The sequence below is a fragment of the Apium graveolens genome, chromosome 2 (assembly GCF_009905375.1).
Source record: "Apium graveolens cultivar Ventura chromosome 2, ASM990537v1, whole genome shotgun sequence".
NCBI lineage: Eukaryota > Viridiplantae > Streptophyta > Magnoliopsida > Apiales > Apiaceae > Apium > Apium graveolens.
The window spans coordinates 79911431-79983519 of NC_133648.1; the positions used below are offsets into that span (position 1 = coordinate 79911431).

The 72089-nt window shown below is 36.2% G+C and overlaps 2 protein-coding genes and 1 non-coding gene across 3 annotated transcripts; 2 read left to right on the forward strand and 1 right to left on the reverse strand.

The window, feature by feature from the left end:
• The first annotated feature begins 6458 nt into the window (after positions 1–6458).
• On the forward strand, positions 6459–7234 carry LOC141690930 (uncharacterized). Its single transcript, XM_074495687.1, has 2 exons — positions 6459–6671; positions 6749–7234. Exons 1-2 carry the CDS (start codon positions 6459–6461, stop codon positions 7232–7234), a joined length of 699 nt encoding a protein of 232 aa, XP_074351788.1.
• Positions 7235–15425: 8191 nt separating this feature from the next.
• On the forward strand, positions 15426–27396 carry LOC141707575 (ABC transporter B family member 25, mitochondrial-like). The gene is made up of 20 exons (XM_074510804.1): positions 15426–15812; positions 15889–16107; positions 16189–16375; positions 16490–16551; positions 17126–17169; positions 19224–19326; positions 19536–19643; positions 20014–20097; positions 20216–20276; positions 20785–20930; positions 21011–21127; positions 21365–21450; positions 22868–22956; positions 23154–23209; positions 24726–24806; positions 24952–25017; positions 25100–25192; positions 26069–26133; positions 26557–26692; positions 26994–27396. The coding sequence occupies exons 1-20, from the start codon at positions 15570–15572 to the stop codon at positions 27138–27140; spliced, it is 2193 nt and encodes a 730-aa protein (XP_074366905.1). The 5' UTR covers positions 15426–15569; the 3' UTR covers positions 27141–27396.
• Positions 27397–34571: 7175 nt separating this feature from the next.
• On the reverse strand, positions 34572–34678 carry LOC141709999 (small nucleolar RNA R71). Its single transcript, XR_012570544.1, has one exon. It is a non-coding gene; the product is annotated as a small nucleolar RNA R71 (small nucleolar RNA).
• Between the last annotated feature and the right edge of the window lie 37411 nt (positions 34679–72089).

The window sequence follows — 72089 nt, forward strand, 5'->3', positions numbered from 1 at the left end:
AATCGTCCAACTTCAACCGTTTTTACGTTTTTACAACCCGAAACTTTTCCGAAAACTCCTTCCTAACCTAATCTGATAATTCCGGACATTTTCCGTGTTTTGAATTTTTCGATCCGGATTACGGTTTGACCCGTGCACGGCCCGACACAAAATTTTCGATACGATAATCATTTCGGTAGATAAGCAAAACCCGTATTCTCAAAAAACGGGATAATATTACATTATTTTCGTATAAAGTGTTTTATAAGAAGCCCGGTTTGGATAATTATCCAATACAGGTATCAAATCAGATCATTTTTGCAGTTACTTGGCGGCTAAGTAACTAATTTATCGATCTAAAACGATACAAAATGAACCAATATTCCATAAATATATATAGCCCTTTTATTATTTCATTTTATTCGTATAATCATAATCGATCAGTAAAAATATAGAATTTACAGAGAAAAGCCCTAAAAAACGTTGTGTTCTTCGTAATCAAACGCACAAACGAAGGCATTATCGAATTCCGATTTGGGCCTGCCATATATCAAATCGAAGCTCTCGAAAAGCTCTTTCTGAATCAACCATCCATTTTTGTGTAGTAATCAAGGTATCTTCTTTATTTAATTATTTAATTTAGTATTATTTATGGATTAAATTATGAAATTTTGTTCTTAATGTTGTTTGTGTGATTTGATGCTAGAATCATGTAGATCTTTTCTTCTTGGTCATTTTGGTATATTAGATGTCAAATTTGGAGTTCAATAACATATAGAAAATGATGTCTGATTCTGGAAAATTGAAATTAGGGTTCCAATGGTTTGAATGTTCTTAATTCAAATTGGGTATTTTATTTTTGTTGATTCTGGGTTGAATTAAGTGATACCAATCAATAGATCGTATTAAAACGAGTTCAATTATGTGTTTAAATGCTCCGTTGGTTGCCGAAAAATTATCGCCGGAAAAGCTCGAAGCTTCGCCGGCGATAATGGCGTTTTCGCCGGGGAAATCGAATGAGAACTCCTCTGAGTGCAAGGCTGATATGGCTGTGTTTCTGGATCACTGGGAATAGATTGGGCTCAAGAACAGGCAAGAATAATCAGTGTATTGGTCGGATTAAGCCTCGCCGGATTGTTACCCCGGCCGCCGTGTTCTTCAGAATCGGGTGACCCATTCGGGTCAATTTTGACATGGGGTTAGACCCGGTTTTGATCTGTTTTAATTCAAAATCATTTCTGAAATTCTGTTTTTACACTTTAACCCCCGAAGTTTCTGAATTCTTGCAAATAATGGATGTCTGTTTCAAAAACTTATAAAAAATGGATTTTTGTTTTAAATTATTTTAAAAATGATTTGTTTATTATTTTTAAAAATTAGAAAAATGTTTATTTTTTTTAAATTCAGAAAATTCTTTTTAATTTTTTATCTACTTAAAAATAAAACTGATTATTTTATTAATATATTTTAATTAGTTTTTAATTATTTGAATTAATTGATTAATTTAATATTAATTTATTAATTAATTTAATTATCTATTAATTAATTTTAATTGATTTAATAATTAGATTTAATTATTTATTTTTGATTTAAAAATTCCAAAAAATAGTTTTTAGCTTTAAAATATTATTTAAAATTATTTTCAAAGCTCGATAATTATTATAAAGTTATTTTAAAATCAGATTCGGGTGTTCGAACCCTATTATTTAATTATAAATAATTCAGAGTCCCGGTTTAATTCTGAAAAATATTCAAAAATTCGTATTAAATACCTGAAAAATCATTTTGAACCCGAATCTTCTTTGAAAAATTATTTTGATCGAATATATTGCGTGCTACGTGCTATCTGATTGATGTGTTATATGCCTATGTGATTAGTGTTTGACGATTTTTGTTGTAACTTTCAATCCGTAAATCGAATTTGGGTAAAATAAAGGGTAGATAAAAGTTTATGACGTCTATGTGACGATTAGAATGATATGAGATTGAGTATTGATAGATACTTGTGATTCCTAGCAGAGTAAGCGAGGCATAGAAAAGAAGGCCAGTGATCAGGTAAATAGGACCGAAGTGTAGAAAAAGAAAGCAAGTGATTGATGAATAGAGGCAAGGCATTGAAAAAGAAGGAAAGTGATTGAAAAGTAAAACTATTAGATGAGTACCAGTAAAGTTGGAAATCATCTGTGACAAGGAAAGTACTTCTGAACCTTCTTTAATATATATTGCAAATATTTTCGAACTCTCTCATAACATGTTGCTAGTATTCAAAATAAATCCCGTTTTATATTGCAAGCGCTTCAAATTATTCAACCTTGAACACTGATTCTTATTGATCTTGAGACATAAGCCTTATTCTTCATAAACCATTGATTGTTGAATTCTCAGATATGAGCCAGACATATACGATACTACTCCACAAATACATATCTACCACATACTGATTTATGATATTGAATTGCTTGACATACCGGCCCTTATGCCTTATTTAACAGAAGACCAATCCTTGAAACCCTTGAACCCTTGGTCTTCTACTTTCTGATTCTTTCCTTGATTGAAAGCCAATCATTTTGAATTCCTTGTTATACCTTCATGGTATTGTGAATCACCCTATGCTTCAAGATAAATGTTATTTATGATTCAGCTTATTGAATTACATTGTTTATCATATTGTTATTAAGGAATTGGATTGTTTTTAAATATGGACCATATTCGTGGTCGGACCAGATTCGTGGTCATAATAGGCCAATGCGTGCCTTGGATCCAGTATATAGAGCAAAGATGGGAGCCTTGCTCAGGGTTAGTGCATGACTGATCAACAACCTAACCTTGGTTTTTAAAATGAAAAGTGAATATCCAATTCTAATCATTGCTTATTCGGAAACTTGATTCTTCTGATTTATTTCAATTGGTCATTGTTTAACCTCAGTTGTTGCTATTATGACTTGCTGAGCTAGTTAGCTCACTCTTGCAAACCTTTTTATGTTTTCAATAGTTGAAAAGGAAATGGTTGGAAACGAGGATTTTCAGACCAGTGTGCGAGCTAGGATTCCAGGATAAGTTGGAACGAGATAGCAGGAACTTTACGTTTAGTTTTGAGTTATTTAAGCTTGCAAGAATGATTTCAGTATCAGTTGTAAGTTAAGCTAGTTGGGATTTGCTACGATGTAATAAAAGTTAAGGTTGTGGCTTGTTTTCAGACTTTAACCTGTTGTGGTCCTTGGTTATGGTAAGTAGGGTCTTTACATACATTACTTTCATAAGTCGGTTTATATATTGTGTGTGTGTTGTGAACCCCAAACTTCTGACTCGGGTTTGGAGGGCGTGACATCAATAAGTCATTATACTTATCGAGATGACACTTCTCTATAGAACAAACTGGAGATCTCGACATACTTCTCAAATATAGAATGCAGACAAATTCTAGATTCAATATTATCAGTCAACAAATGATCTATCAACTAGATTGAAAAGTCTACAAAGCAGCTGGAAGAATACAATATCAAGGGCCAAGATTAACTGGACAAATGATGGTCACAGACCTGCAAGATTTTATACAGATTTGCTAAGATATAAATGGAAAGAGAAAAAGGTTGATTTAAAAAGTAGTTTAGTACATTTTAGTGCAAGTCTTGTAAACCCGTGCTGCTAATTTCTAAAGCATGCACTAGTCCTTAGTTCAATGTAACAAAACAGATCAAATTTTCTTGTATTCTCTCAAGGAAGAAGCTTAGTTCTTATTATCTTAAGAACCCAAAATTTGTAGCAAGACAAACTTAATTAATACAAATAAAGTGAGTTTTGAAATACTGTATTTGTTTGTTATTTCTGTGAATACAATACCTCTGCAAAATATAAACTGCTTTGTTCACCTAAAATCCAAACATGTTTAAAAATGCTAAAAATTCAAGAAATATATTCACTCCCCTGTGTTGCATCAATATCTAACATTGCCTATGAACACTCCGACAATAAAATATTATTGTGTGAAAATAAAACACTTTATATTCTTCATATGACATTAAGTGTTCATAAATACATATAAAATTTCACGGAAAGCCGTATTCGATGAAAGTCATATTCATTAAAAGTCGTATGTTACGTGCATAGTTATATGTAATATCACGTAACTAATACAAGGATAATAATTAAATTAATAATATTACAAGGATAATAGAATAAAAGGATTAAAATTAGATAATGATTAGGATAATAAAATTGAATTAGACTGATGGGCCTAAAATTTGGATCAGATTTTAATATGGATAACTTATAGATTAAAATGGAGGTTTTTGTATCGTTATAAATACATTCTATTCATTTTCCCCGTCTTTAATATCAAAATTTGTAGGCCTTTCTCTCTCAAAAATCAGCAATCTTGTAAAATTTGTAGAAAATTCACGTAAGTCATAATTCATTGGTTCTGGACTTTTTATAGAGGAAATCAAATATCCTGACTGGTTGGCCAATGTGGTGGTAGTCAAGAAGTCCAACGGGAAGTGGAGAATGTGCGTGGACTACACGGATCTCAACAAGGCATGTCCGATGGACCATTACCCATTTCTCAGTATCGACCAATTAATAGACGCCACGGTCGGGTATCAAGTACTTAGCTTTCTTGATACCTTTTATGGTTACCATCAAGTTGCTATAAATGATAAAGATGTGCCAAAGACATCATTTATAAATCCGAAGGGAACTTATTCATACATCAAAATGCCCTTCTGACTTAAGAACGCTGGAGCCATATTTCAGCGCATGGTCAACAAAGTATTTAAAGAACAGATTGGCCGAAATATTAAGCCTATGTGGATGACATGAATGTTAAGTCCATGTTCAAAGATCATGCTGAATACCTGAGAGAGTGCTTTGAAACTCTCTGGAGGAGTAATATGAGAATAAATCTGAATAAGTGCACATTCGGAGTAGCAAGTGGTAAATTTTTGGGCTATATGGTCAGTGCCCGAGGAATAAAGGAGAAACCTGAAAAAATACAAGCTGTTATCGACATGAAATCCCCAAAGTGTGTCCGAGACATTCAAAAGCTGACGGGCCGATTGGAAGCCCTTCGACGCTTCATCTCAAGGTTGGTCGAGAAGGCACTACCTTTATTTGCCGTTATCAAAGGGCCGAAGAATTTTGAGTGGGGGCCCGAATGCTAGAAGGCGTTCGAAGAAGTAAAAGAGTATCTTCACTAAGGTTTCACTCTAATAAGACCAGATTCGAAGGAAACTCTTTAGCTCTATCTAGCCATTTTCGACCGAACTCTTGGGGCTGTTTTGGTAAAGAATCACAAGGGAAATCATCATCCTTTCATCTATGTCTCTTATGTATTGAAGGATGCAGAAACAAGGTACCCCAATGCCGAGAAATTCGTATATGGCCTGGTCATGGCCTCCAGAAAATTATGACACTACTTTTATATCCGAACGGTATAAATCATTACCGACCAACCACTTAAAAATATCTTGGCAAGGCCGGAAGCCTCGGGAAGGGTTGTAGCTTGGTCCATCGAGCTTAGTGAATACGATCGTGAGTTCATTCTGCAAACAACAATTAAGGCTCAAGAACTGGTAGACTTTATGATCGAATGTAAATTCTCAAGGCCGAAGGACCTTGTACTCGAAGAACAACTCATTCAGACCCTTGGAAAATGGAAATTTTTTGCGGATGGTTCGGTCACCGGGAAGAAGTGTGGAGCGGGGCAAATTCTCTCCAGTCTCGACGGGTTTGAAATCTGCAAGCCATTCAATTTAATTTTTCACTCACCAACAATGAGGCAGAATATGAAGCTCTCCTGGTCGGGATAGAACTAGCTCGAAGCCTCGAAGAGAAGCACCTAAAAGCATTCAGCAACTTCATATCGGTGGTAAAACATTTTTCGGGAGAGTATGAGCTAGGGGATCCCCGAATGAAGGCTTACACTATGAAGGTACGAGAAACTTCCCTAGCATTCAAAACTTTTGAATTAAGTCATATAGGAAGGGAGAATAACGGTCGGACAGACGCTCTATCCAGGATAGCTTTGGCCGAGACACGAAGTTTAACTAGCTATTTCTATCTCACCGAAGTCAAGACGCCTTCGATCGAAAGAAAATAATGCCTATAAATACATCAAGGGGCCAACTGGATAACCCCCATTCGAACATATCTGGAAAATGGAATCCTCCCCCTGAACCGAAAGGAAGCCCTAGAGATTAAGTATAGGGAGGTAAGCTACACTGTTATCAATGGGAAACTATATCCCTGGTCAGCAACTCAACCCCTCTTAAGGTGTTTGAATCCCAAAGAACAGAAACATGCTTTGGAAACAGTACACGAGGGTATTTGTGGAGAATATCTAGCTGGTTGGTCTCTAACTTTTAAAATCCTTTGCCAAGGATTCTTTTTGCCGACTTTGCGAGTCGATGAGAGTGAATATGCTAAGAAATGCAAGCAGTATCAACTGTTCGCTACAGTTCTGAAACAACCTTCAGAAAAAAATGGTTTCAGTTCTCAGCCCCATACCTTTCGCAATATGGGCCATAGTCTTTGTTGGCATTCTACCTACTAGCACAAGACATGCAAAATATTGCATCATTATCATTAACTACATGACAAAGTGGGTTGAAGCCAAGCCACTGTCTGCCATAACCGAAGAAGTAGCTAGAAAATTCTTCCTTGAGCAAATCATTTTGAGATTCAGAATCCCGAAGGTATGTATTAGGACAACGGCACACAATTCGTGGGAAATTAATTCAGAAAATTTCTGTATAATTGTGGGGTCTAATAGAAGTTTAGTTCAGTTTCTCATCTCCAAGGCAATGGGGCGGTCGAGGCAGCTAATAAGGTGATTTTCCAAGGTATTAAAAAGAGATTGGGCGAAGCTAAGAGAAGATGGGCAGAAGAGTTACCATGGGTGCTGTGGGCTTGCCGAACGACACCCAGATCATCTATCAGGGAAACCCCTTTCAGATTAGCCTATGGAACAGATGCCTTGGTACCAGTTGAAGTGGGTCTAGAAACTTACCGAACGGAGATTTATGAAGTGGAAGTCAACCACTTCAGTATAAGGGCGAGGGTAGACCTGCTAGAGGAAGAAAGAGAAGCAGCCCACCAAAATAATATAAAATATCTATTACAGGCCGCACAATACTACAATTTTGGCATTAAGAAAAGGCCATTTGGGATTGGTGACTTCGTCCTAAGGGAGATATATGCGTCTATACCAATGAAGCAGGGAAAGCTTCAGCCGAACTGGGAAGACCCTATAAAGTAATAGAGGTCGTTCGTCCTGGGACTTACAAGTTGAAAACATCGACTGAAGAGGCAATCAAGAACACTTAGCATCTTAGCTTCCTTCAAAATTATGTGTGTTTGATTCGCCCTTTTTCAAAGGGTTTGCCTTGTGTCATTAAAAGTAGAAATATTGTTCATTCATCTTTTTTGAGGGAGGAATGAATGGCTTCTTATTCGGGATTGCCCCTATACAAGGCCTCATTCATTCCTTCGGTCAAAAAAAGTACTTGTAAAAAATCTTAATGTAGACTTTAGCACTAAGGACGAAGGGGGATGTCTCTTTCAGGATTGCCCCTTAACACTTGGGGCAAATCAATGTCTAAAAACTGCAAGGCAAATATTCAAAGCTGAAGATGCAGTGTGAACGACAAATGCAAAACTGTTAAGGCAAAAATAAAGCCGAAGATACAGTGCAAAATGAGAATATAAAAGCATAAGGCAAAAACAAAAATGCTGGCGAAAAAAAGATGAAAGGGAAAGTACAACTGAACAAATTTGGCCCGAAGGCAATTAAAATTAAAAAGCCCGAAGGCGAGAGTATTGATAACAAAATAAAAATACAAGCCCAACTTAGGACTGAACTTCTTCATCAGAGAGCTCCTCGTCCTCGCCGGATGAAACTTCAGTGTCCTCCACAACAACTGGGCCTATGGGATCCTCAAGGCTGCCGGCCAGCAGCTGCTTATAATCCCAGCTAGGGTTGAGCATTCGCGCGGTTCGGTCAGAAACTGAACCGAACTGAATTAACCGAAAACCGAATTACCATTTTTTGAAACCAAACTGAACCGAGTTAATATATAATTCGAACCGTAAACCAAACTAAAATATTTTGGTTTATTCAGTTCAGTTTTGAAACTAAAATAGTTAAATAAATCTTATTTTGCAAATTACAACTACAATTTACAAATAAAAAGAAAACCAAACAAAAAATAGCAAAAAATATTTTGAGAAGTTAAAATAAAAAGATGCATATTACAATCAGCAGTACAAATTAAACATGAACATCCAAAAGACCAAAACCATAGGTTTACAAATTTAAATTATTTCAACGTTTGCAATTTAGCTACTATAGACAGACTACAGTACTACTACTTTGAAAAATGAAAACATCAAAAATGAATAGTTGTTGCTTGCTGCATAACGCCACTGTCCTTTATTTCAGTCTTCGGCATTTGTCCTCTGGAGCAAGAAAATACTCCATGTTTAAAAAGGGCACTTAATTAAAAGACTACTACAACTTTGTGTGTGGTGAACTTTATAGAATTGTGACCACAGACTACTTAAAGTAAGGGTGAAATTTTATTTATTTTGATCTCTTAGCCTTAAATTGAACCCTGAGTAGTTGATTCACCTACATAGCATACTGAATACACGAAGCCTTATACATAATTTACCTATAACCCTAACTCCCTTAGTAGCACATAATTTAGGTAACCCATCAGTAAGGCAAGTCCCCTTTATTTTGCTACTGTTAATGAACTTTTTATATTACTATTAATGTAAATTAATACTGCTGTAGGCTGTTGTACCGCGACTATACTGTAGAACATAAATAAAATAACAACTGAACAAACATAATATTTAACATGAAAAACTACCTTGAATAAAAAGAACAAATGAGTACAAAGTACATGTACCTGGTCTGCTAGTCAAGGTGTATAACTGCATTATCACCATCTTGTTCACATTAAGATTCAGAGCAAAGAAGGCTGTAAAAAGAAATGCCATATTAACTGAATAAAAAATTCTAAACAAACATGGTAACTGGTAATATGTAATTAAAAAACATAAATGATATATATAAATGATATACCTTCTTTGAATTTTTCAAGATTATCTACATCATCTTCAATTGTCTTTGGTCACTTGGACGATCGCAACCAATATTGAGCACAAATCAAACACTCAACAACTTTAGGCGTCAAGGAACTCCTATATGGATCAAGGACTCTCCCCCGTACTAAAAGCGGACTCCGATGCTATGATAGAAACATAGATTGCTAGTAAATCATGAGCAAGTTGTGCGAGGATGAGAAACTTAGTTTAATTAACTTTCCACCATTTAAAAATATCGAACTCATCATCATCTTTCGTAACATACACATTCTCTTTAAGATAAACATCCAATTCACACTTGGATTCTACTTCTCCACTCTCCATTTTTTGTCTCATAAATATAGCTCACAATGCCGATTGTGTTCTTGAAGATGTGCTTGAATTTATGCTTGAGGACATACTTGAAGATTGAGCTTCTTGATTAACTTGAGTACTTTTAGTTTGATAAATCTTTTTGTATTCCTCAAATATCTCTGTAATCATTAGACTAGTGTCACTTGCCAACTTTCAACCAACATTTTTGCCATATTTCTCGCAAAGTACAAACTCAATGAACTCCAATTATACTTAGGATCAACAACAACCGCCACATAGATGAGTTTGTTCATTTTATGTATATTACCCCAATACTTGTCATATTTATCCTTCATTCTTTTACCCATCATTTGAAACTCAACATTATCACCACTAATCCATTCTTTCAATAAACAATTAACATTGCTAATATCATGATAGAAAATATTAGATGTGAAATATAAAGAACCGGAAATCCTCAAAGTAAGTTCATAAAAATGAACTAGGATATCCACCAACCTTTTAATATTGGCCCAATCCCAAGAAGTAGGCACCCTATCGGCCTCGTTTAGCTCCTTTAAATAATATGAATCTATTCCTTCAAATAATTCGAATGCATGTTGAAATTTTTGAGCAACATTTAACAGCAAACAAGTGGAGTTCCATCTAATTTTCACATCCAAGTACTACAAAGATTTACAATTAATATTTGTCAACTCAATACACTTCTTGAATTTAGCTATTCTAGTCGGAGATTGTCTCACAAACCTTACCACCTTTCTCAATCTCCCAACTGATGGATCTTGTTCTTGAAGTCCATCATTCACAATCAAATTAGCTATATGTGCAATACATCTCATGTGCATATATTTTCCATTCAAGAAATCACATCCCCTAGTTGCGAACCTATCTCTTAAAAATTGAATACAATTATAGTTTGAACTTGCATTATCAACCGTTATTGCAAGCACTTTTGAAATTCCCAATTCTTTCAAACACAAATCAATATCCCTCGCTAAGAGCTCACCGTTATGACCCTCTATAGGGCAAAAGTTAATTATCTTCTTGTGCAAATTCCAATTTTGATCAATGTAATGAGCCGTGATACACATATAATTAATCTTTTGTATTGAAGTCCATGTGTCCATGGTTATATTTATCCTTTGACCCGACATCTTAAAATATGTGATCAAACTTTTTCTTTTCATCCAAATAAATTTGATAACAATCTTGTGCGATAGTAAAACGAGATGGGACCTGAAAAAAAGGTTGAGTAATTCGTATAAAATCAATAAACCCTTCACCCTCAACAAATCTAAATGGAAGCTCATCAATAATAACCATAGAAGCTAATTTATGTCTAGAAGCTTTTTGATCAAAAAACCATTTCTTAAGAATGCTCTCATTTTCTCCTTACAAAGATAGTTGTGTTTGCTTCGATTCACCACTAAGTGTAAGTTATTTACAAACTTTAAGGTGTGCATTAAGTGATGATGTGCCATTAGAACTACTATTATCATAATATTCCTTACCACAATATTTGCACCTGGCTTTTTTAGTACCATCTGTATCCGTAAACTTGTCGAAATGATACCACATTTGTGACCTTTCTCTCACGGGATTTCTTTTCCTTTTTGCAGAGGTTGTTTGACTATTAGGATCATTTAAATCTTTCATCTCAGTCTCGATAGTCTGGGGGTGCGAGTCTAACATTCTTCATTTTTCAAGTTTAAAATTGCATAAACAAATTTTAAGTAATTTTAAGTAAATAATAAACAAAAATTAGCAGTCAACATTCAACAAGCATTAGCAAGATTATATATTTATACATATATATACATATGTAGATATAAATTAAGAAACTTGCCATTAATTAAACAAACTACAAAGACAAAGTTCTGATTATTAGAACAAACGAATTAATGATACATGTTGTTGAATCTTTGATACTAGATTTAATGAACAAATGAACAAATGAACAAAGTACTCAAGTAGTCGATTTAATGAACAAAGTACTCAATTTAAAAGCTTGATTGATCGGCAACGACATTAAAATTAGGTTTCAATAATTTTCATCTAACCTGGTACCTAACCCACTCATCCGGACTGGACCAAAGTCGACATAACATTCTGTTTTGTATATTTACTAAATTATATTATAATTATAAAGATTAGAAAATATAATTGAATATATATATATATATATTATTTCGGTTAATTCGGTTAAAACCGAACTAAAATTCTGTTAAACCGACCCGAACCCATTATAATTCGGTTATAACCGAAAAAGCGAAATAACCGGAATTTTAAAAAAAAACTTAAACCAAACCGAAATTTACCGGTTCGGTTTCTCGGTTTCGGTTCGGTTTTGCTCATCCCTAATCCCATCCAAGGTCATGAGCCTTCTCCAAGACATAATCAATGCCAAATTGAAAACAACGCTCTTCAGTACGGTCCGGCTGCTTCTTCGTCTTCCGAAGCTCTTTCCGGGACTTTTTCAGCTGACCATTACGAAGGCTTATACGCCTATTCGCCTTCGCTAGGTCCCCCTCTAGCCGCTACCTATCATCTTGCAGCACATTGTCCTGGCCGATCAAGTTCTCATTCTGCAACAGAACCCTCTTGAGTTCCTCCTCAGCTGTTGTGGCCCTCCGCTCGAGCTCCTGCACTTGGCCCATTCTGCCCTGCATGTCCTGAACTTACAAGGGACAGAAAGGACATCAGTCAAGACAATAATATCAGTCAAGACAGAATGATAGAAAAGACAATGAAAAATTGAAAGACAAGTAAAAAGTAAAACTTACAAGGGATAGAAAGGACATCAGCTCCGTGCAGGCTTTAGTCGGAGTAGTCGCCGCATAGAGCGACCGATCGACAGGAAGCTGGAGCCCATGACAGAGGTCGGAAGGTTTGTAGTCACCATGGTCGGATACCCCGTGTGATCGGTCGTCAAGATTCCCCAATCTGGAACATAAGTCTGGACGATCCCATCCCGGTTCCGAAGCCTCTTGTTGGGGGCCCTTCGCCCATAAACTCCAACTCATTGTCTTGGTTCCCTTCCGAAGCCTGAGGTTCTTGATGAACAAGCTCTGCCCTCTCAGCCTCTTCGTCTCCAGCAGTTGCCGAAGGATCTAGAACCGCCTTCTTCCCGACCGCTTCAGCCCGCTTCGCCTCCTCGACAACTCTTTTCTCAGCTGCCTTTGCCTTCTTTCTCTCGATCAACGCCCCTTTGGAAGACACTAAAAAGGGAGAAGGAAGGAAGATTAGAACCAACTAGTATTAAAATTACTAAGTACACATGATATAAAGAATAGCGAAGAAGGAAAATCAGCTATACAGTAAAGCAAAAAAGATTAAGAAAGAAAAAAGTTACCCCCACCCCACAAACTCAGCAGCCAATCATTGTCCCGATAATCTTCGGGAGTGAGATTCGCCACCATACCATTCACCAAGGAAGCGTATAAGTCTTTCTCCACATCGCTCAGATTGGGCGTCAGGAGCTTTGTGGGATCAACCTCGCGCCACTCCGAGAACCCGGCGAGCTTCGACCCACTGATGAAGCACCAGTGGGTATGCATGATCTTGTTAATGGAATTTGTGGTTGTGCATTCCGCTCGGCCGGTTCGACGAGCGATGTTGTACATCCTGGGATTTTAAGGTTCTTCCTGAAGTCATAGTGGAACCAAAAGAGTAGAGTCAGCGGCTGTATACCGGCCTGGAGGCATCAGTTGTGGAAGCATTTGATATGGATGAATCTGTTCGGGTCCATATTCCCCAGTGTGATGCCCATTTGATGGAAGAGATGCTTCAAAATCTTCAGCAAGGGCACTCGAAAGCCACACTTGAAAGCTACTTCGGAAATGCCAACCGCACGATCACTGTATCCCTTCGACACCGGCAAGGTGTCGTACATTCGTTCACGGGACGTCGTAGGGTACAACCAGAAGTAACACTACATGCGAAAAAAAAGAAACAACGGAGCACCATGGGTCGACTCCCAAAGGATGTTCTAAAGCAATAATCCTCCGAAGGAGGTTCTTGACCCTGAACAACTCGCATGTCATCTTTTAACCCAGTTGGTGCCCCAAAAAGAAGAAAAAACACCCAGAAAAAATATCGACTACCAACCCAGAAAGTACCCCAGAAAACAAGCATGCATTAAAAAAAGAAACCCAAAAGCCATCATGCATTGCAGAAAAAAAAAACACTTCAAGTAAAAAGGGAAAACATCACTTACTGATTTCAAGATGTTGCTCTACTGAAATGGGATGATCTGGGAAAACGGAGTTGACACTACCCGTCTTGAAGAAACTGGAGAGTATTTTTGTTATTGGTGTTTGGATGTAAAAGTGAAAATAGAAAAGTGATTGTGAAGTATATATATAGGCGCCCAAAAACCCAAATGTTTATGTGCCAAAAACCATCCCTGGGCGTTTTGAAATCAACGGCCTAGATGGAGACAGTTGGAATTCATCGGCCACGATGTGACCATAAAAAGACGTGGGTTACAACTGTCCACTTTATTAGACTCCCAGTTCCCCACGATGCTACCACTGGCCGGATGAACCCATGGAAAGACAAAAGGAGTGTCCTAGGGGTTTCACCCCAAAATGGGCCGAGATGGATGTCTATCGACCGACCGATGGACCGGACAAAAAAATAGGGACATATTAGCTATAGGCCTAGTAAGGCCCAACGAAAAAAGGCCCATCGAGCGTCTAAGCTATTGGGCCGAAGACCCACGTTGTTTATGGACCGAAGGCCCAATTAACCTTTGACGAGCTGTTCATTAATTTAGAATCGAAACGGTTTCCCCCCATATTACTCCTCTAACGTTCGTCCAGATTTTTATCATAACAGACAAACATTAATTACCGGCTTAAGTATAAATATCCAAAAATATGTAAGAGACCACACAACTCAGTACACTCTCAAACTCTCTCCACATTCCTGTATCTTCAAACCTATTATACATCCAGATTACTTATTATCATACCGGAGGTGAATCGGGGGGACAATTCCTCGCATTCTCTTCCTTTTCAGTTCAAAGTCGAATACTGTTCTCAACGACCGAAGACAGTTCTTACATCCAAAGCAATTTGGGCGTAACAATATGCAAATGCAAAAACAAAATGCCTGATATTTTCTGTCATTGTCTGACACTACAATAATATACAATTTCTAAAATAATGTCGTCCGATATGACCCCTCATTCAAACGAACCCTATGTCTTTCTTTAAAAATTTCTTATACATATAAAAATCCGTAAATTACATTATCGCTGTTATATCACCGCGTTAATAAGTGGACCATGCTCACCTTATTAGTAGCAAAAGCATTGTCGTTTATACAAATGTACGTGCCTTACACGAGTTGTTACGCTAGTTGAGCTGCAGCCTAATTAATATATTCACTCAATCCCATAATTTATGATTTGTTTGACTTTTTACGATCAAATTAACCAAATTTTAACTACAAATACATGTAATTTTCTTATAATTTTAAAAGTTTAAAAAATACTTTGAAATGTACGTTACATATGCTTTTTAACAAAAATAATTTTATAATTCTTTCTAACTACATTAGGTATATATACAAATACTAGTATATAACCCGTGCGATACACAGTTGTTTTTATCATTATATATAGTAAAATATAATTTTAATATATTACCTCTTGGGATTCGAACCTTATACCCCTATTATAATAATTTTACGATTATTTTTATTATTATATATGGTAAATTATAATTTTAATATATTGCTGGTAGGATTCAAATCTTGTACTTCTTGTATAATAATTTTTAAGATTATATTAACTGTTCTCGTCAATTTGATATGACAGCTCTGAATTGAGTGATCAAGGATCAACAACCAAAATTTTAATATTTTATTTTTAATATAATTAATGGTAAAGATAATCAAAATTCGGTAAATTTACCCAAAAAAAATCAAAAAAGGCGGAATAACAGTCGACCAGGAAGCTACTTGAAATTCGAGGGCGGAACATCCAATTTAAAATTAATGTAACTAGATTTTATTAATCAGTAAATTGTAAAGCATTGAATCTATGTTTATAGAAACATGACTCAACTACAACTGTTCAATTAGCATCTTCCAATTCAACTCTACTTTCATTTACCATTGTAATCTGTATGTATGTTATGTATAAATTATAATCCAAAATGCAATCATCAACCATTGCTGCCAGGTGCATCAGAGCTCGAAAACTCATCTTTCACACTCATCCACAGAAAATACTGATGAAAATATCTCCATCTTCTCCTTCTACACAACACCAGCTAAACAATCACTTCTTTTTCGCAAAAAAGTCAACAACGCATTACTCATGGCAACGATCAAGAACAAACCCATCTTTATTTAAGCTCAACAATGCTTTTCTTGCAACCCCTCCTCCCCCAAAACGTGTATGTATGTTTGATGGAGTTTTAGTTTTGTTTGTGCACTCCACCTGTTTGATTAAATGTCTGTGTGAATGAGCAGGGGTTTGTTCCTAACGCAATTGCGTTGATTTCGACTTCAAGCGGAAGCGGTGATACGAATGGTTCGATAAACACTGTTTTAACTAAAAGGGAAGATTCAGATGAGCAAATTAGTAATGGTAGAATTCTTGCCACTCTTGCTAAGTCTTTGTGGATGAAAGATAATTCGGAGTTTCGGGTTAGGGTGGTTGCTGCCTTGGGTTTGTTAATTGGTGCTAAGGTGAACATGGGTTTGTTTCTTTATTTATGTTCTTGTTTTTGTGGTTTTTTTATACATTTTCTTATTGTTTTTTTTGTTCAGGTTTTAAATGTCCAGGTGCCCTTTCTCTTCAAGCTTGCTGTTGATTGGTTAACAACTTCATCAGCAAATGCTAGTGGTCTTGCTGCGTTTGCAACTGCTAATCCTACTTCTGTAGCTGTTTTTGCAACTCCAGCAGCTGTTTTGATAGGTTATGGGATAGCGCGCACAGGGGCTTCTGCTTTCAATGGTACTTCATTATAAAGTAATTGCTAATACTTGTCTTTCCAACCTGTATATATGTGTATTTCTAAATGGAACAATTACTGTTTCTTCTGATGTTTGTGCTGATAAAAATTTTCAGAGCTGAGAACTGCAGTGTTTTCGAAAGTCACATTACGGACAATCCGTTCTGTTTCAAGAAAGGTTTGTGCTTGTTTATGCATGAGAATCTGGTGCTCTTGAATAAAACCTTCTTAATTGTTATCGACTGATCCTTGTAATTAATTGCTAAATACCTATCTCAAATTTCTCCTTTTGGGAAGTCTGAAAATCGTAATTTTTAATTGTTTCTTGGAATTTTATATCAATATAGAATTTATAAGTTTGATGTTCAAACCAAAGCGCTAATATCATGGTTGCATGCATATTTTACTTAAGAGAAATGCTAGGTTCCCCAGATATTTTTCCCAAAAATTTCCCCAAATGCTGATGTGTCACATAATAGACGGTAAACTTCCTAAAATAATTATGGGACCCCGCGTGCATAAATATGCGCCCACAAATCAAAACCCGCCACATGTTAGCCACATCATTTGGTAAAATTTTTGGTGAAGATTTTTGGGGAACCTAGCACTACTCTTTACTTAATCTGTCTTTTCCTTTTGAGCTTGCTGCTAATTCTGTTGTACGTGTATTTATTTGGATTGTTCTTTAATGAAATGCATTGTAATGCTTTATCTATTTTTTTGACATCTATTTAATAAAATTCTAATTGCAGGTATTCTCACATTTGCATGAGCTTGACCTCAGCTACCACCTTAGGTAATTCCTTTGGATTCATTTTATCTCATTAGTGTTACTGGGAAATTGCTTTTAAGGTTGGCCTCGTAAATTTTTGAGTGTTCTAACAGGAAATTTCATATGTTATATTTCTCATTTTGTACAGAAATGCAATGTTCTAGATAGGGCTGTAAAAAAAATTCGAAAAATCCGATATTCGTCCGAAAAATCCGCATTCGTATCCGAAATATAGCGGATATTATCCGTATCTGAAAGAAAACGGATATTATCCGTATCCGAATCCGATGATTGCGGATACGGATATAGGCATATTCGTATCCGATAATATCCGAATCCGAATAAATATATTAAATTAAAATATTTATATAATTTAAAATTTATTATAATAAATTTATAATGTATGTATGTGTATATAAATACACACACATATATATGTATATATATAAATATTATGTTTATAGAAATTTTATATAATTGTAAAAATAGTATTGACATATATAAAAAAAATATTTAAATTCAACAATTTAAAGTTAACAAATATATTGAAAAGATAAATAAAAATTATTTTTGATAAAATTAAATAGGATTAAATCACTTTAACTCTTTTTTAATTTTTAAAAATGAAATTTAAATTTTTATTGTATTTTTTTCATTTTTTTTTGAATTTTTATTATAAAAATAAAAAAAATCTGATTGAAAATCGGATTCGGATCCGGATATTATCCATATCCGGATAGTATCCGTCGGATCCGGATTCAGATATCATTCTTTAAATATTTCCGGATTCGGATACGGATACGAATTTTCGGATTCGGATACGGATATAGGCAGATCCGTATCCGAATTATCCGTTTGACAGCCGTAGTTCTAGGGTCATTTGTATATGCACATGATGCGAAATGGATTCATATTAACACGATGTGTGAAACAACTCTATGTGTTTAGTGACCTATGTGTTTAGTGACTCAAGGGTAATTATTAAGGTCAAGTTCATGAGTATAACATCCGTGTCTATCTATTCGGTGTTGCTACTTATTGGTTTCGTGTGTAACTATGCTTAATATGTTTATAGTTTGTTATAACTTTTTTAAGTTTTTGTAATATATAATGACAAGTACTATATGTCACATCCGATGGGGAACAGAAGTGAACATAAAGGCGTTTTATTATACATGCTGTTAATTAGTTCAATTATAATTTTTGTACAGGGACACTGTGTATTTATCTATATTTTTTAGGATTTTATTAAATAAGTAGTTTATTTATAATAAAGGCCAATTGTTTACGAGTCTTAATCGATTAGGTTGTGTTTTAGGGTTTCTATTCCTATATATAAGTGATGTAATCCCTCACATATTATCTTAGACTTGATAGTAAGATATTATTAGATATTGAATTGGGTCTCTTTATTAGGTTGCGATCTATCCCAGTTTATCCCCTTTGTGGTTGGGAAACTCTTGGGGTAGTGGGTTCTTTGTGGTTGATCCACCCATTTTTTTCTTATTCTTGTTTATAATCAATAAATCATTGCGTTGGAGTTTTTTCCTGCATCAACATCCTTCTTTGTTCTAAAGCGTTCCAAGTATTCTTACTTGTGTAGTAGGTATTATGATTTATGCACCTGTTTGGGTATATTTAATAAAAAAATCACTTGTGACTTTTGATTACTTAAATTGAGAAGTGAAATTTTTTAATTTATTTTATCATCTGTTTGGATAATTATGTTTCCAATGTTGACTTATGAGTTATTAGAAGTATAAAAATAAAACTAAAATTTATAACTAATAAATTTGAGTAATGATATTAACTCAATAACTTTTGTTAAATGAAATTACAAAATTAAAATAAGTTACACAAAAAAGTACCTCCTACCAACTTTTGACTTTAATATGTTATTTTAACTTTAAGTAACTTTTTTACTTATTGCACAAACACAAGTAATTTGACTTAAAAGCCTCCGACCCTAAGTAAAGCCAAACAGGTCCCTAAAACTTCCATTTAAGATAGTGTACTTTGTTCTGTAGTTTCAGTAGAATATTGAAACTTCTATTTCTTATTTGTTGTTCTGTATGCAGTCGAGAAACAGGTGCTTTAAATCGAATTGTAGATCGTGGTAGCCGTGCTATAAATTTTATTCTCTCATCCATGGTATTAAATGTTCTACCAACCATTCTAGAGGTATAACTCTATGCCCTTAATATTTCTGTTCTTTTCTCCATGTAGGCAGCAACGAGTTAAGGCCAGTATCTTTAGCAACAAATAAATGCCTCAGTTTTTTGTTAACTTTCTGTCATTGGCATAGATCCCTGCACTATACTGTGATTTTTTTAATCCTCTAGATCAGTTGTCGCACATATAAATGTGACAGATTTGATATATTCTGTCAGATTTCCATGGTATCATGTATAGTAGCATACAAATTTGGAGCACCATTTGCGTGGATTACTTCTCTATCAGTTGCAGCATACGTCGTTTTCACTTTGACAGTGACACAGGTAAGTTACCTGTCGCAAAGCCTCGTTACCTCTTTTCTTTTGTTGTGTAGTAGTATTCATTCAGATGGAATGATTCTTGAAAGCTCCTGGCAGGTTGGCACTTTGCCAATTTTGATAACGATTTGCTGGAAATGTAATAAAAATTTATGTATCATACTATTTTGATCATAGGCTTTTCTTTCTGTAGCACAGAGATTGTCATGCATAAAATGCATTGGCTCTCTCTCTCTCTCTCACACACACACATACACATCTCGTCTCGAGTTGTACATTCAGTGTGTAGAGAACCTGTGAGGAGATATTTTTTTCCTTTGGTTAAAGACTGTTTCACCTTTCTGCCTAATGTGTCTTTTGTTTCTTTCTTCTGTAGTGGAGGACTAAATTCCGGAAGGCGATGAACAAAGCTGACAATGATGCTAGTACGAGGGCAATTGATTCCTTAATTAATTATGAGGCGAGCCTTTATGTATTTAGTAATTCATTCTGTAAAATTAATATAAATGCGTTTCAAATTCATGGAATTCTTTTATCACGTGTTCATCATTTTGTCACATGTGTTTTTGTTTTTTCAGACCGTTAAGTACTTTAACAATGAGCATTATGAAGTTGAGAAGTATGATGAATTTCTGAAGAGTAAGTTTTTGTAACTAGGGTACTTCAATAATCTTTTAAAATGTTAATCAATTTTAAGGGTGTATCACTTACTGCAGTTATGTACCCTGTCTCGTGTAGCTCGATATATGGACAACTATCTTCATTCTTTACATAATTGACACCTAAAATCATTTTTGTTGGTTTACTTGTTGCAAAATCATTACACATGTACTAAACTTTTATTGTACTGAAGTTTGCAGAAATTTACGAATTCTGTTGCTGGTTTTCTATACTTTGGTTTCTTGAGGACGTTTAGCTAAAATCTTATTTATATTCATGTTTTTTTATAAACATAAGTTGTTGCTTCCTTTCTTATTGACTTGTCATAAAAATTGTAGAAAACTGTATTGTATTATCCGTGTATTCTCTGTTTTTTACAAGTTATTTTTCCCTTCTTTTTTCCCCTGAACGCCTACTTCTTAGAGCGATGGGTGATGTTGAATCATTATAGGTTCACTTGATTGATTTTGATTTTTCCATCATCCAGGATATGAAGATGCCGCATTGGAAACCCAAAGGAGTCTTGCTTTGTTGAATTTTGGACAGAATGTTATATTTAGTGTGGCTCTTTCAGCAGCCATGGTATTGTGTTCGAATAAGATTCTGAGTGGAGAGATGACAGTTGGAGATTTGGTAGGGTTTGTTTTTTTATATGCTCACTTCTTTGATTTCAGGTTGTGAGTTGATAATATGAGTTGGCCTTATATGTTCAGGTTATGGTAAATGGGCTTCTTTTCCAGCTATCTCTTCCACTCAATTTTCTTGGAGGTGTATATCGTGAGACTCTACAAGGTCTAGTTGACATGAAATCCATGTTTCAGTTGCTAGAGGTATATATATGTGTGTGTATATATATGTATATATTTATATCAAATTACAGTGTTGGTATATCAAGAATAATCATTTAAGGGAATTAGCTATATTGGAGTTTCTGTTTCTATTGGTTATAATATTGCTGGTGTTCTGTCCGTATCTTCTCAAACAATAAAGATGAGAAAAGGTGAGGCAGTCTTTTGTGCTCCTTCATGTCCTTCCTACAATTTATATATTTCTCATTATTGTCGCAGGAGAGAGCTGCCATTAAAGATGCAGATGGTGCAAAGCCTCTGAAGTTGGATGGGGGTTGCATAGAATTTGATAATGTGCACTTCAGGTGGGCCTTGTCTGTATATATTTATACTACAGTGAAATGGAGCATTTGTTCATGACATTAGTGAGGGTCTTATTATCTTACTATATTGCCAAACTATGTCACTGTTGCACAAGGTCTTATGAGAACAAAGCGCATCTCAGTTTTATGCTTATGCACTCTTTATATACTCTGTGTTACATGGTGGTCACACACAAAAAAAGAGTTTCACCAGTCATATTATATATTGTGAGTGACTCCGCAGAATGAGGAATATTGGTCACAAGTATGTCATAGATCACATATTTCCATATTACGCGTTTCTTACTTTCTTCTCTTGTTATCTGCTGAATTTGTTCTTTTTGCTATTCAGTTTTTCTTATAAAAATTTAAATTGTAAAGCAGCAACCTTTATTATAGACATTTGGTTTAGCAAAACGTAGTTGATCTATTCATATTTATTAGGAAAGTACATTACACTTTGTAGTAATTTGCCACTTCAAAGAGAGAAACAATATATTGAAACTTATACTTCAACTTAGTTCATTCCCCTACCTAGAGGCTAGAGCTGAGCAAAACCGAGCCGAAACCTAAAAACCGAACCGAACCGTAAAATTTCGTTTGGTTTGAATTTTTTCTAAAACTTCGGTTAATTCGGTTTGAACCGCAATAGAATAGGTTCAGTTCAGTTTATCAGAAACTCCGTCTAAAACCGATTTTTTTCCGGTTCGTTCGGTTTTTGACAGAACTGATCGAATGCTCGGCCCTACCCCTACCTCTCCCTCCTTATGAAATATTATGAAATTTATGTATCAAATTTACAGGATTAATAATTTTGTCTGCTAAAAAGGTCACTAGTTCAGGGATTTGTTTATATATCTTTTTGGTTGCATATTTTATACAATGTCACTGAAGACGTACAATAAATATCTAAATCTTGAGAAATATATTAATGATTATTTTATAATCACTCTATTATGAGAGACTTGGGCTCTTGGGCATTTATTCAGTGTTCTAGAGTCTAAACATTAAACACTGTGGTCAGATGTGATATGTTCGTAATTCTCCTTCGAGTTTACGGTTATAGCTAGCAGGCTGTACAGGAATTATTCTGGGATTTTCAGAATATCTGTATGTTCTAGGTGTGGGATCTAGATATATTTGTTACCGCGTTCTCATCCTTAATATTATTTGTATCAGCTTTGACCATCATTGCCTGTGTAATTTTTTTTTATATATATTATTTTCCAACAATATTATGTGGGTGATCCATTAATTATTTATGCACTGGTTGTACCTGTTACTTTTTGGCTTTGTAACTTCAATTATGAAACTTTGTAAAATGTACTGCTTAGTTATTTATACTTGAATCATGAGATGTGTTTTTCATAGATATTTAATGGATGATATACTAACACACTCTTTATTCTACTTAACATAGTTATCTTCCAGAACGAAAGATTCTTGATGGAATCTCTTTTGATGTACCAGCTGGGAAAAGTGTGGCTATTGTTGGAACTAGTGGCAGTGGTAAGATTTTAGTGCTGTATGGTAATTGGTAGCCACTCAGGGCTCTCAGAAAATCTAAATTGCATCATGATAAAAACCCTTTTAAATATCCTTCTTATAACCCAGATGTGTTTCTTGTTGTGGCCTTAAAAACATTTTTTATATTTTAATATCCTATTCAATATAAGTAACAGATATGTACATCATACTGAATGCAGGTAAATCGACAATTCTTAGAATGCTCTTTAGGTTTTTCAACACTCATTCTGGAACAGTAAGTATCTATAAATTTCAGTCCTTACATTTATAGCTGTATTGTTCTCATCAGTTATATTTAGATACTTTAAATATTAATCATATGTTCATTATTATATATCTAATCCTGCGTATCTGATCCCCTACATTTCTATACAAAAATGTTACCCAATCTCAATAATTTGGGTTTGGTCTGTCGTAGTATACTGCTAATAGGTAGAGTTCGTGACGTAATTCCTGTTTTTTTGGCATATCTGGTTTTGGAATATATGATTTTTTGGGGCTGATTTTGAAACCTATTTTTCTTGGAAGTTCATTGAGATAGACTGCTCGCTTAGAGGCATCAAGTGGTATGTAAAATTTAGGGATTGGCTTATTGCATATATTACCATTAGAAAGCCTGCTATTGAGAGGCGTTCAGAATTGCAAGTTGCATGAGGTAAAAGAGTGCTTGAACTTTAGGAAGGGTAAATCATTTTGTGTCCTTGAACTTGCTCTATTGAATACTATAGCCATTTTAGGTTTCTGAAGTTTTTCTTTCTCTATTTTGTCTCACTTATCGAGATGCAATAAAGATTTGAATTACACCATATGTTATAATGTTATTTTTCTCTTCCCTTTTATAAGAACATGTACAAGAATTAAAAAGTAATATTGCTAATGAATTTATTACATTAAAATTATATTGCAAGATATTTTAAAAGCATTAAAGAAGCCTTAGTCTTTTATTTCAAAATTTATAAAAATTGTGTTATAGGAATCTTCATGGTCATGCCGTTTTGACATTCCTAAAGTCGGGTATTAAAAATTTGTGCTGCAGGCTGACTTGCGATCATGGATGATATTAGTTACTAGGTTAGGTAAGAGTTTTGTGGAAAAGCAAGCAGATTTGGGGTGAACTAGTTTTACATGCAAATAAGTAAAATGGGAGTTTGTGATCAGTCAGTACTTAAACTGCATTTATTTGTATGTCCTATCGGTGATTTCTTATAATGCAATGATGTTTTGTTATCTCTGCTTTAAATCTGGGATAACATCCCACATCGTTTAGAATAAGAGTATTTTGAGACCCCTTATAAGGACAAGTTTATAACTAACTTATACCAAATTGCTAGCTCTTTCGGGTTGACTTGTGTGGGCTTGGATGTTGTAAGTGGATCAGTGCTCTACTCAACCAGAAGTGCAAATGCACTGACCGGCTTTTGTAAGTTTGTGTTTGGGCCCGATGAGGACGTCGACCCAATACGGCGGTGTGTTTGAAACATCACACATTGTTTAGAATAAGAGTGTTCGAGGCCCTTATAAGGACACGTATGTAATTAATGTATACCAAATTACTAGCTCTTTTGAACTGACCTGTGGTGGTTGGTCTGAAATGTAGTTTTTAATTCTGTAAGCAATTAATCTTATACTTGGTAAGATGCTGCATTACTAAATCCGCCTGTAAGACTTGTCAATTTCTTTCAATGCGTGGTGGTCCTTTTTCGCAATCCATCATCCCTTAATTGCTAGAAACTTTTCATTTTAATGGGCAGATAAAGATAGATGGCCAAGATATACAGGAGGTGACACTCGAAAGTCTCCGTAAGTCTATTGGTGTTGTTCCACAGGATACTGTGAGTTATCCTTAATTTTAAATATTAGAGTTCTGTTCGCTGCTCCCCCTTGAAACTTGTCATTAACTTCTTTATAGCGTCACGCCGTTACCGACTTTACTAATTTTATTTACGATTCATGAGTTTACTTGAACTTTGTGTACAGGTGCTGTTCAATGATACAATATTTCACAATATTCATTATGGTCGTCTTACAGCAACACACGAAGAGGTTCATACTAAAATTAGTGTCAATTATGCGATTATGCTCCACAGTTGGATTACTAATAGTCTTTTATATTTAAACTTCGTAGGTATATGATGCCGCTAGGAGTGCTGCCATTCATGAAACAATAATGAACTTCCCTGAAAAATATTCAACAGTTGTTGGAGAGAGAGGGCTTAAGGTATGATATAGTATTTGTTAGAGGCTTATGCTATCACGTCAGAGATTTTATATGCAGTTGCTAGTCTTTCAACAAATCAGTTATTGTTTTGAGATTTTTTTGTCCGTCAAGGAAAGGGCAATTACCTAGAGAGAACATAGGTCTATAAATTTCCAGACCTTAATTTTTTCAGTCATAGATTAATGGGTGTACATGATATACTTTTCCTCACACTTGAATCAGTAGAAGCGATATTGTAGCCTGTAGTCTTGTTGGTTCTTATATAGTGATGAAATTCAGCATAAGATTTTTTCGTATTTGTTTTCGGGAATGTCTATTTGTGAAAGGTGTATCCATTTAACTTCAGGGTTAATTATCAAATAGGTCACTTACTGCATTCAAATGTATCAAGCGAGTCACTGATTACAAAACTGACTCAAATGAGTCACTCATTTAAATATTTATATTAAAAATATCACTCTATCGTTAGTCGAAATTCTTAAAAGTATTATATATTGAGTTTCACACATTTTTTATAAATGATATTACATTCAAATGAAATGTTCAGAGTTCTACTATTTTAGATAATATTGTTAGATTTTTAAAATTTTATCAACTATTTATTTTTAATTTTTTAATTTTAGAATCTTTCACTTGGATGTAATATCATTCATAAAAAATGTGCGAAACTCAATATATAATACTTTAAAAAATTTCGACTAACGATAGAGTTATTTTTGATACAAATTTTCAAATGAGTGACTCATTTGAGTCTGTTTTGTAATCAGTGTCTCACTTGATACATTTGGACACAGTAAGTGACCTACTTGATAATTAACCCTTTAACTTCACGAAATGACAGATACCATAATTGTTATCACTTTGATTCTTCTGCAGTTAAGTGGTGGAGAAAAGCAACGGTTGGCACTAGCTCGCGCATTTCTGAAAGCACCTGCAATTCTGTAAGTTCACGTGTATGGCTATGCATTGTGTGGTATGTAGAATCAATGTGTAGCTAAGTATAGTTCACCAGATAACCATCTGCGTACAATAAATGATGCTTAATTGGTTCTTATTTCAAAATTTAGTTAGCATAACGAACAGTTTATGATGTATGATGTTTGCATTGAACACTTGTAAGGATCTTTGCATTAACGAACACGAGGTAGTCATGGCTGTTTTGCATATACAATGAAGTATCTTCTTGATATAAGAGACAAGAAAATTGAGATAATTAGATAGGCAACTCTCCTGTCCTAACCCCCTCAAGAGAAAGGGGAAAATACAGAAAAGAAATAGACACCAAGTTTTGTGCCTCTTATTCTGTTTGTCTACTTTTTCCTTAATAAACCGTTCTGAGAGATTACTATATTTTGTTTTCTCAGGCTCTGTGATGAAGCAACAAGTGCTCTCGATAGTTCGACAGAAGCTGAAATTTTAAATGCATTAAAGTTCCTCTCAAATAACAGAACTTCAATTTTTATTGCTCATAGACTGACAACTGCTATGCAATGTGACAAGGTAAACATGATATGTTCAAAAACTCTATTAAGACGATCAACTTTAAAATTCTCAGAAATCCCAGCCGACGATTATTTCCTCTAAACTATTCCGATGCATTCATGTGCACAACATTTTCACTCTCCAGTACAATGATCTATTTAATACAAGACTCTATAGCACTTTTTTGTTGATATTGTTTTGTAATTAGTATAAACTATTTCAATGAATCACCAGTTACAAGTAGTTTTACGAAATTTGTCAAGTACATTTTACAAAGTTTGGTTTTAAATCTTGAATTTTTCATTTATTTGTTTACCAGATTATAGTCCTGGAAAATGGAAAGGTAGTGGAGCAGGGTCACCATGATATTCTATTATCGAAGGCAGGGAGATATGCACAGCTTTGGGCACAACAGAGCAATACTGTTGACGGAGCTGCCGATCTAGCTGTCAAACTAGAGACATAATCCTCAAATTTAGTTTTTTAGTTTTGCACTTTGCAGAGTATAAAGGGGGTATACATGTAATTTTTTCTTCCCTGAGTGTTCAAATTATGAGCTATTAACATTTATTGGTTGTAAAATTGTATCCATGTCCAGAATCTTCTGGAATTTGTTGTAGGTAGAAACTCAAATAGATAACTTAAATTAACAATGTAATATCTGGTACAAATAAAATTGTAGTTATACTTTTCACACCGGATAATATGATTCCGGGATGCAAGTTTTTGAGACAAAGTCCTTTGAAATTGGAGAAGTTTTGTACACTGAACATAAATTTAGAGTATATATGGATTACAAATTTGCAGTAATACTTTTTGTACGGATTAACAGGCAAAAACATCATTAAACTTGTGATAAACTTGGAGGGGGGATTGAACTCAAAAAGCTTTCAAATGGATCACCGAACTAAAATTAACTTGCGCACAAACGTTAATTTAACTTTGACTTTGATGGAATCCATTAAATTTTTTGATTTTTGTAATTATTTTTGAAAATATTCATTAATTTTTTTTAAATCATTTTTTTTGCTAAATTAATCAGTTGGTTTTTTCTAAATAGATCTTTAAGTTTTTTTTTGCTAAATAAACCAGTTATTTTTTTTGTTTTTCTAGATATATAAATCTGTTAGTGTTTTTTGCTAAATAAATCCGTTAGTATTTTTTTGCCAAATAATATCATTAGTTTTTGCAAAATAATTCACATTTACATACTTTTACATACATATTTTTAAAAAAAAGAATACTTGTTAATTTATGAATTTTATGAAATTATAGAATTTTACTAGATTATATTTTTTAATAAATTTGTAAATATATAAGTTATAGATTTAAGATTGACTGCAAATTTTTTCGAGTACAGTTATCCGACTGCAATTTAGTTGGAGCTCAGTTCAAATATGTTTTGGCCTATAAATCCCGTTTTGTTTTGGCCCATAAATCCCCTTTCCGTTCATTCCGCTGGTGCGAACTGTAGTTACCTAAATCCAAGATTTTTTATCAGTTTAGTGAGTTAACTGCAAACTTTTTGAGTTCAGTGACCCAACACTAAGTTAGAGGGCGGTTTAATTATGTTTTAGCCTATCGACCCCTTTTTGAACAAGATAATATGATCTTGACTTGCAAGTTAAGTGGACAAGCCCTTAATTTGAGCTTTGTATACTGAATAGACAGTGGGTGTTAGAAGCCAATTTTCGTCAAGGACTTACCTCCAGTATCAAATTTATATCGGGTATTCAGACCGATTTTATAAAAAGAGTATAAATAATAAGATGACTCTTAGACTCTCGATATCAAGGTACCTCAAACACCTCTTACTTTTGATACTGATTATATCTGTGAGTTGAGATTATTTCTGAAACCTTGTATATTAGCTATAAGGATCAAACTCTTGAAAATGCTAGGATCAAAATTGAAAATTATGACCTAAGGAAAAAGATTTATCACTTATAAGTTGAGTTAATTTTTACGTTAGAAATTCATAAATAAAAAAATGATGATGTGTATGTTAAAGAGAAATTACTAGAAAAGCATACTTATCTTGAAAATGAATTAACTAAAGGAAGGGAAATAATCAAATTTTAGATTAATTCGGGAAAATCAACTCAGGGTTTAATTGAAAGTGGCTATTGGGGTTCACGATTAGGTTATGCAGACAGACCTAGTACTAAAAGTTCGAACACAGCTAATAAACAATTTAAAAAGGAAATGTTTAAGTTAACTCCTGTTAAGTTTGGCTTAAATGCTGATTGACTCAAATCAGTAAATAAGAATGGTTCTTCATAAGTAGTTAAGTCAACTTTAAAAACTGATAATTCTGAACAGGTTAAAGCTAAGTCATTTAATGTTGGTTTAATGTCTCAGAAACAACTTAAGAAAAAACTTTAAGAAATCAAAATGAAAAATAAGGAACAACAACTTATGAAGAATATAAATGGAAATGTAGGTGTCAATAAAGAAAACAAGTATAAAACAATTCCTAATGCACCTAGAAAGGTTTGTTTGAACTGTGGTAGTACTAATCATATTGATGTTGCTTGCAAGTAAAATAAGAGAATAAACACTGTCCCTCCAAAATCAGAGTTTAGGAACAGGATAGTTAAATATAGACCATAACAACCTTATTTTTATTGTGGTAGTATTTGACATTGTATTTACACATGTAAAGAGTATCACAGTTTTTATTATGATTATTATGAACCGAAACCCTGTTTAAATATAATAAAGTTTACTTATGCATGTGCATCTCCTGATAATAAGAATGTTAATATAAACTCTAATATGAAGAATTTTGCTGCAAATGTTAACAAACTTAATAAGACCAAAAATTCTAAGCAAATCTGGGTCCTTAAAGTACTAACTAGTGAACCATCGGATTGCAGGGTGGTAGGAAAAATATCATAGTCTTGGACAGTGGACACTCAAGACACATGATTGGAAATAAAGCCCTGCTATCAGAGTTTGAGAAGGCTGGCCCAAGTATTTCTTATAGAGATGGAAACATAGGAAGACCATGGGATATGTAAAATCAATCTTGGAAATGTCATCATTGAATATGTAGCTCTAGTTGCAGGACTAAAGTATAATATGATGAGTGTGAGTCAAATCTGTGATAGAGGTTATCATGTGGATTTTTATGATGAATATTGTGAATTGTCAGCAAAATAAGTGGCAAGGTTGCAATAATATGGTACATACATGGTAATATGTAAGAAGCCAAGCTCTCAACAAATACTAATGGTTCTGTAATCTATTTGCTAAGTAGAGCAACTTTGGAAGATAGCTAGATTAGCATAAAAGACTTTCTCACATAAACTTCAACAATATCAATGAACTTGTGAATAAGGATCTAGTAAGAGGATTACCCAAACTAATCATTACTCCTGATGACCTATATGATTCATGCCAAAAGGTCAAACGAAGAAAATCATCATTCAAGAGTAAGACTAAATCCTCAATTCTTGAACCATTTCACTTATTGCATATTGATATGTTTGGTCCCGTTAATGTTATGTCAATAACAAAGAAGAGGTATGCACTTGTCATTGTAGATGAATTTACTTAGTACACATGGTTGTATTTTTTTTATACAAAAATGAGACCCCATATATTCTTCTGGAACATGTAAGGCAATTAGGAAAAGGATCAAAACACACTGTAAAAATTTTAAGAAGTGATAATGACCCTGAATTCAAGAATAGAACTATGGAGTTCTTATGCAAGTACAAAGGAATTAACAAGCATGGCAAAACACCATTTGAGATGGTGAAAGATAGAAGCCAAATCTAAAGTACTTTCATATTTTTAGCCGTAAGTATTTTATTCTCTAAACTCATTCTAAATAACTTACTAAATTTAATTAAAAAGCTGATGAAGGCATATTTTTTGGATATCTACTGTGAACAAAGGCCTTTAGAGTTTACAACGTATGAACAAGAGTGGTTATGGAATCTATACATGTATCTTTTGATGACAAGAAGATAACTAGACTAGAAGATGTTGATGATCATGACCAACTAAGATTTGGAAATGAAGTACCATGTGCCAAATAGCTAAATCCTAATATTACTTCAAATCCTTATATGTAAAAAAATTTCGATGATCCATTTTTAAATGGTGAAACTCCAAATACTGAATAATATGTGGAGGGGGAGCAACATGATCCTTCTCATGATTCTAACTCAAGTGATACAACTGAAGAAACATCAGAAGATATTTCATCATACTCTAATTCCTCAAATATTGATGAAGCAAATTCTGGAAGCACTGGTTCAGGGGGAGCATCAGGAAATGCAATACAAGTGGTATGCATCAAGGTCAACAAAGAGACATCATGGATTATGGGGGAGGATCTACTTCTAGAAGCCAACTTCCTTCTGCAAGGAAATGGACTAAGTCATATACTCCTGACTTAATCATTGGAAATCTTAATAGTGGTGGGAAAATGAGGAAAGTAACTCAGAATGAATCTCTCTATTAATATTTTCAATCTCAGACAGAACCAAAAAAATGGATGAAACTCTTCAAGATGCTGATTGGTTCACAACAATTCAAGAGTAGCTTAATGAATTTAAAAGGAACAAAGTCTGGACTTTTGTGCCCAGGCCAAAGAACAGATCAGTAGTTGGCACATAATGGGTGTTCAGAAACAAGACTGACAGTGAGCGCATAATTACATGAAATAAAGCAAGATTAGTTGCAAATGATTATTCTCAGCAGGAAGGCATTGACTAAGATGAGACTTTTACTCCTGTTGCAAGACTTGAATCCATTAGAATCTTGTTAGCCTATGTTGCTCACATGAAGTTCAAAGTGTTCCAAATTGATGTGAAGAGTGCATTTCTTAGTATTGAACTTGAAGAGGAAGTGTATGTTAAACATCCTCTTGGGTTCATTGATACGAAATATCCAAACCATGTCTACAGATTGGATAAAGCACTCTATGGACTAAAGAAAGCTCCAAGAGCCTGGTATGAAACACTTGCGTAGTTTTTAGTGGAAAGTGGTTTCAAAAGATGTACCATTGATAAAACTTTATTTTATAAGAATCATGATAAGGACTTGTTGTTAGTTCAAATATATGTTGATGATATCATTTTTGACTCTACTAATGATAAACTTTGTGATAGATTTTCCAAGTTAATGCAATCCAGATATCAGATGAGCGTGATAGGAAAATTTAGCTATTTTTGGAGTTTATAAGTAAAACAAACTAAAGAAAGGATTTTTATCAATCAAGCTAAATACACCAGAAATTTTCTAAAATTTTTTGGAATGCAAGACATCTTAACTTCCACAACTCCCATGGTCACTGCAACCAAGTTAGATTTAAATACCGGTTCATCAGTAGATATAACTAACTACAGAGGTATGATTGACTCACTCCTATTTTGACTGCTAGTAGGATTGATAATATGTACTACCTGTCTGTGTGTAAGGTTCCAAGCTGATACACGGGAACCACACATTATAGTTGTGAAAAAGATTTTTAAATATCTCAAATGAACCGTGCATCTTTGTTTGTGGTATCTTAAAGAATCCGAATTTAAGCTAATAGGCTACTCAGATGCTGATTTTGCATGATGTAAAATAGACAGGAAAAACACAAGTGGGAGCTGCCAATTTCTTGGAGGCAGATTGATTTCTTGGTTTAGCAAGACACAAAAGTCAATTTTCACTTCAATTGCGAAAGCTGAATATATTATTGTAGGAACCTGTTGTGCATAGGTTCTTTGGATGAAGAATCAATTACTATATTATGCGTTAGAGTACTCTAAAATTCCTATATATTATTGATTGGCATTTATGACACTTTATTACGCTCCGTAAAGCTTTGAATTGGTGTATTTGTACTCAAGTTGTTGGTGTTTTAATGTGTTTTCTAGTGTTTCTGCATTTTCAGGCATTATCCAGGTAATCAGGTGAATTAGTATGGTTTTAGTGCTAATTGGGTGTTAGGATGGTGTTGGAATAAAAGCTCTTGGAAAACCAACTCAAATCAGCAAGGAAAAGAAGAAGTCAGAAGTTTATCCAGGGAGTCAGCGCGCCCGCACTGTGATAGCGCGTGACCGCGCCTAAAGGTCAGAAGTTCAGCGCGCCCGCGTTGTTGAAGCGCGCGGCCGCGCCAGGTCGAGAAAATAAATTCTGTTTTAATTCTGATTTTGATCCAAAAGATTTCTACTCTGCATGGGGCTGCTATATATACATAAATAAGCTCATTTTTTATGAAGAGACGTACATAAGTTAAAGAAAAGGAGTAAAGAAGACCGGAGAGCACAATTCAACCAAGGTGAAGAAGATCTAGTTTATTCTTGTGATTCTTTGTTTAAGTTGTAACGTTGGATGCTAGTTTTCTTATTTTTGAACCTTTACTTGTGTTTCGTACTTGGTTTTATTAAGTATAAAGACTACATTTATTATACCATGCTTTCATCGGAACCTACGTTGATGATGAGTCCAATCATGGGCTAATCGTTATCGTGGGGTTCTAACGGATTTATTAATGGATTTCTTTAGTTGATTTGTTTCGATGCCTTAGTGTGTGGTAATTGTATGATAACCTAGTATTGGTTGTGCTTATTCGTCTTATGAGCGTCGCAAACTTATAAGATAGCGTGTTAATTCTTAATGAAGTGAAAGTGAATTTAGGGATTTAGAACTTACCATGCTAGCATAGGTTCATGTGTTATTGTACGCATGATTCGTATGTAATTTTAACCATCTTACTTGCCCTATGTAATCACGATAGATAACTTGTGCATTAAACCATTATGTTGTCAAATTATATAGATATATAGGGTCTCAAGATAATTGGTGTCTATTCAGCTTCTATCTCTTTTTTGGATGTCTGGTAGTATGGAATTCGTGCAACGAAAGTTGGCGTTTATCAGTTTCGTGTTATCTGATTAGTGTCATCACCATTACATGCTAAGGTTAAGAACGAAAAGGCTATTGAATGAAGTACTTAATGAAGTTAGAATCCCATGTTTGTCATATATATTAATTCAACCATTTTTATTCTCTTAGTTATAATTATTAGCTTAAGTTTAGTTAAAAACAATCTCAATTTGTTAATCGGCTTAGCATTGGATATTAACCACACCATTGTTGCATAGATACATTGACTGAAATTATAAAACTGATTCTCTGTGGGAACGAACTAGAAGATATTCTATATTAATTGCGAACGCGTATACTTGCGTGTATTTTAGCGTGTGTTTAGCGACTAACAAGTTTTTGGCGCCACTGCGGGGGAATTCGGTGTTAATTTTTAGTTTATGTGTTTGTCATCAGTGGTCGTTAAAGTTTAGTGACTCGGACATTGTTACTTATCTATTTCCTTGTCTTATTTCAGGTACTCTAGCGAGTGTGTATGCATACACGTTCTCGGTCTCGTAAGAGAAATCTGGATCAAGCCGAGGAAGAAGCTGTAGTGGTTTGAAGGGAAGTTGTTGAGGACAAAGAGAAGGTAGAAGAAGAAAAGAAAGTCGAGGAACCAGCTTTAGTAGTGATGGGAGATCAAGCAGAAATTCCTAAGGCTCTGATGGACTATTCTCAGCCTAAGATCAATGATATTCAATCGAGCATCATCAGACCAGCCATCTCGGCTAACACTTTTGAGATCAAGTCAAACACGATTCAGATGATACAAAACTCAGTTCAGTTTGGGGGTTCTCCTACAGAAGACCCCAACATGCACATCAGGGATTTCATCAAGATCTGCGACACTTTCAAGTTTAATTGTGTGACTGAAGATGCTATCAAGCTGAGACTCTTCCCATTCTATTTGAGGGATAAAGTAAAGTGCTAGTTACATTCTCTACCACCAGGGTCTATCACTACTTGGGAAGATATTGCTCAAAAGTTTCACACTAAATTCTTCCCTATGGCAAAGACTGCTGCAATCAGGAATGCTCTTACTCAGTTTGCTCAGCAAACTGGAGAATCTCTGTGTGAGGCTTGGGATCGATATAAGGAGATGCTAAGGAAGTGCCCACACCATGGCATGCCTGATTGGATGATTATAAACTGTTTCTATAATGGATTGGGTGCTACTTCTAGACCCATGCTCGATGCAGCATCAGGATGAGCATTGTGGGCTAAGAGCTATAATGAAGCTTATGAATTGATTGAACTGATGGTTGCTAATAAATACCAGAATCTTTCCTAGAGACTGACTCAGGGAAAAGTAGCAGGAATTCTGGAGTTGGATGCAGCAACGACTATAGCTTCCTAACTTAAGGCCTTGACGATGAAGGTGGAGACTTTGGACAATTATGGAGTTAATCAAATCACTAGTGTCTTTGAGCTTTGTGCTGGTGCCCATGAGACTGATCTGTGTGCTATTTCTAGTGAATTAGCTCAGTTTGTGAGCAACTTTCAGTGATCGCAACAACCTGTTCCATCCACCTATCATCCTAACAACCGTAATCATCCTAATTTCAGCTGGAACAACACTCAGAATGCGGTTCAACACAGCAGTACCCAGCAAATCCGTACAACCCCCTGGTTTTCAGCAACCGCAATATGCACCAAGACAACAACTTCAGCTGCAACAAGCTAATGAAAAATATGAATTAGAGGAGTTGAAGCTTATGTGCAAAAGCCAAGCTATTTCTATCAAGACCTTGGAAAATCAAATTGGACAAATTTCCAATGCCTTGCTAAATTGTCAACCTGATAGACTACCTAGTGACACTGAAGTACCAGGAAAGAGGGAAGCTAAGGAGCAGGTGAAGGCAATCACTTTGAGGTCTGGGAAGGTTGCAAATCCCGGCCAAACTCAAGTTTCGAATGAAGTAGCTGGGGCTGAAGAAGAAGTAGAGCAGATGGAAGCAGAAGTGGAACCAAGGAAGACTACTATTGAGCACACTCCTCCTGAGGGTAATACAAGGGAGAAACAGATCTATCCTCCACCGCCTTTTCCTAAGCGGCTGCAGAAGAAAAAGATGGATAAGCAATTTGAGAAGTTTCTGGAGGTGTTCAAGAAACTTCATATCAACATACCTTTCGCCGAGGCTCTTGAGTAAATGCCTAGTTACGCAAAGTTATGAAAGGTATTCTCTCTCGGAAAGTGAAGCTAGATGATTTAGAGACTGTCGCTCTCATGGAGGAATGTAGTGCTGTGCTGCAATAGAAGTTGCCTCCGAAGCTTAAAGATCCTGGAAGCTTCACTATTCCATGCACCATCGGAAAGGTGTCATTTAACAAGTGTCTATGTGGCTTGGGAGCTAGAATCAATCTGATGCCTTTGTCAATCTTCAAGAAGTTGGACTTGCCTGATCCAAAGCCTACTTATATGGTTTTGTAGTTGGTCGACCATTCTATTACATATCCGCAGGTATTATGGAATATGTCTTGGTCAAGGTTGATAAACTCATTTTCCCTGCTGATTTCGTAATTCTTGATTTCGAGGAGGATAAGAATATTCCCATAATTTTGGGAAGACCTTTCTTGGCGACTGGCCGTACCTTGATAGATGTGCAGAAGGGTGAGGTTACAATGCGAGTGCTGGATCATGATGTAACTTTTAATATGTTCAATGCTATGAAATTTCCTACGAAAAATGAGGAGTGCTTAAAGGCGGAGTTGGCCGATTCTGTGGTTGCATCATAACTTGATAAATTGCTAAGGTCCGATGCCTTATAGAAGGCCTTGTTGGGGAATTCAGATAGTGAAGATGACGAAGGTGAAGAGCAATTGCAATATATGAATGCTTCTCCTTGGAAGAGGAAGATTGATATGCCTTTTGAATCTCTTGGAATGGAGGAATTGAACAAATCTCCAAAACGCCTCAAGCCATCTATTGAGGAAGCTCGTACTCTTGAGCTGAAACCACTACCTGGACATTTTAGGTATACATTTTTAGGTGATGCATCTACCTTGCCTATTATTATTGCATCTGACCTTTCAGGAAGTGATGAGGAAAAACTCTTGAGGATTCTAAGAGAGTTCAAATCGGAAATTGGTTGGACTATAGCTGATATTAAGGGAATCAGCCCTTCTTATGGCATGCATAAAATTCTGCTAGAGGAAGGTATCAAGCCTACGGTTGAGCAGCAAAGAAGACTTAATCCGATCATGAAGGAAGTAGTGAAGAAGGAATTTCTTAAGTGGCTGGATGCATGGATTATCTATCCCATTTCTGATAGTTCTTGGGTGAGTCCAGTTCAGTGTATACTGAAGAAATGAGGTATCACAGTAGTTGCTAATGAGAAGAATGAGCTCATCCCTACTCGAACAGTCATGGGATGGAGAGTTTGCATGGACTACAGGAAGCTGAACAAGGCCAATAGGAAGGATCACTTCCCTCTGCCTTTCATTGACCAGATGCTTGACAGGTTAGCTGGTCACGAGTACTACTATCTTCTGGATGGCTATTCGGGTTATAATCAGATTTGTATCGCTCCAGAAGATCAGGAGAAGACTACCTTCACTTGTCCCTCTGGTACTTTCGCCTTCAGATGAGTTTCTTTTGGTCTGTGTGGTGCACCAGCCATATTTCAGAGATGCATGATGGCCATCTTCTCTGATATGATTGGTCAGAATATGGAGGTGTTCATGGACAACTTCTCTGTATTTGGCGATTCTTTTGATGAATGCTTGCAGAATCTTGGAAACGTTCTCAAGAGGTGTGTTGAGACCAATCTGGTTCTCAATTGGGAAAAATGTCAGTTTATGGTGCGATAGGGCATTATTCTTGGGCACAAGGTTTCTAGTAAGGCTCTTGAGGTGGACAAAGCCAAGGTGGGGGTCATTGAAAATCTTCCTCCACCTTTTTCTGTGAAGGGAATTCACATTTTTCTTGGTCATGCAGGTTTCTAGGCGTTTCATCAAGGACTTTTCAAAGATTTCGAAGCCATTGTACAGTTTGCTAGAGAAAGATTTCCCTTTCAAGTTTTATGACGAGTTCCTTGCCGCTTTTGAGACATTGAAAAAGAGTTTAATCATGGCACCTGTCATAACTGCACCTGGCTGGAATGAAACTTTTAAGATGATGTGCAATGCAAGTGACCATGCAGTTGGAGCAGTTCTTGGGCAGAGAAAGAACAACATATTTCATGTGGTCTACTACGCTAGTAAGACCCTGAATGGTGCTCAACTGAATTATACTACTACGGAGAAAGAACTTTTGGCTATCATCTACGGTTTTGAGAAATTTTGATCTTATCTACTTGGGACTAAAGTGACAGTTTTCACTGATCACGCTGCAATACGTTATCTCGTCTCGAAAAGGACTCGAAGCCTAGATTGATCAGATGGGTTCTTTTGCTTCAGGAATTTGAGTTAGAGATCAAGGACATAAAGGGGACTGAGAATCAAGTCGCTGATCATCTCTCGCGTTTAGAAGATCCAAGTGCTACTTCACTGGACAAGACATTAATCAATGAGTCTTTTCCCGATGAGCAGCTTTTCGGAGTGCAAGATGAGGAACCATGGTTTGTAGACATTGTGAACTACCTTGTGAGTAATATCATGCCTCCCGACTTGTCATACGCTCAAAGGAAGAAGTTTCTGCATGAAGTGAAGTGGTATATATGGGATGAACCGTTTCTTTTTCGACAAGGAACTGACCAAATCATCAGGAGATGTATTTCTTATAGCGAAACGGGGGGATCTTGCGAGATTGCCACTCAACGGATTATGGAGGACATTATGGTGGAGAAAAGACAACATCTCATATTCTTCAAACAGGTTTCTTTTGGCCGACCTTGTTCAAAGATTCTCATCAGTTCATTTTGAAATGTGATCGATGTCAACGTGTGGGTAATATGTCCAAGAGGGATGAGATGCCTCTTAATGTGCTTCTCGAGGTTGAAGTCTTCGATTTTTTGGGAATTGACTTCATGGGGCCATTTGTCTCATCTTGTAACAATCGGTATATCTTGTTGGTGATTGATTATGTGTCGAAATGGGTTGAAGTTAAGGTGTTGCCAACGAACGATGCAAAAGTAGTGCTTAATTTTCTTCACAAACAGATATTCACAAGATTTGGAACTCCAAGAGTCATAATCAGTGATGAGGGGTCGCATTTTTATAATCGCAAGTTCACTGCTATGATGCAATGGTATAATGTGAATCATTGCATTACTATGACTTATCATCCTCAGACAAATGGTCAAGCTGAGGTATCAAACAGATATATCAAGCGCATTTTAGAGAAAATTGTGTGTCCATCAAGGAAAGATTGGTCTTTGAAGCTTGATGAAGCTGTTTGGGCGTATAGAACAACATACAAGACTCCATTGGGAATGTCACTGTTTCAGTTGGTGTATGGTAAGGGGTGTCATCTGCCTGTGGAGCTCGAGCATAAGGCGTATTGGGCTTTGAAGAAGTTGAATCTTGAATTGGATGCAGCTGGAAAGAAGAGGATGCTTCAATTGAATGAACTCGACGAGTTTCGACTTCAAGCTTATGAGAACAACAAAATGTATAAGGAGAAAGTCAAGAGGTGGCACGATTGGGGTCTAGTGCTCAAATCATTTATGCCGGGGCAACAAGTTCTTTTGTTTAACTCTCGCCTCCGTTCTCTTCCTGGAAAGTTGAAGTCAAGGTGGTCAGGGCCCTTCATAATCAAAACTGTGTTTCCACATGGAGCGGTGGAAATTTTTGAGAATGATCCGGACCAAGCATTCAAGGTCAATGGTCAGAGGTTGAAGCATTACTATGGTGACATGGCAAACCGTGAGCTGATTAGTGCCGTTTTATTGTCCGTTTGATCTCAAGATTTTACGTCGAGCTAACGACGTAAAACAAGCACTTCTTGGGTTCCCAAGTTTGTTGTACATTAGTAGGTAGAGGAAGCAAGAAGAAAGGTGAAAAACCCAAAAAAATCAGAAAAGAAAAAAATTCAGGGCCAACATCAGAAGCTGAGTGCGCCCGCGCTGATCTAGTGCGCGGCCGCGCTGTTTTTCCAGAAACCAAGCGCGCCCGCGCTGATCTAGCGTGGGGCCGCGCTGTTTTTCCAGAAACCAAGCGTGCCCGAGCTGATCTAGCGCGTGTCCGCGCTGATTTGGTAGAAGGTGAGCGCACCCGCGTTGGTCTAGCGCGCAACCGCGCTGGGGTCCCGATTCAGAAAAAAATAAATAACAGTTTGTGAAGAGAAAATCGGGATTTTTACTACAAATTCAATTTCTACCCGAATTTTACTCTTCCACATCCCAAATTTCCCTCTCCAAATCAAACTCATTATTCCCACGATTCCTATAATCGATTCCCACTTCTATTCCATATCTAATTCTCTTCTCACCACCTATATATACATAAACTTATACACAAACTTCTCCACCACTTCATAAATTCTCAAACACAATTCTCTCTCAAACACTTATCTTTTATTCTCTCTTATTCAATCTCAATGGCACCCAAGAGACAAAGAACTCAAGTAAGCAGCAACACCACTGATTCTTCGAGTGCAGGTGGTGTGAAGCCAAGATTTTCTACTCCCGAGTCTGAAACAGAGTATACGAGGCTTCTCTCAAAGCCTATAGCAAAGGAGCAAGGTTTTCTACCATCAGGGAAAGATGGTAAGTTGTTGGAGATGATCTTGGAGATGGGATGGGTTCCTTTTTGCGAGGCTCCTGCTGATGTGCCCATGAGTGTTGTTCGAGAGTTCTATGCTAATACAAAGGCGGAGAAGAATGGTTTCTATAACAGCCCCAAATCCGGGGTCGGGGATCCGGGTTGTCACGAGTTCCATTTCCCTTAATAACACCCAATATTAATAAACAATCAACTACTGCGTACTATGACCCCACAATAAACACACACACTACAAGTTATAGTCTCAGAGATGAATACCAAAATAACACAAGTCATTTTATTCCACAATTATAAGTCATTACACCTCAAAAGGGTTTCTGAATAAATTTACATATTCTTTGCTATTATTACAATTCATAAATATACATAAATCTGGTACATCAACAGTTGAAACCCTAGCCTATTGGTAGATCGTACCTCAGTTACAACGACATCAACGCCTACAGGAAACTGCGGAACGTTTCCTATCCGCTTGCGAATTGGGAGCTTGGTCTTGTTCATCTTGTCAATCTGTTATTGTGTGATGAAAGAAGAAAGCAAGGGTGAGCAACAAGCCCACCGAAATAATATGTATAATATTAACAATATATGAGCATTCTCATAGTACTCATAATAGTCTTGGTCAAGAAGAAATGAACCAAGTTGATATCTTAACGAGACCAAGTCACAAAATATTCAGTATATATGTATATATACTTTTCAAAATCTTGGAAATCCTCTTCCATACATAATATACATAGAGTTCCTGTTTATAACTATATAAAAATATTGTTGCAAGGTGATCTCATATATCTAGCCTTGTCTCAACGTTTTTATGAAAATCTATGTCATGCATAAGATAATCATTGACTAGATATTAGTTGAAAAGATGAAGTTACAAGATACTCCAATATACTTATATCTTTTCCGAATACTACTTGAACTACCACCATTCAAGGTATAATCAGTTTCAAAAGTTCATCACATAGATGAGACTACAAGATAAGACTTGAATATATTCAATCTTTGAAATATCATTTAAAGAAATAAAGTTACTACATACTTCATTAATTCCCGATATATATATATATACACACACACACATATATATATATATATATATATATATATCTCATACCTTCCTTGAAACCCTCTGTTATGAAAAGTATAAACGGAGTTATAATACCCAATGAATCAACGAGTTTTGGGATCTGCTCTAACTTTTAAAATCATTTTGAAGACTGGAAAACATTTTTAAGAATGTTTGGAGTAATGCTGATTTCATAAAATAAATCAGTCCCAATATGTTGGAAAATATCTAAATATTATTATTTAAATAATATTCCCATAAAGGATAATATTTATAAAAATAATTGAAGTAGAAGTTTTAAAACTTATACTTGAAACGAATAATAAATAATAAAAGATATACTTATACGAAAGTACGATCCTTATTTGAATAATCGAAAATAAGTTTGATTATTATTCAAAACCATCGAATATACCTTATTCGATTAATAGTTATAGAAAACTATATATATATAAATATACATATATTATACTCGGGAATATCGACTCCCGATTTAGAAAAATGTTCACCTTTGGGTCCCCTATACTAAGGGCATACGCAACTACTGCTTATCTCTAGCATAGGTATTATGCAGTTTATAAGCATTTGAATTGATAATAGAATATCAAGATTACGAAACAGGCATGCATATATATCATATCAACATGCTCCAATATATCACAAGATTTTCTAATAACAATCATGCACTTATCACAAGATAATGCATATACATATATACATCACTACAACAGTTATACGGGTAGAAAACTTGCCTGAGCGTTCTGGGGTAGACTTAAGCTTAGAGTGGGTCCGATAACCTATGAACAACAACATAAGTCAGAATTAAACCACGGTCGCTTAAGAAACTAGACTTTAACCAATTGGACCCTAACGTTCGCTTTTGCGCTTAACGATTCACATAAGTTGCTTGAGTAACCTCGGCTCCACCATGTTTATAAAATTAACCGTTACGAATTTTAAGGCTACTCTTTCGCGAGTACTTTACCAACTGCCTAATAAACCTTACATAATTGTTTCGTAATCCAATTAGTATTTTAAGGGCCTTAAACAAGGTTTCAAAGTTAGGCGAGGGGTAAAGGTTCGTTCACGAAATACCATAACTTAAAACGGTCGTTTCTCCTAAACCGTAAATCGGATCTAAGAGAACGACATATCAAAACGAAGCTTGAAACATAACCTATCTAAGAATGGAAGTGGTTAGTTCATAGAAGTGGGTTTTCGGGTCCAACAGTTAATCACAAAACAGTTTAAAGAAAATCGGGCATTACGATGGCTATAACCTAACGATTTCCAAAGTTTAAACTACACAAAATCATCACCAATTCAACAACAATCCAACATCCATCAACAACAAACTAAAACCATTCATCTAAGTACCATTATCATCCAAAAAAACCAAACTTAAAACTAAGGGTTCAAGAGTTTATACCTTCCTTGGAGAGTGGGTAGTCACTAACAAGCCTCTAAGAACCTTGATCTTTTCTTAATCAACCTTAAGCTTTCATGAAAATCAAGAAAATCAGTAAGTTACTATTCACTACTATTCATCATCATCTTTTTTGAGTGGATTAGCTAAGAAAACCATGGAATCTTGATCTTAAACTCATGGTATAACTAAGTTATGAAATATAGGATCCAAGGAAACAAACCTTGTAACTTTCCATGGCCTAGAGCTTGAGTTTTGAAAATCTATTTCTTCATTTATTGAAAAGGTCGAATGGAAGAAGAAAGAAATGGGGGAGAGCTTTCTGTTGCTGGTCTTGCCTTGATATTTGTGCAAAGAATGCATGGTTGTGGTTAATTATTGGCTAAATATCTTGTTTTCACTTGCTTATGTCATTACTTGCATCACTACTTTGCCACATGTCTCATTCTTGTGGTGTGATGATGTCACCTTGCTTCTAACCACATGTTTTAGATTATCTTAGAATCTTCCTTCTCATGCTACTTGCATGTCCTTGCCCCTCTGACGTTTTTTTTATTTTACGGTTTGCTTAACTCTCGTTCTCGTTGATCGTTTGAGAGATCATATCCGGGATCTTATTACTTGGGGTTCCCTAACCCTCTCTTCATATTTTATAGTCCTTTAATGATCCTTGCTTATAATCCTTGAATTTAAATCCTTTTAATCATGTTACCATATATTCAATTCTTTCGGTATCTGGTGGATTTTCGGGAAAAATCAAAGTGTTCGAACTTGGATTCTGACGACCTTTACATACACTCATTTACTTTATGGAATACTAATACGATCTTAGAATTTCCGTAACAGTACTCCTATATAATGTGGTCTAATAATTTTCCTTAATCAGTATCATCAGCAAAAGTTACTATTCATCATTGTTTCAAAAATTCCAAAAATTGGGGTTATTACAGTCTCCCCTCCTTAAAAGGATCCCATCCCGGAATCAGATAGAAAACAGTTGGGGATACTTTTCTAGCATTGCGATTTCTAACTCTCAAGTCAATTCTTCCCACATTGTGGTTTTACCATAAAACTATGACCAATTTGATAACCATGTTCCTAAGCACTTGCTTCTTTTAATCCATAACCCTCACTGGTTGCTCCATATAGGTCAAGTCTGGTTGCATGTCTATGCGCTCACATTCTCCTATATGTCCCATATTCGGATTAAACTTCCTCAACATTGATACGTGGAACACGATATGAACTTGCTACAGGTTCGGGGTAGGGCTAGTTCATTTGATAACTTCCTAATACATCTTAATATATCCAAGGGTCCAACAAATCGTGGTCTTAGCTTTCCTTTCTTTCCAAACCTCATCCATCCTTCCCAAGGGAATACCTGTAACAGCACTAGGTCCCCTACTTCATAAACTTTGTCCTTTCGTGTCAAATCAACATACTTCTTATGTCCATCTTGGGCTACTACCAGTCATCCTCTGACTAGATCTATTATATCCTTAGTCCTTTGGACCACTGCTGGTCCGAGCATCTTGCGCTCTACAACTTCATCCTAATATAAGGGAGATTGACATTGTCTTCCCTCAAGGATCTCATAAGGTGACATCTCGATACTGACATACGATCCATTGTCGTAAGAAAACTCAATCCGCGTTAAGTGATCATTCCAAATTCTTTCAAGTCTATTGCATAGACTCTCATCATAGCTTCTAGTATTATAGATTTTGCCTCTCAATACCCACTCTTTTCTAGTTCGCAATCGTTACTATCTTCCATACCTAATATTATACTGGTTATACTTTTGCTCGTTAGCGTTCTATATCCTCTTAATAACCGTGTCAACCTTAGTATCACGAACGCGTTAGATTCTGAATACCACTGTACTGATACCACTTCACCTCTAGTTGCTTCCATCTTTGAAAGCTTGGTCCTTCATATAGAAGTAAAAAAATTTATTGAGAGATCACTATGATCATGAACACTTGTTATATCGCATAGCTAGTACAGAAGGTGGCCAACCTTTAGTACTTGACAAGAAATTAAACAACATGTGGTATCCTACTAGGCTTCTATCACACATATAGATAGTCATTCAACAATACCCCCCTTCTAGAAGGGTTGTTCTTCTCAGTTTACATGAAATGAAAAGAAGAAAGAAAAAGAACGAATTTAAGAGCGTTATATAAAAAAATACTACCACAAAATATTTGGCTTGGAATCTACCTCTGAACTATAAAGGTTTATCAAAGGAGAATGAAACATATGTATGTATATATCTCAACATCGAGTATTATCGTATCATATTTCATATGCCTAAATATTTTTGCTATTCCGTCCATCATTCTATGGACCCATGCTCTTGCTCGAGCTTATACACAATCACCCTTGAATCTCCCTTGACAGCAAAAATCGAATCTGGGATTTCATTCTAGACCTCATCGTTACTAGAATCCATTTCTATACCGCAACCTTCTTCGTAAAGTAATACTACTCTTTATCGATAAGAAGGAATAAATATATCATAGGTAAATTTTCGGCTAAGTTGGTCTATCATTAATACTTATACATCACCACGACCCGATTAGTTGTTCTCAATCTCAACATCCATTCCAATACAACTCTCACGGTTGTAATCGACTCATTACTCGCAGAATCATTGCTGCATTACTATGGTCCACCGCTGACCTACTGTAGTCATTCATTTTCCTTGGAATCTTAATAGCAATCATACGGAGTCCATACCTGCCGTATCAAAATCTTCTAAGGAGGTAGCATAATCACCATTTGTGATCCATGAAGAACACTCCTGATCCTGATGTACATACATGACATAAAGCAGATAAAATTGCAGAAAAGTTTCAATGAAAGCAACGATAACAGGCTAATACCATTATTAACCATATGTCTTTATTAGGAGACATGAAGCTCAAAGGTTCATTTAGTCCTTTCGTAACATGGTCCTGGCTTATCTCAAGATAGGACCTTCTAAGATAGGTAGCCCGCTCACAGCGCTACATGAATTAAATCTTTACCAAACTATTATTACGGTTGAGTATCGCACAATCATCAGAAGGAATGTCAATTTTTCACACCATAATACAACTTTCGTGGCTTTAACCATCATTACTTTATTCCTCTGGCATGAGCGCCTATAATTGCTCTCTTACAGTTAGAGTGTCAGCCACCTTATTGCCTTTCCTGATAGTAATAGTTCCTTATAATTAATGTCTTTTGATCGATCTCCAACTAAATTTTCTACCTCATTTCCAATCACTGCTTGTGTGAAGATGTTTTTCCTTAAAATCTGGTGAGTAAAAAAAATCACCATTTTTCCATAAGTTATTTCCTCGGTCTTTAGAGGTTAACATTGTCATGACCGACTCTCGATCATACTTAGGACGTCTCTTATCTTTGGTCCTTCTTGTTTTCAACAATCCCGACCTTCATTGGGTCGATCCATACTTTCTTATGGTTCATCACGTGCCTACCTGGGATTATTATAATTACGTCGTATTTCCTTTATCAAAATTTCTATTCTTCAGAACTTTGAATATTACCTTTCTCCTTGTAAGACCTCTAAGGTTATCCTTAAATCCTTCATCATGTACTCCCTAGGTACAGGTATATCAAAATACCATTTACTAATATTAGAACCATTGTCTATATAGTTCTGAAAACTTCTTCCACTAGTCTTTAAAGGTTGTTGTTACCTTAATCCTTTCAATTCATACTGTCAAAACTCATACTGTCCCTATTATGGGTAAAATGCCAATCCTTTATGCATTCCCCTCGGGTTCATCTGAATTTATCGAGGCTTTATCCTTAATTCCTCCTTCAAAAAGGTACTTATACTTTTCCATTGATAAATCAAGTCATCTATCCCTGATAAAGGTATCTCATTCAATAAATTCCACCTCGATAGTCTATACTTAGTTTCATGGGTAACATCCTTTTCCTAACTGAGGTCAATCCATATGGCCTCCGAAAGATAACAATAGTTATTCACTTTTCTTTCCTGATTTGGTAATGATAATAGGGATGTTCTGGAATATATTGGTCGTGTTCAATGTGAACTTTTTAGTTCTAACTATTCATTTATCACCATCATTTATCTCAACCGTCATCTCAATGTTGGGATATCTTTTATACCTTGCGTCTCCCTTTCTGGGTACCAAGCCACCGGTCTTACATACACTTCACATTCTTGAAGGTCACTTCCTTCATCCCATTTTCCTAATATCTTGTTATCCTGTCTCCTCAGTCCATCCATGTTTCCTTATTAATCCATGGGTTTATCTCAAAGTCTTATCGAATACTCCCAATTTAAAGGGGATTAATATACGTATCGCTTACGCCTTCAAACCTTGACTTTATCTCTTGATCAGTCACCATCGCGCTGATGATGACACACTTTTCTATTTCTATTACTACGAGTCTTTAGGGTTTCCTCATACCCAAATCCTTTATCATTCCTCAAACTCTATTGCCTTTATATTCCTTTCCACTTCAGTTTCTTTTTATTTTCCTTTCTATTACAATCATTTCATGAACCCACTAATCATTGACTTCAAACATCACGTTGTTCTGGGATTCGTATCCTCAGGTCAAATCTTGCCAACTTTTACAACTTAGATTCATAATTCATCATACTCGTCCGCCTTTGTTCTGGCTCTAAAGCTTTTACCCTATCTCTACAACCTTGGGAAGTACTTTCCCGAAAACAATTGACTGAACTTTAATTGGTTTATTATAACCTTTGGGCCCGTGTCTTTCTTGGCCTTTCACCAGCGGGTGGCCTCTCTCTTAGGAGGGTAAGTGATAAAAATAGTCTTTTGCACTTCGTCAATCATTTAGAATCTCAAATGATTCCTATATTTCCTTTAGCCAGGCTCTTGCCTCGACTGGGTCAACCTGTTCCTTGGAATTCTGAGAGCTTAGCGACTTAAAGTCCTGAAAGAATTTCCCACCACATTGTTTCCTCAGGGTGGTGGTTGAGGATAAAAGTATAAGTTTTGTTTTGGCAGGTCCATGAATTTCCCCATAGGAGTACCATCCTGGTTCTCCCTATCTTGCTCGACTTCTATTTTCTCAATATGAAATGTTTCATCCTTCTCCCATAATCGGGGTTATCTTATACGTTAAAATCCTTGTTTTCCATCTCATTATGTTATGGGTTCCTTCTTTCTTGATGGCGACCTTCCTGACTATCATATTCAGGGTTTGCCCTAAATCTTATTCCTCAAACTATGACTTTCATCTAAGATCCCGTCCTTAAGTTTTTGAACATTTGGAACCCAAATTCTGTAGGAATACCTCATTATTCAACAATCCTTATCCGTCGAGTGTCTCTGCACAACTTCAAACATCAATTATTTCTAGTGCAGAAGATTTAGTGGTATTACAGTCACTCTTAGGACTGAGAGAGGAGAGTGCATTGAGTGAGAGGCTGGGTTGCTCCCAGGCAAAAGGAGAGGAAAAGAGTGAATCTTAGCAATCCATTTATTCAGGATTGGCAAAAGTGAGTGAGAGGAGTCCCACCTTAGTAGGTGAAGGTGAGGGTGGGGAGCCAGGGTGAGACCCTGATGCAACAAAAGAGAGATTATGAGAGAAAGGAAGGTACAGGAGAAATAAGGGTGGATCCAGCCATTGCTAGTAAGTCAATGATTGTGGATGATGCTGAAAAGGGAAGACAATTTCAGTAACATTACAAAGCTGAAATTGATAACATTTCCTTGGATGCTGACACTTTTACTCATCCTGTGTCAGCCTATCAATTGCTGGCTGCTCAGGGCAATGTGGAGGCAGAACATACTTTGAATTTAGTACACACCTCAGAATCTCTTCAAAGAGATAAAGCTGCTGTCAATAGGATGCCTTCTTAAGCTGGTGAGCCATCTGAAGAATTTGGAGTAAATTCTAATGATGATGACTCTATTTCATTTGATGGAAGCATGAACTTAGGGGGAGATGAAGGCCCAAGTTCTATTCCTGATCTACCTGAATGGGCGTTGACTAAGGAATCTACTCCTGGACAATTCAATGTATCCTTGGTCAAACAGATTATATCTATTCAGCATGCCATTCAGAAGAGCTCCAATGCTGGTACCAAGGCTGTTCTTCAAGCTCACCTAGAGTCTCTACATCTAATGAAGCTCCAACAAGTCAGACATAATCTGAGTGTAGATGAAATAAAAAGGGACATAGCTGACTTGAAGACTTATAATTCTGAGAAGTTGGATTCAGTAATTCCATATGGTACCATGCAAGATCTATTACTGAGACTGAGGAGAGAATCAGATTCTGAAAAGAAGCTGGCCAAGCTGGAAGACAGAATTCAAGTTATTGAGAATTCAGTGGCTAATCTTTCTTCAAAATCAACAGACTCAGACAAATCTTCTTATGCAGCTGGCTAAAGCATAATGCCTAACTCCTCAACTTGATGATAACAAAAAGGGGGAGAGAGAATCAAGTAAGGGGGAGAAAGGACCAACTGAGGGGGAGAAACTTCAAGTACAAATCAGTAAAGTAATTGTACCTTCAATTACTGTCTCCAAGCCAACAGTTGCAGATGGTATAGATCTAATTAAAGCAGCAACAACAAATTTGAAAGTTGCTGAAAAAGGAAAGTTGAGTTTGATCAACTGGGATAAGATTGATGAGGAGATACAGAAAAAGTTTGAACTAGTCAAGGAGCCAGTTAAGTCAGCCATCCATCACTCTCATGTCAAGCCAATCAGGGTGAATGAGATGAGCATGAACTATCTGGAAAAAGGACAATCTTCCTGCATCAAGTCTCCAAAGGTTGAAATAATTCTTAAACCAAGGGCAAATTATCCAAAATCATCTTGGAAGAACCCTATGGACACTGTGTATGAGACACCCAAGCCTGATGAAAAGAAGCTTCTGTCAAGATCTATTGTCTTCTATAAAGATCCAGCTGATTCAGCTTCAAAAAGGAGAATTGCTAAGATATTCAGAAATGGAAAGGAAATTTGTGTGGTAGCTGGACATCCACAATTTGCTCAAGCAAAGAGAGAAGAAAAAGTCAGATTAAAGCAGAAAAAGAGGCAAGCTGCTCTAGATGCAAAGAAGTCTAAACAAAAGAAAGAGCAGATTGCTATCTTGGCCAAGCTACAGGCTGTAAACTCTTCTCAACAAATTCCCTCTCAACCATCTGAAGCTCTGAATCAAAGAAGAAAATTGAAGGACAGAAGAAATCCCCAAGGAAGAAAGAATTGGCTAGAAGAACAAAAAGGAAACTGGATGTTGTTGACAAGGAATTGGAAGATCAATTTCCTAAGGAATCCACACCAGCTACAACTCAAGCATCAAAGCCCTCTGTGGTTTTTGAAGACATAAGGGTGGTGGATCCCTACAGGAATATACATGGTGAACCTATTGTGCCAAAGGATGAGCCAATAGAGTGGGATAACATACCAATTCCTGACTTCAGCTTACCAATCCTTAGAAAGCCAAAAAGAACAAAGTCAAGGGCAGTCAAGAAAGTGAAGCTATCACCTCTCAAATCAAAGTCAGTAGTTAAAGCTCAACCCAAAGTCGACAGGGAAGACTACTTGTACTTGTGTGACATCAAAGAATTTTGAGATCTAAATCTTTATCTGGATGAACTGGATGAAGTGAGGGGAATTGATGCATACAGGAACCTGCCTGAAAGGTTAGTGTTCAAGTACAAAGGAGGAAGGGAGATTCAGTGGCCACTTCACAGGATTCTTCAAGAGAGCCAAGCTGTGCTGATTAAAGTTTATTCATCCTTCAAGAAAAACTTTGGGTTCAATGTAACTGCAAGAAGACTAGTATTGAAGAAGATTGAAGAACTAAGGAGTGTTAGAGCTAAAGATGCACTCCCAAAGACTCTAATCATCCCATACACAGGGAGAAGATTGCATCTAAGGCCCTACTGGATGATGGAGTTCATGGATGACAAGGGTGTGAGAAGATTCTTCAAATTAGAAGACCAATTGAGTATCTCTAGCAAGGAGACTCTCTTAGAAATGCAAGAAAAGCTAGATCTCTCAGAATCTGATGAACTAGAATTCCACAGGAAGCTCCAAAATCAGATTGAGGAAAATAACAGAAAGCTTGGAAGAAGATCCAGACCTTCAAGGAACTAGAAAAATCTGCTCAGGCTAGAGGAGCATCTTGAATTGACTGTGAGCCAAACCTTGTACATTTTGTTTAATTGAAGCACTTTCAGTTTATCTACTTATCTTTAAAGATGTATGTTCAGGATGTTTTGTTATCATCAAGTATCTCTTAATTTATGGCTACAATTCCAGTAGACATAAATTGGGGGAGATTGTTGTGAATATGTTGTGTACTTGATGATTTCATAAACAAAACATCTAAGTAGATTTTACTTAGTGATATTATGTAGCACTCGACGGATAAGAATTATAGTCCCGGCGGATAACTCATTATAGTCCCGACAAATGATAAACTTATTATCCATCGAGTGAGTAGCTTATGTAATAATAAGTTTGTAGCACAGTTATGTATGCACCTTTGTATAGAATCTGTAGTAGCATATAAGTCATGTTGACTTTAACTAGATATGCAGAATAGGTTGATTAATTGTACATAAATGATGTCTTGTAATTCTGCATAAGTGAAATAGAGTCAAGTGCCAAAATAGCTACCGACGGATGATTAACAAAGCCATCGACGGATGATCAAATGACTATCAACGGATGTTTAAAATAGCAGTCGACGGATGATCAATTAAACCATCAACGGATGTTCTGAAAGTCGACGGATGATCATATGAAGAATTCAAACATCAGTTGAACAGTGAAAGCTGACACACAGCCATCGAGATGTATACAAACACACTGTGGAAGCCCATTAACTGGGTAATAGAGGACAAAAAATAGCAAAGCTTAAGACTGATAGTTTTTATATTTGTTCAGTCTTTTTGACTTTGTAATCTTGGTATTATATAAACCAAGAGTGTAGCGAATATAAAGATAACTGAGATAGCTGAGAAACACAAAAACAGAGAAATCTTTGTAAGCAGAATCATTAGCATTTCCTGTATTCTCAGTAGTTCCATTTGTAAGCAGCTGTGAGCATTCCTGCACACACAGTCCTCTCGATATATTATATATATCTCTGGTGGAATTGTTTAAATCCACCAGAAAGTTTTTAAAGACTCTTGTTTTTAATTACTTATGTTTTGATTCAATTAAGTTTCTATTCCGCATTGTGCTAATCAAAACATTATATCTATATTCGAGTTGAACATTATTATTTCGAGAAAAAGGTTCAAGAATTCCATTCAACCCCCCTTCTGTAATTCTTGCTATATTGTTAAGGGAATAACAGTTAGAGTTTACTTTTGCCTCATATACTGATGAGATGACCATGGATAGTCCTCCACATGAGGGTACCCCTGTTCATGTGATTATACCAAACTCTTCTCAGCCACCTCTTATTTCTGCGGGACATAATACTATGAGCTTTTCCTGTGAGATGGAGAGACAAGATTTAGATAAAAACATGAATACTGAGAGGCAGGTTCCTGACCTGGCAAAAGGAGAGGTAGATGAGGGGCATGATTTAGTTCATCCTTTTGAGAAAACTCCGACTCTTAAAAGTCATGAGATGAGTGGTGTGAGAAGTAGTGAGACTACTTTAAAAGAACATAGAGATCTAAGTAGTTACATGTTTTTTCTTGCATTTGCTCAAAGTTTATCCAAAATAAATGTTGATTGTTAGCCTGTAGGTCCCTCAGTCATACTCTGATGTACCAAGTGCCAATGCTGATACTCTCCCTGCAGGTAGAAACACTGATACTTTTCTGTAGTCCACTCCTATCATCTCACCACCAATTGTTACCATCCCTGTTGTGACTGAGCCAATATAATAACCACTCCAATCATTCTTCCATCTTCAACAATCCATGTTACTACTGAAGATGAAGTTGGAGAACAGTCTATTCATATTAATGAAATTCTAGTATCTACTGCTATCCCAGAGTCACCTTCCCATTCTAATGCTATATAAATGTTGGAGGTAGAACCACTGCAAACAAGGGATCTAGTAAACGCTGATGCTCATATTCCACTTCTCTCCATTCTTAAAGGAGTTGAAGTTTATGTTACCCGATGTTGCTGATTCTGAAGCTCAAGCTGATGCTGATATGGAAGTTTCTGAAGCTGTTGGGCCTCATAGAGAAATAGCTGAAGGAGAAGTTGCACAGAAGCATAAAGGGCCAATAGCTGATAATATAACTTTACTTCATTCTGATGATGATGATGATAATGATGATGATGGTGGTGGTGGTGATAAATTTAATCCTTCTAAGATATGTAGCCTTAGATTCTGATGAGGATTTAGATGAGTTCCTATTTCCTGATGATATGCCTGAGGAAGTAAGGCACAGGAAGATAAAGGAGAGAGCTACTCAAGTGACTCAACAATTCAAAGATGAATGGAATTCTAAATAGAAAGATGATTCTTACTTCATTTCTCTTCATACTACTTCTCAACACTTGCAGACAGCTGAAAGATAAATCAATGATCCATCTCTTCTTGCTCATCTGAAAGCTTCTACTATGCTGATAAAATCAATCCATTCCACTCAAGTCAAGACTCAATCTAAACTTGATGATCTCTGAGATTTTTTTCATGAAGTCAAGATCAAGAGTGAGTTTGAAATACAAAAGCAATTAAAGCCTCTTATTTCTAGACAAGATAAATTGGAAGCTATCAAACCAGGAGGTCCGGGAAACTTGATGCGGTTCAGAAGTCATTAGGGCTGATTGTTTCACTTCTGTTTGGTGATGCTGCCAAAAAGGGGAAGATAATGTCAAAATCTAAATGCAAGCAGCTCAAGGTAAATTCAGATGACTAGGATGATGCTCCTGATGGTGGAAATAAGGGTGGAAAAACACTTAGGAATCATAAGGATGACATTGCTGGCTCTAGTGGTGTTATTAAGCCGACTAACCAGACAAGAGGAAGAATTGAAGGAAGATGCACTAGAAGAACAGGAGGTAGAGGTAATGGCAGACAATAAGTAAATAAGATTGTGCTGGAAAAAGAACTGACTACAACTGTGATTATCAAAACTGAGAGACAAACTCTGATAGTTACAAATGCTAATGATGACCATGCTGAGAGGGTGATAGTAGATGGTACTGAAGCTAGTCATTGTATATAAACTATGAAGGTTAAAGGAAGAAAGATAACTCTATACTTCAGTGATCCTAAGCTTCAAGCTTTTGATGCTGAAGTAGCTAAATGAATTTTTAAGAGAGATTGTCTAGATCTGGATATAGAATATATCAGACAGATGGAATTTTTTTTCTTACCACTAATGACTGAAGCTGCAAATACTGATAGTGGTTTATTTTCCACCGATATCTCAAAAGTTCTAAGACCTAAGGAGAAAGGCATAGTTATCAAGGATATCGGCCAATCTTCAACTGCTGAAAGTGTAATATCCGGGTTGTATCATGTAATTATTTTTGATAATAAATGAATATAATATGAAAATTAAGTGAATTTTGGTGAAATATGTGTTAATTGGTATCTGTGTTTCTTGTTTGTATGTGATAAAACTCGTGAAATTTTAGCTTTTATATTCCCAGAATGAGGTATAAATTATTTTGATATTTTTCTAGTAATTTATATGTCATTGTATGATTTTATAATTGATCTATAGATTTAATTAATTATTTTATATTTAATAATTAATTATTTTGATTATTCGGGAACTGTCCAACTTCAACGGTTTATACGTTTACTACCCGAAAGTTTCGGGAACACTCGTTTCTAGCCTAATTGGATTATTCAGAGCATTTTCTGTGTTTTAACTTTTTTAATCTGGAGTACAGATTTACCTGTACGATTCCTGGTATAAATTTTACGATATTATTTTATCGTTCTGGTAAACCGGTAAACCAGATATTTTCGATATACAGGATATTTTGATTAAAATACTATATATCCTCGTAGTACGAGTAAACAAAAGCTCGAAACCCAAAAACTTTATTTAAAAGCCCGGGTTTGATGTTTATCCTAAAACCGGTACCGAATTGAATCAGTTTTATTAATACTTAGCTATCAAGTATTCTATTTTTATATCCGATATGATCCAACGGGTACCAATATTCCGTAAATATAAATAGCCTCCGTACTTTATTTTGTACAGATAAACATAAATATACAGTAAAATTATATTATTATCGAGAGAAAGTATAAGTATTCGTCGCGTTCTTCATAATCAATCGAGGATTTGAGGACGTTAGCGAAGTCCGATTTTGGCGTATGAGTAATCGAAATGAAGCTTTCAACAAGGGACATATTTTAGCATTCCTATCACTGCAGATATATTTGGTAATTTTCTACATTTTTATTAAAATTCGAATTGAATTGGATTAATATAGGGTTTTAAAATCTAGAAGTGTTTGATATGATTTGATGATTGCATGTTGTAAATCTTTGAATTCTGATCATTTTGGTATGTCATATGACTGATTTTGAGTTCCCTAACATGTCCAAATTGGGATTTAATTTTCGAATTATGAAATTAGGGTTCTTGGTGTTCTTGAATATTTTCAATTAAAATTTGGGGGTTTCTTCCCCAGGTGTTATTGATGAAATTGGTTGATACCATCGTGTTTAGAATGATTCTAGGAGTCAAATTATGCCCTTGAATCCATGGAAGGATTCCTGGATCGACCAAATCGGGAAATGAAGAACTCGTCGGCGACGACGAGTTTCTTGAACATTTTCCGGCCAAATCTTTGATTGTTTGATGATTTTGATTGCATGTATGAATTCCTTGTAGTATGTAGATTATATTTGGAGAGTTTAGTGGCCTGAGGTGGCCGGAATCTCCACCTCCGGCGAAGGGCTGCAAAAATTGCAGTTTGGTCCCTGTACTTTTGAAAACGATATAGTCAGGTCCCTATAGTTTCCAGAATTTTTGATTTTAATATTGTCTTTTTATATTTTTAAAAATATTTTATTTATTTATTTTAATTTCAAAAATACTTTTTAATCATTTATAAATTCAAAAATAAATCTGAATTATTTAATTAATTAATTATAATTAGTAATTAATTATAATTAGTAATTAATTATTTAATTGGTCACTTCATTTAAATATTAATTGATTAATTAATCAATTAATCAATTATTAATTGATTATTTAATTGGATTTAATTATTCTTTTTGATTAAAAATTTCAGAAAATAGTTTCGAGCCTTAAAATATTTTTCTAAATTATGTTTAATGCTCGATAAACTTCATTATTTATTTATAAAATAATTTTTTTACATGTTTTACTTTCGAAAAATGTTTAAAAATTCATATTAAATGCCAGAAAAATCATTTTAACCCCGAACCTTCTTTGAAAAATTATTTTTATCGAGTACCTTATGTGTTATGTGCTATCCGATTGATGTGTTTGTTATGGATAAAAAACTAGAGTATATTAATTGCTGTGTTTATTGCTAAGGTTCGGGAGCTCAAGGCCTTTAATGACTGCTCTCGTGTTTCGTAGCTTAACTCTGCCTTTACGAGATGCCTACGTATCTCTGTGAATTAGAGAATCAAGCCAAAAAATGTAGTTCTGATTTTTGGGGTGAGGCCATATATAGATGTTGGGAGTCCTTGAATTGGACTTGGGTTAGGAGACTTGGTGGGCAAGTCTCTGAATTAGAACGAACTTTGAAGTCCTAGGAGGTAGGAAGCTGATTCCTTATCCCATGAGGTTCCTTGGAGGCCAATCTACAAGAATTTATATCCCCACTAGGATTCATCTTAATAGCTATTTTTCTTCCTTATTAATTAATTATGAAATTAATTAATATTCAGGGTTTTGGGCCTTCTTTATTCCATCAGGCCTGATCTGGTCCATCTGGCTTGATCAATGTGTTAACCGTTTTGGTCTGAATGTCATACATCTTCTTATTGGGCCTTGTAGCCCAAATCATGTGTAATTAATGCAATATTAATTACGTAATCAGGATTTATTTATTCCCTATCATTTGCCCCCAACTTTTGGGAAACAGTGGCTAGGTTTCGCAGAAGTTAAGTTCACTTGTTCCCTTACAGGGTATCATTTTGCGTAAAGCGTGGAGCGACCTACACATTTACAATGATTTGCTTTAATCCTTATTGTTAGGAATTACCTTAATTTCCATGAATTTTTCCTTTAATTTTGGGATTTTTCCTTTAATTTTGGGATTTTTCCTTAATTTCCAGGAATTTTCCCTTAATTCCGGGATTTTTCCTTAATTTCTAGGAATTTTTCCATTAATTCTGGGATTTTTCCTCAATTTCCAGGAATTTTCCCATAATTCCAGGATTTTTTCTTAATTTCCAGGAATTTATCCTTTTTCTGGATTTATTCTCAATTTTTGGCTCTAAATCGATCAGGAAACGTTTCAAATCGACTAGAATTCCTGATCGAAATCGATCAGGATCCTGATCGAACTAGCTGTCATTCTGTCTTTCTAGTCGATTGAGAATTCGACCAGGATTGATGCCAAAATCAACCAGGATTCCTGATCGAAATCGATCAGGATCCTGATTGAACTAACTGTCATTCTGTCTCTTTGGTCGATTGAGAATTCGACCAGGATTTGTGCCAAAATCGACCAGGATTCCTGATCGAAATCGATCAGGATCCTGATCGAACTAGCTTAAGACTTTCCGTCCTAATTGATCATATTTCGACCAGGATTCCTGATCGAAATCGATTAGGACCCTAATCGAATTAACAAGCTTATTCGTTTTTGTTCGAATGAAAATTCGATCAGGATGTCATTCTTTGTCGATCAGGACTCTGATCGAACTAAATGGCTTTTTACCCTTTTAATTGAATGGAATATCGATCAAGATTCTTCCTTTCGTCCATCAGGACTCTGATCGAACTAAATGGCTTTTTATCCTTTTAATCGAGTGAAAATTCGATCAGGATTCCTACCATTTATCGATCAGGACTCTGATCGAAACATTTCTTTAAAATTCTGATCGATTTTGAACCTCTCAGTTTCCATCCGTGCTTCTAGAATATCCCTGAAACTTCCCCATAGCGGGCTTTCCTCAAGTTGGGCCTTGCTGTATGGACCTTAAAATGCCTCGTATTCCGAGCTTTTCGCCTATAAAAGAGAGGGGAGAAATGAGAATCCTCACTTCACTTCTCATTTCTCAAATCTTCTCTCAAAAACTCTCTCAAATTTCTCTCTTAAGAAGGCGATTTTCGGCGACCTCAGCCACCACAGTTCCACCACTTTCAAGCTTTTTCTGGGTTTCAAGCCTTCATTCGAAGAATATCAATGGCGAATCATGATCTAGCTCGTTTGGGAAAGATGAACACTTCTAAGAGAGGTACTTCCATTCAAATCCAATCTCCGTACACTTATTTAATTGATATGATAATCACTAGAGGTGATGAATATCCCTCTTTATCTGAATTAGATTTGTACAACCATGGTAACACTTTCCACGAGTTTGAGGGTAGGATTGAGTCCATGAACACCACGTACAAACTTCCACCCTACCTTAGAATTACCCCAGCTGCCCCTGGGGATAGGACATGTAACTGAGAGGGCGACACTCTGTTTATTTATCGAGGAGCCCTGACCGCGGGTCTTAGGTTCCCATTTCACAAATTTATTCCTCGTTTACTTGCAGACGTAAAAATCATCCCTTGTCAACTCCCTCTTAATGCATGGAGGAATATTATCTGTTTTATGGTTCTTTATCTTAGAAATAAATTTCCTCTTTCCGTAGCTGTCTTTAGAAAAGTTTTCCAATTTTATAATAGTTCTATGGGTCAAACGGGCTGGGTTTTAATTCGTCAACGACCCATAATTCTCCATATTTTTGATAGAAACTCTATAGTTGAGAATAACCCTAAGTGGATGGACGAGTTTGTTAGGCTGACCTGGGCTGGGGGTGATTGGGCCACACTCTTCCGTAGGCCCTTTTATAAAGTGTCAGATGGTAGTCCTGGTAGCATCAGGTTAACTAATGAGGAGGAGGTGGCCTATCAAGCCCTTATCTCCGATGATGGAAAAATGGACACTTGGACCCTTTTAGAGGAGTTCTCATTGAAGAAAGTTGGTCTCTCTCAGGCCAGTGATAAGGGTAAATTTATATCTGCGCAACTATTTCTTTCTTCCTTTTTATTACAACTTTATTATCTCCTGAAGTTTAATATTTTTCTTCTTTTTTCTTTCAGCTTGCGAGGCCATTAACAACATCAACAGGGCTAAGGAGGGAGAATTTGGCCGGCAAAAGTGGGCTAAGCTGAACAGGGATCCCAGGGGCAAGCCTGATGCTCCCACCTTCCTTAGGCCCCATGTCCCTGTTGTAGAGCTGGGGGATGATGTGGATCCTCCACTTAAGGCGCAGTCCTTTAGGCCTAACTGGGGCTTTAGGAGAAGTGACACGGTGGTTGGATCCACCAAACATGCCAAGGACTGGTCGTACCACTCCATCATTCCCCACGACTTCACTGACATCATCACGGAGAGTGACATTGAGACCATCGAGCTTCTGGGTTCTCAGGCCCAAGCTGCGGTAACATACTACTCCTTTCTTTTTAAATTCCAACTTTCCTATTTTTATAAACTTGTATTAATTCATGTTTCTTTATACAGAGCAACACCTACTTCCAGGCGGCCCTTCATCAGGCTAGGTCCTGGAAGGGGAATTCTGATGAGTTCGAAAGGGAGATGAAGAAATGGAAGGAGAGGGCCGAGGTCCTGCAGTAGAAGTTAGAGACGAAGGGGGAGGAGCTGTCTAAGGCTCATTCCGAGCTGGTTAAGCTTAGGAGTGATAAGGAAAAACTCATCGATGACTACATGGATTATGATAAATTCAAGAATCTTATGGAAATCCACGATGAGGGTCTTTATTCTCTGCAGTTTACCCAGGGATGGGATGTAGCTGTGAAGGCTATGTCGGAGAAGCATCCTGAATTAGTTGATCCCAAGGACTTTATAAGTCCTGAGCAGCCAGAGACAGAGGATAGCTTGGACGCCCTCTTCAACTCCCCTCAGTCGGATGATCGCATCCTGGATCCTAGCACTGCCTCTCCTCCTACTTCTCCCATAAAGGATGCTGAGAAGGATGTTGCTGATAAAGAGCAAGGGAATGAAGGCTCCCACATGGAGGAGTAGTGTTTCTTATTTGTAATTTTTATTCATAACTTATTGTATTATGAACTTACTACCATTCAGGGTTTATTTATGCCGCTTTCTTCTTCATACCTTTCTCCTTTAACTTTTCAACACTTATTATGCTTTTAAAGAGAATGTTAAATGTCCAGAACCACTTGGCCCTTTGAGTTGTGCAACTAGCACTCCTTATAGAAGAATTCTCAAGTGTTCTTCCTTTAATGATCAAAGCATGATCTTTGTTGAAATTACACGAAGTATTATCATAACTTAAGATATCCAAAGGTTGAAATAATTTCAAACTCATTAATATAAAGTCTGGTTTTCCAAAGCCTTACATGGTATGGGTTCAACCCTTAACAATAATGAATCAACAACATAAATCCTACTGGAATTAGAATATAAAATCCTACGCAAGCAAAGCTTCAAGGTGCTTTTCAACCTACTTGTCGTTTTGACAAGTGAGAAACGTGTTCAATTGATCTACACATAGTAAACCTTCAGGTTTTGTGCATGCCAAGTTCTCGGGACTTTAAAACCATCCATAGTCTCTAACTTGTAGGTTCCCCTTCCTTGAACGCTTTTAACCTTATAGGGTCCCTCCCAGTTTGGGGTAAGCTTTCCTTTCTGCCCTACTCCAGAGGCTTCCACTTTCCTAAGGACTAAATCTCCTTACTTGAAGAACCTTTCTTTAACCCTTAGGTTGTAATATAATGAATCTTTCTTCTGATAATTCACTATCTTTGCATGTGCTTCATCCCGTACCTCATCGATTAAGTCCAAGGCTAATCTTTCCCCATCCTCATTTTCCTCAATATTAAAAGCCTGGATTCGGTGAGATGAGTGCGATATTTCTACAGGGACAACTGCTTCTGCCCTATACACCAACATGAAGGGAGTGGCTCCGGTAGTGACTCTACAAGTAGTTCTGTAAGCCCAAAGTATTGGGAGTATTTCATCCACCCAATTATTCCTGGATTTCTCAATCCTCTTCTTTAGTCCATCCAAGATTATTCGATTTGCTACTTCCGCTTGTCCATTAGCTTGTGGATGAGCCACAAAGGTAAATCGTAACTCAATCTCATTCTCTCCACAATACTTCTTGAATTCTTCATTATTGAACTGTGTTCCATTATCGGTAACCAGGATACGGGGAATTCCATACCGGCACATGATGTTTTCCCACAGGAATTGTGCAACCTGCTTAGTTGTGATTTTGGCCAATGGCTTGGCTTCAATCCATTTAGTAAAATAATCAATGGCTACAATCAGGAACTTTCTTTGTGCCGTGGCCATGGGGAAAGGTCCAAGTATATCCATTCCCCACATAGCAAAGGGGATAGGTGAGTTGATGGAGGTCAGCATCTCGGGGGGTTGTCTAACGACAGGCGCATGCTTCTAACAACGGTCACACTTTTTTACATACTCTTTGGCATCAGCCATCATTTCTGGCCAATAGAAGCCTAAACGGGTTATCTTATGAGCTAGCACTCTGCCCCCCAAGTGTTGCCCATGGATACCTTCATGTACTTTTTCCAGAGCCAAGCGTGCCTCATCGGGCCTGAGATATCTTAAGTAGGGAACCACATAAGATCTTTTATACAAAATCCCGTCTATCAAGGAGTATCTTAGTTCTCGAACAACCAACTTCCGTGCTTCAGTAGCATCATTTGGCAACCAACCGGTTTGAATATGGGTCTTAATGGGATCTATCCATGACGTTCCCAGACCAATAGGATCTACAAGCTTAACATCAATGCTCCGTGTCTTCAAAACATGGAAGTATACTCTTTCTGAACTTTTCTCTATCTCAGATGAAGCAAACTTTGATAAGGCATCTGCCTTAGCATTTTCCTCCCTTGGAATGTGCTCAACATGGCATTCATCGAATTGGGTCATCACAGCCCTTACTAGGCGGACATACTTAGCCATTGTATCATCCCTTGCCTCAAACTCTCCCTTTACCTGGGATACGACCAACTTCGAGTCTCCACAGACCTTTAAGTTCTTGACTCTCAGTGTCCCTGCTAGGCCAAGGCTAGCTATCAGAGCTTCATATTCTGCCTCATTGTTTGTGGTCGGGAAGTCTAACTTCATAGCATATTCAATCAAAAACCCATCAGGGCTTTGTAAAACTAGACCTGCCCTACTTGAATTTGTTTTTGATGCTCCATAAAAATAGAGAACCCAATATTCCTTCTCATTATCATCCTTCTCTTTGTCCTTCTTATCAATTTCCTTGTCATGCGGTATAGTATCTTCCTGCCCCCCGACTTCTAGGTTAGGTATGGTACATTCCACCACGAAGTCAGCCAATTTCTGGGCTTTTATTTCTGTTCGTGGCTTATTCTTAATGTCGAATTCTGCCAACTCTATTGCCCACTTGATCAGCCTCCCACTAGCCTTGGGACTATGAATAATATTTCGCAAGGGCTGATTTGTTAGTACTTCAATCCTATGAACCTGAAAGTAGGGACATAACTTTCTTGAAGCCATTACCAAGGCTAGTGCAAATTTCTCAATAGTTGAATAATTCAACTCAGCTCCATGCAGAATTTTGCTGACATAGTATACGGGTTTATGGATTTTCAGTTCCTCCTTAACCAACACGGCGCTCAAGGCACTTTCTGAAACGGTCAAGTACAAGTATAAGACTTCATTCAAAGCTGGCTTGGCCAACAACGGGGCCTGAGCCATATATTTCTTTAATTCCTCGAATGCCTTCTGGCTTTCCTCACTCCATACAAAATCTTTTACCTTCTTTAAGGACCTGAAGAACGGCAAGCACTTGTCCCCAGACTTAGAGATGAATCGTCCCAACACATCAACCCTTCCTGTGAGCTTTTGAACATCTTTGATAGTTTTTGGTGTTCCATGTCCAGGATTGTCTTTATTTTATCGGGATTGGCCTCGATTCCTCTCTTGGAGACCATCAATCCCAAAAACTTTCCAGACCCTACTCTGAAAGCACACTTTGCAGGATTTAACATCATCTTATGGTATCTCAGGACCTCAAAAGCTTCCCTCAAATGGGTTATATGGTCAGTCTTTACTAGACTCTTGACTAACATATCATCAACATAAACTTCCTTGGTCTTGCCAAGAAGACCCTTAAAGATTTTATTTACCAACCTTTGATAGGTGGCTCCTGCATTCTTGAGACCAAATGCCATAACAAGATAACAATAAACACCAAAGTCAGTGATGAATGATACCTTTGGGATGTCGTCCTAGTGCATCTTGATCTGATTGTATCCACTAAATCCGTCTATGAAACTCAGCATCTCATGTCCAGCAGTGGCATCTATCAATGTGTCTATCCTCGGCAACGGGAAACAGTCCTTAGGGCATGCATCATTCAAATCAGTTAAGTCCCCACACATCCTCCATTTTCCATTGGCCTTCTTTACCATTACTGGGTTTGCTAACCATTCCGAAAATTGAATCTCTTCAATGAAACCAGCCTCCAAAAGCTTCTCTACTTCTTGTTTAATATCTTTTTGCCTCTCCGGAGCAAAGCTTCTTTTCTTTTGCTTCACTTTTTTCCGATTTGGATCCACATTCATCTTGTGAGTGATTAGTTTCGGGTCTATTCCTGGCATATCAGCTGCAGACCATGCGAACACATCACTATTTTCTTGCAAAAATTTGACCAACTTCCCTCTAAGGGGCTCTTCTAGTGTTGCTCCAATGAAAGTCACTTTCTCAGGATCGTCGGGAGCCAAAGGAATCGTAACCAAATCTTCCGCTGGCTTCCCTCATTTCTCATCATTCTCTCGGATATCCAGATCTTCAATAGGCAGAACTTGCCCCCCAACTCCATCTGCCCTTAAAGAGGCTACATAACAACTCCTTGCCATTTTTTGATCTCCTCTCTCTTCTCCAATCCCATTCCGGGTGGGAAACTTCATGACTGAATAGTAGGAAGAAGGGACGGCCTTGAAGGCATGTATCCCTGTTGAAAGGCATATGTCATAGCCTATTTGTTTATTCGAGGATTTAACTCAACTCAAATAAGAATGTAATAAGTAAATAGTAGATCCATCGTCAAAGAGATCTCTCAAAGTAACATCTGTCAAAGGATGCAGAAACAATGTTCATCTACAGACTTGAGGAATTACTTCACTGGAAGAATTTCAAGAAATTGATCAAGCCTCAGTGATATAAATCAAGATTGTGGATTTAATCAAGTGACAGAGATCTCGTCAGGGTATCAATTAATTACAGGGATTTAATCTGAAGAAAATCATGTTATCAAAGTCAAGACATGAAGAAACGTCACGGAAGTTAGTCATTCATGAACCAGACAGTACATCGAATGTCAACATTGAAGTGGTGGAATTGATTCATAATTTTCAGTGATTTTCAGAAGATTGTCAGAAGAGTGGTTGCTGTTCAAGAATAGTATTAATTCTCTATTAATTAATTAAGTCATATAATTTAATTAAGAAAATAAATTATATCTGCAAAGATTAATTTATTGATTAATTGTATTAATTGGTTATTTAATTCTGAATTAATATTATGTATTTTTAGAATTGATTGTGAATTAATATTCTATATTAATTCAGCAAGACAAATAGTTGAACTGGTATGACAATTTAGTTGTCATATCGAAAGTCTTTCCAGTACAATTAAATTGTCATACCGAAAGTCTCTCCAGCTCATTCAATTGTCTTGCCGATAATCTCTCCAGTTCATTCAATAGTCTCATCGATTGTCTTGCTAGATCAACGGATTATCTTGCCAGTACAATTCAATTCTATTGATTGATAACTAAAGAAGACAGAAGCAGATCATTCAAGACTACAACATTCAATATCCAACAACTCAAGAACAAAGAAAGAAAAGCAGCAGAGAACTTATTATCTTAAACTGCAATATTTTAGGACATTAATTTCTAGTATTTATTGTTAAATCTAAACCACTAGAAATCCTTCTCTTGTTCTTGTGTAACTATCTAGCGGATCAAAATCCCTAGAACTTAATCTCAAATTGCTTTTAGTATTTGATCTTTTTATTTAAAAAATAGAAAAAGTTCATGTCGAATTTATTGTAGATTTGGAATAATTTATTTGAGATTAATCCCTTGTAAACGATACCGTTGTTGTAACACCTTGAAAGTTTAATAATAGTTTTATTTAACTTGAATTTTGTTTCACTTTTTATTCCACATTTTATTCGATTAAACGGTATAGTTTATATTCAACCCTTCTTCTACAAACATATTGGGACCTAACAATTGGTATCAGAGCCTTCTGATTAACGAACAAATCAAGATCCTAGACTTTTGTGATTCTTCCACTCCTTGAATTTTTATTTATTCAAAAATTCATAATGACTTCACAAAAAGTTGAAACCGTTAAAATTCCACTGTTCGATAAAGAAAATTATATTATGCGGAAGAAGAAGATGCTCTTGTTCTTACAAGTTGCAAATCCAAAATATCTAGATGTGTTAAAGAAGGGTCCAAAATTCCGATGATTATTGAACCAGAGGTTATAGAAAATGATGTTGTAATTACCAAAGCTAAAACCTATGCAAAAGAGCCTGAAGATTTTACTCCTGCTGAAATGGAAGAAGCCTCCTTGGATGCCAGCCTTCAATTAATTTTAGTTGATTCCCTTGATTCCTTGATGAACAGACATGTGATGAACTGTAAAAATTCCAAATATATCTGGGAAACTATTGAGGTGATCAATGAAGGCACAGAGGAAGTTAGGGAGAACAAGTTAGAGATCCTAACCTCTGAATATGAACATTTCAAATCCAATCCAGGAGAAGGAATTACTGAAGTGTTCGAGAGGTACAATGCTTTGATCAATAACCTGAACATAAATGGAAAATACTATTCAATCAGGGAGGTCAACAAAAAGTTCCTTTTAACACTGCCAACTCATCTTGAACATAGAATCACTGCCATAAGAGAAGCAAGAGATCTGAGTGAGATTTCTTTGGAAAGGCTCTATGGTGTGTTAAAAACCTATGAGTTGGAGCAGATTCAGCAGAAGGAAGTCTACGGGAAAGGTAGAGTGGTCAGCACATCTACTGCTCTAGTAGCTGAAGAACAACAACAACAATCTCAACAGTCAGAGAGAATGGTAAAGTCTTCCAAGGCTGAGGAAAATGTGATAGTAGCAGAATTTGATCCTCCTACTACAAATCAATCAGGAGATGAGTTTTACTCCTTGGAAGAACTGGAGCAATTGGAAGATGAGTCAATGGCTCTGATTGTCAAGAGATTCCCCAATGTTAGATTCAAGAGGAATCCCAAGTTCAAGTACAAGTCCAACTACAACAGATTCCAGAAAGGTGGATCTTCATCCTCTAACACTAGCAGTGGTGGATACAAAACAAGGATGGTTGATCAGAGCACCATTCGATGCTTTAACTGCAATGAGTTGGGACACTTTGCCACAGAATGCAGGAAGCCAAAGCAAGTAAGGAAGAACCCTTATGATTCTAATCAGAAGAGTAAATCTGAAAGGGCTTACCTGGCAAAGGGAAGAAGCTGGGATGATACTGACAGTGAAGATGAAGAAGTTGGGAATCTTGCTCTTATGGCTATTGATGGAAACACTTCATCGTCAAGAAAAGAGGTAAAATTTACTGATACTGAATTAGTTTATCATCTATGAGGCTCCTTAGATTGTGCTCGTCGTGATAATGAAATGTTAACTCAACAAATCAAAGACCTTGAGAAAGAGGTCAATGAATTAAGACTTGTGCACATTAATCAAGACAAATTAAAAGAACAAGTATCTTTTCTAGAGAATAGAGTTGACTGTTATAGACAACTCGAAACTATTCTCAAAGACAAGATCACCGGTCTTGAGACTAAGGTTAAAGCTTATTTAATTCTTGCTCTAAGGCTAAAGAGTTCTACAATAAGCAAGCTATTAATCAAACATCTGGAGTAGGTTATGATTACAATGTTGCTATTGGAGAATTAGGCATAAACTCCCCTCCTCATGTTTGTGCTAAAGGTAGGAAAGTACCACATGTGCTTAAGGGTGTTGATACACCCCTCTATAAAGAATCAATTGCTGAACCATTTGATGAGACCTCCTTTTTTATTGAAGAATAAATACGTACTGAAGATCTTGCTAATGAGAAGGTTGTTTCCAAGCCAAGTGTGTCGAAAGTTCCAGTCAAAGTTGTGAAAGCAACTAAGACTAACTCAGACACACCTGAGTTGGATAACAAAAATGCCATGTCTACCATGCATAATTTGCCTGTTGTTAATTCCTCTCATAAAGTATGCGGTGTTCCTAATTGCATGTCTTGTGCTTTTAATTTGATGTATGCTTATTTTAATGGTAAGCATGTTTCTAGTGATAAGACTACTTCTCGTCAGTATGTGAATAATAGGAAGCATAATAGGTCTAAGACTGCTAGTCCTCCTAAAGCTAGAAAGGAGACATTTGTGCCTAAGCCTAAACAGAAATTTGTCAAGGCTGTTTACAAGGTCAAATGTCCAGTCGTTGAGAAAGTTGAGAATATAAAAGTTAAGAATGTTGATTTTCCTGATAAAGGCCAATTCTTCAAGTATGCCGGACCCAACCAAGTTTGGGTTCCGAAGAAGGTCTAATCCATTTGTATTGCAGGGCATTAAATAGGTGGAACCGGTAGTGTGGATTCTTGACAGCGGATCGTCAAGACATATGACCGGAGATAGAGCCCTGCTACCAAATGTGGTTGAGAAAGCTGGCCCAGTGGTTACCTTTGGAGATAACAGCAAAGGTTTAACTGAGGGATATGGCTGTTTGCAAGTTGGAAATGTTATCATTGAAAATGTGTATATTGTGCAAGGACTTGAACACAATCTGCTTAGTATCAGTCAGTTCTGTGACAAGGGCTACTATATTTTATTCGACAAGCTAAAGTGTCAGATCCTGCACAAGAAAAGTGAAAAACCCTCCTTGATGGGAATCCGGAAAGGTAATCTGTTTGTAGCTGACATGAACTCTGGAAGCAGTCCTGAAGTCAACTCTTTCTATGCAAAGACATCGTCAAATGAGAGTTGGCTATGGCACAAGAGACTTTCCCATCTCAATTTCAAAGCAATGAATTCTCTTGTTAAGAGAGAATTGGTCAGAGGTCTGCCTCAACTGGAATTCTCCCCAGAAGGACCGTGTGAGGCATGCCAGAAAGGAAAGTCAAAGAAAGTAAGTCACAAAGGCACTGACACATCCTCCATAACTGGTATTCTTCAATTATCGCACATGGATTTGTTTGGACCAGTTAATGTTCTTTCGATGTCAAAGAAGTGTTACTGTCTTGTGATAGTTGATGACTATTCCAAGTATACGTGGGTTTTATTCCTTCACACTAAGGATGAAACACCACAAGTTATGATTGATCATATCAAGTTGATCGAGTTAGATTCTAATGTCCCTGTTAGAGCAATAAGGTCAGATAATGGAACAAAATTCAAGAATTCACTTCTCAATGGATTTTGTACAGACAAAGGGATTACCAGATAATATTCAGCTCCTAGAACCCCTCAGTAGAATGGAGTGATAGAAAGGAAGAATCGTACATTGATTGAAGCTGCAAGAACTATGTTAAGTGAATCAGGTCTTCCAATATACTTTTGGGCTGAAGCTGTCAATACTGCATGTTATACTCAGAATCGAACTTTAATCAACAAGGACCTCATGAAGACTCCTTATGAGATTATGAATGAACAAAAACCTTCTATCAAATACATTCATGTATTTGGTGCCAGATGCTTCATGCTCAAGGATGAAGATGATCGTCGTGGTAAATTCGAGGCAAAGACATATGAGGGTATTTTTGTTGGTTATGGAAGAAGATCATACAGGGTGTATATCATTGATCAACACAAAGTAACCGAAAGTGTCAATGTTACATTTGATGACACTAAACTTCCTAGTATCCAAACTGAAGATCCTTCTGAGAAACTGAAGTTTGATGATATGTCAGATTCAGAATTAGAAAATGATCAAGAACCTGAGGTTGCTGCTGGTGAAGAACATGTTAATCATGATGATACTCAAGGTAATGGTGATGGAAACATTGGCAACAATGGAGATACCACTGCTACTGACGAAGAATCATCAAGTCAACCTGGCAACAACTCAGGGGGAGATGCTGAAGGATCAACTAGTAGGAAACAACATCCCAATGTATTTCAAGGCGAATCATCAAGATCAAATCTTCCAAGATAGACTGTCTGGAATAAAGCTCATCTTTTTGAGTTGATTATTGGTGATCCAGATGTTGGAGTCAGAACTAGATGTGCTACTCAAAATGAATGTCTGTGATGGAACCTAAGATGATTGAAGAAGCATTGACTGATTCAGATTGGGTGATTGCTATGCAAGATGAACTCAATCAGTTTGAACATCAACAAGTCTGAAAACTGGTACCTAGACCTACACACAAGAAATCTGTTGGTACTCGGTGGATATTCAGGAATAAACTAGATGAAGATGGTGTGGTTACAAGGAACAAAGCAAGACTGGCAGCTAAAGGGTATCTCAAGCTGAAGGCATTGATTATGATGAAACCTATGTACCAGTGGCTAGACTAGAGGCCATCAGGATATTTCTGGCATTCGCAGCATTCTCGAACTTTAAAGTTTGTCAAATGGATGTCAAGAGTGTATTTCTGAATGGAAAGATGGATGAAGAAGTGTATGTAGAGCAACCTCCTGGTTTTGAAGATCCAGATCATTTGGACTATGTCTACTTTCTTTTCAAAGCTATTTATGGTCTTAAACAGTCTCCGAGAAAATGGTATGACACTCTTTCTGAATTTCTTACTGAAACTGGTTTTATTAGGGGTGTCATAGACAAAACTCTCTTTTCGAAAAAGCATAAAAATGATACTATATTAGTCCAAGTCTATGTGGATGATATAATATTTGGGTCTACTAATGATAGTCTCTGTAAGAGATTCGCTAAGTTAATGCACAACAAATTTGAAATGAGCATGATGGGAGAGCTGAAGTTCTTTCTTGGATTACAAGTAAATCAAAGGTTAGATGGAATATTTATTTGTCAATCCAAGTATCTCAAGGAACTCCTCAAAAAGTACAATATAGAGGATTCTGCGTCAGCAAGGACTCCGTCATCTACAACTGTCAAGCTTGGACCATGTGAAAACTCCATTAAGGTAGATGTCACAAGCTACAGAGGTATGATTGGCTAGTTACTCTATCTTACTGCAAGTAGACCAGATATTATGTATGCTACATGCTTATGTGCAGGGTTCCAAGCGGATCCTAGAGATATTCATCTCGTTGCTGTTAAACGAATCTTGAGATATCTTAAGGGAACACCAAATCTAGGTATTTGGTACCCTAAAGAATCTGGTTTTAACTTTGTTGGATATACAGATTCAGATTACGCAGGAAGTGTTGTTGATAGGAAAAGCACCTCAGGGAGTTGTCAATTCCTTGGTAGCAGGCTAGTCTCATGGTACAACAAGAAACAACAAACAGTTTCCAACTCAACGGCCGAGGCTGAATATATTGCTGCTGGAAGCTGCTATGCTCAAATCTTATGGATTAGGAACCAGCTACGGGACTATGGCTCTGTATTGAACAAAATTCCTATTCTATGTGATAATACAAGTGCAATATCCATCACCAACAACCCTGTGCAGCACACGAGGACCAAGCACATCGACATCAGGTATCATTTCACAAGAGAGCATGTCATGAATGGTACTGTTGAACTATTTTTTATTCCAACAGAAGAACAAATAGCAGACATTTTCACTAAACCACTTGATGAATCCACATTTACCAGATTAGTTGGTAAATTGGGTATGTTGAATAGTTTTAGTGATTAAACTAGTTAATATCTGAGATCTGTTCTTGAATGAATTTACAAATGAATTTTTCATGAATGAAAAATTCATTTGCATATTTATTTTATCATGTTTACCATATTCCTTGCTTATTTCTATTTAATTTTTATTATCTTATTTATTTATTCAACTTGTTAATTTTAATATCTCAGAATATTTTATTTTCTCTAAAAATATTTTTCTATGAATTTTATTTGCTAAATTTCAAAAGAAATCTATTTTTGGACTAAAATATAATTATTTCTGAATATTTTAATTTTGTAAATATTTTCAGTATTTGTAAATACTGTTTAAGTTTGTTTTATAACTGCAATGGCAATCGGCAAGACTATTGAAATTGTCTTGCTGAAAGTCATTCCAGTTTATATGTGTTTAGTTTAAATTTTCAGTATACTTTTATACTGGCAAGACAATCGGTATGACTATCAATTGTCTTGATAATTATAAAACTTATATTATATATATTTCTTTTTATTTTGTACTAGAATGACAATCGGTATGACTATCGATTATCTTTCTAGTTTATTCGGTTTAAATTCTTTTTATTTTGTACTGGTATGACAATCGGTATGACTATCGGATTATCATACTAGTTATTTTTAGTTTCTTTTAAATTCAACCATTTCCCTGGTATGACAATCGGTATGACAATCCCGGATTGTCATACCAGTTGTGGTACTTAGGCAGTTTTCAGTCCACAAATCATTCACTATTCACTCTCTATTTTCAGTTCACCAATTAAAACAATCTTCTCTCTCGTCGTCTTCCAGTAATCGAGCAACCGCCTTTGTTATCTTCTTGCTCGAGTTTTTACTCAGCAAACCAAAATTTACTTCTGATATATATACGTGTGTATACATACAGAAGTGCTGCACGTTTTATTAAACAAAAAAGGGGTTAATTAGTTCGTTTAATTGATTGGGTGTCCTGTTGTTACTTCATTTTTATATTCCTAAACCCAATTCAGTTTTTTTTTAAATCGGGTATTGTGTTGTGTGTTTGCTTCCTCTGTTATTTCAAGTGTGTTTGTGGGACTAAAAATCAACAAGACACAATTTTTTAAATTTTTTGGATTTAATTGAATTAATTCGAATTATTAATTAATTTTTAATTCGAATTTTCTTAATTTCATTCTTAAAATTCTGAAAGTGTGTATTTTATTGAATTTTTTTATGGCTCTCAATTTCCAAATTGTCTCGCATAATCATGTTGGTTATTTTAATCCAGAAAAGTGTGATGTGGAAAAATTTAAGCCGTGGATTAGATTTTTAAATGACCATTCGATTGTTAGCTCTGCTATTAAATCAAATGTTCTATTAAATATCGATCTGCTTAGACTGATTTGTACAACCTCTATTGTGGCCGCTGATTCTAAATCTT

Coding starts and splice junctions, on each gene's coding strand:
- LOC141707575 (XM_074510804.1), top strand. CDS start 15,570: ATGCAATCATCAACCATTGCTGCCAGGTGCATCAGAGCTCGAAAACTC. Junction 23,210..24,725: donor TCAACACTCATTCTGGAACA/GTAAGTATCTAT, acceptor TTTAATGGGCAG/ATAAAGATAGATGGCCAAGA. Junction 26,134..26,556: donor CTGAAAGCACCTGCAATTCT/GTAAGTTCACGT, acceptor TTGTTTTCTCAG/GCTCTGTGATGAAGCAACAA.
- LOC141690930 (XM_074495687.1), top strand. CDS start 6,459: ATGGTTTCAGTTCTCAGCCCCATACCTTTCGCAATATGGGCCATAGTC. Junction 6,672..6,748: donor TGAGATTCAGAATCCCGAAG/GTATGTATTAGG, acceptor GGGGTCTAATAG/AAGTTTAGTTCAGTTTCTCA.